This window comes from Sinohyriopsis cumingii, chromosome 5 (assembly GCF_028554795.1).
Source record: "Sinohyriopsis cumingii isolate HCF-2022 chromosome 5, ASM2855479v2, whole genome shotgun sequence".
In the NCBI taxonomy this organism is placed as follows: Eukaryota; Metazoa; Mollusca; class Bivalvia; order Unionida; family Unionidae; genus Sinohyriopsis; species Sinohyriopsis cumingii.
The window spans coordinates 32995041-33067129 of NC_142965.1; the positions used below are offsets into that span (position 1 = coordinate 32995041).

A 72089-nucleotide genomic window follows, 5' to 3' on the forward strand; every position below is an offset into this window, starting at 1 on the left:
GTGATGCCATTGTTATTGTTGATAGCAATACGCCGGTTCCAGCGATAAGAGCGGATGCCGAATACACAATAATGTTAACGATAATACACGTCTGTGACATAATTCTACTTTTACTGTATACTCGTCCACGATTTTTTCAGTTTGGTTTGTTTTGTCACTCACATATTTGATTGTATCTGTAATGTTGAACGTCGATTGGGTAGCTCATTATATTATAAGTAAATTGTAGTCTAGCGACTAATTAAAGACACCAATAGTACAATAAACCTAAATTGTTTCTTCGGGTTCCACAACAAATGTTTGCTTGTCGTTTTGCTCCAACATCACTAACATATATCCAAAGGATCCAGTTAATGGATAACGCCATGAAATTGTGGTAGATATCGTACATGTCATAGTACCAAGTACTGAGAACCTGTATATACCGGATGGATTTATTAAGTGGTGTCCATAATGCTGATCCAAATGCTACTGTATATACTACAATGTCGGTGATCTTTTTGATGTCAGAGAGTTTAATACCAATACATGTTGGCTTTCCAAATAAATCATCAACAATTCCGTTTATTATTTTTGAGAAAATTTATAAAAGATTGTACACGATTATAATATTCAGATCTAAATGTAGTCATTCCATCATTGTCATTAATGAGTTCATCATCGTAATGTTCCTATCAACTACGCATTTCTTCGATGCAGCGTCATCGCTCGATTCTGGTTCTCCAAGACCAGTAATGTTTTCATTAGTCATATTGACAGAATCAGTCATTGTATCACCTGCGGTTAGTAAACAATCATTGATCTCAGTTCTGGTCATGTTGTTGTTGCTGTCTACGTATTTTTTTTTTATACCAAATCATCATGTGACAATAATTGTATTTGTACTCATATTGATATACCATACATAATATCATGGGGGTGCGTGGCCTGGGCCTGACGTCCCGCTTGCCAAAGGAAAGTGAAGCGTCTCTCATAGCCTCTCCTTCCCAGGTGTAGTGATCGCCGCAGGACCACTGTCTCGCTCTGCGGGGCAGGAGGTTACTTGCATATGGCCTCTCCCACACTATTGTGTCCACAGCAGCACCTTCACGCGGTGCGACCTGTTTTTAACAGAGCCTGCTGTGTGGCGCGACCGAGTACCCGGCGGTATAACTGGGTGGGCAGACTGGGTTCATTAGCCTTGGCAGGCAACCAGTCTAAGAGAAGGGAAACTCTGACCCCAAACCCGGGCAGATGAAGCTCGTTAGCCTTGTCAGGCAGTTCATCAAGGAGAAGGAAACTCTGATTCAAAACCAACCAAGTCCCATCCATTGGATTATGGCTCCACTGCCTTGTGGATATCTTCGGGAGAAGGAAAGGCTATGGGAGTAAACCCAGACAGAAAATCAGGAGTGGAGCCCCTAAGGCGGCTGGGGGTCGACTACGACCTCCTTCCGGCAGCTCCTGCATCCAAACTGGTGCCAAATGTCATGCTCAGCATTCCTTTGGACCCCACCAGCAAGGACGAGAGGGGGATCCTGACGTCTGGGCAGCCCAGGATCTCCATACTCCACGCCCAGGCTTGCGCCCTGGAGAGGACACTCCAGTCTCGCTACTGAGTGAGGAAACAACACGGAAGCTGACAGTTTACGGGTTATAAGTCCCACCCGATTGGCGTAGGGAAGGGGCGCCACGGGTCAGCTTTGACGGTGGGAGGATCATCGTGTCCCACTGGCTAACTATCGCCCGCCTCAAGCCGGGCAGCCCGCGGTCAATAAGGTGTTGACCCGCCATCGTCTGCCTGCTCCAGTGGGTGTCTGGAGCTCAGTGTGTTGTTCAGCATGACAAGCAGACGGTAATTCCACACCAGACAAAAGAAACAAGAAACCAATAAAGAAGACTCCAGCTCTTCGATTTGCAAGCTGGAATGTGCGCACCATGTGTACAGGCATCTCCGACGACCTCAGAGAAGTGGACGACACCAGAAAGACGGCCATCATCGATAGAGAACTCACCAGGCTAAATATCAGCATAGCTGCCCTCCAGGAAACCAGGCTCGCCTCTAGTGGCTCCCTCAGAGAGGAAAACTACACCTTCTTCTGGAAGGGTCGAGAACCTGAGGAGCCCCGTCAGCACGGAGTGGGCTTTGCCATCAAAAACAATCTCCTGGCCTCGGTTGAACCTCCAACAGGGGGCACTGAGCGTCTCTTGTCCATCCGCCTCACCACTATTTCAGGTCCTGTCAACATCATCAGTGTCTACGCCCCAACCCTCACGTCATCAGAAGACGTGAAGGATCAGTTCTATGGGCAGCTGGACGAACAGATCAAAGGATGCCCCAAAAATGAACCACTATTCCTCCTCGGCGACTTTAATGCCAGAGTAGGTGCGGACCACGAGTCCTGGCCTACCTGCCTCGGATATCATGGCACTGGAAAGACCAACGAAAACGGCCAGAGACTGCTGGAGCTATGCACCTACCATGGCCTGTGCATCACAAACACCTTCTTCAAGTGTAAGCCACAACACAAAGTGTCATGGAAACACCCCAGATCTCATCACTGGCACCAACTCGACTTGGTCATCACCAGGCGCTCTGCCCTTAACAGCGTCCTCTCCACCAGAACCTACCACAGTGCAGACTGTGACTCCGACCATGCCCTTGTGAGCAGCAGAGTGCGACTACAGCCACACGTGCTACACCGCACAAAACCAAAAGGATATCCTCGCATAAACACTGCACAGATGTCAGTCCCTGCCAAGGTGGAGGAGTATGTGTCTGCCCTGAACAAGGCTCTCCAGGACCTGCCTGAGTACGACGCTACAGCCAAGTGGAACGCCATGAAGGGTGCCATCTACAGTACAGCTATGTCAACGTTTGGCAAGAAGGAACGACCCAGCCAGGACTGGTTCAATGCACACCTATCAAGGATGGAACCACAAATCGAGGAGAAACGAAAAGCCTTCATAGCTTACAAAAAATGCCCTAATGAACGGACGCTTGCTGCTCTCAGAAGTGCCCGAAGTAACACCCAACGCATTGCTAGACAGTGTGCGAATGAGTACTGGCAACAACTGTGTGAAGGGATCCAGCGCAGTGCCGAGTCCGGACACATCCAAGGCATGTACAGTGGCATCAAGAAGGCTCTAGGCCCTACAGTGAAAGGGGTCGCTCCCCTGAAATCCCTGACGGGAGAGATCACAGACCGTGGGCAACAGATGGCCAGATGGGTGGAGCACTACTCAGAACTATACTCCAGAGAAACGTCAGTCACTGATGCAGCCCTCAGCAGCATAAAGAATCTGCCCACCATGGAAGAGCTCGACAAAGTGCCAACCTTAGTGGAGCTCAGCAAAGCAATCGACTGCCTTCCAAACGACAAAGCACCAGGTAGTGACAGCATCCCGCCCGAAGCTATCAAACGTGGAAAACCAGCATTGATTAAACCACTGCACGAGCTACTCTGCCGCTGCTGGGAGGAAGGAGTAGTCCCCCAAGACATGCGTGATGCCACAATTTTGACCCTTTAGAAAAACAAGGGCGACCGCAGTGACTGTAATAATTACAGAGGGATCTCGCTCTTGAGTATTGTTGGTAAAGTGTACGCCCGCATCATACTCAACAGGCTGCAGTTGCTGGCAGACCGTGTGTACCCGGAATCACAGTGCGGCTCCAGAGCAGGCAGGTCGACGACAGACATGATCTTCTCCCTACGACAACTCCAAGAGAAGAGCAGAGAGCAAGGTCAACCACTCTACATGATGTTCATCGACTTCACCAAGGCCTTTGACTTGGTCAGCAGGAAGGGCCTTTTTGAACTTCTGAGTAAGATCGGTTGCCCCCCAAAACTCCTCAGCATGATAATCTCTTTCCATGCAGATATGAAGGGAACAGTCCTGTATGATGGATCATCCTCAACTTCCTTCCCAATTAACAGTGGTGTGAAGCAGGGCTGCGTGCTGGCACCAACACTTTTTGGGATCTTCTTCTCCCTGCTCCTGTCCTACGCCTTCGACACGTCCACGGATGGCATATATCTACACACCAGGTCTGATGGGAGCCTGTTCAACCTGGCACGACTGCGCTCAAAGACCAAAGTGAGAGCTGTGCTCATCAGGGAGATGCTTTTTGCAGATGATGCAGCTCTTGTGGCCCACACCGAGGAAGCCCTCCAGAGACTGGGAGACCGTTTTGCTGTTGCCTGCACGCACTTTGGTCTCACAATCAGCTTGGAAAAAACAAATGTCAGCGTGCAAGATACCACCGTTGCCCCTTCAATCAAAATCAACGGTGTCACCCTGGAAGCAGTCAACAACTTTACCTACCTAGGGTCAACCATCAGCAACACTCTCTCGATTGATATGGAGCTGGACAGAAGGCTTGGAAAGGCAAACACCATCATGGCTCGATTAACAAAGAGGGTTTGGGAAAACAACGCGCTGACAGAGCACACCAAGGTCCGAGTCTACCAGGCCTGCATTCTCAGCACCCTTCTATATGGAAGTGAGACGTGGAGTATCTACATGAGGCAAGAACGCCGGCTCAACTCCTTCCATATACGGTGCCTAAAACGCATCCTGAAAATCAGCTGGCAAGACCGTGTTCCACACAGCGAGATCCTGCAGCGTGCAAGTACCCCCAGCATGTACTCCCTGCTAATTAAACGCCGCCTTCGATGGCTGGGTCACGTCCGACGCATGGAGGATGGAAGGCTGCCAAAGGACATCTTATATGGACAGCTGGCCACTGGCATGAGAAGAGTCGGACGCCCCTCACTCCGTTTCAAAGATGTGTGCAAGAGGGACATGAAGGCATGCAACATTTCACCCGATGGCTGGGAAGAGCTGGCTGAGGACCGAGGCACCTGGAGACTGATGGTAAACAATGGCATATCAGTCGCTGATGCGAGGAGAGGCCAGTTGGCGGCAGAGAAACGTAAGAGAAAGAAGAACGCAACAACAACCACAGTAACGCAGACTTCCCAGTATGTCTGCACCAACTGCAGTAGGGACTGTCACTCACGTATAGGCCTGCACAGCCACAGCAGACGTTGCCAACAGAGACAGACAACACCCCAAGGGCGCTATTCGCATGGTCTTTCGAGACCGAGTCGCCAATGATGATGATGACATAATATCTCCAATTCTTCTGATGCATCCAGTAATCTCTCCCATGAGGGATAAGACTGTTCCTCAGAATTTTTAATTGTACCGTTTTTAGCAAACACCACTAATTTATCTTCGGTCGCATCTGGAACCTGCAGAATAATATATGTCAATGGGATATTGCTTGTCTTCAATTGTCCTTTATCCTGAAAAACGACTTCATTTTGGTCCAAATTTGCGAGACTCAAAAGATTAGCGAGTTCATCCTTGACCTGGTCAAGGCTTGCATATTTAGATAAGTCGCCTTGCTGAGTTTTACTAAGGTGAGAATATCTTCTGTAAATATCTACCATTATACTTAAAGATCTGTTTTAAAACGATGGTGGATGGCTCTATCGTCTACTTGTATACTCGTGTATGACTTTATGAGGTGGTATTCCTGATGATGTTAGGGACCTTGACATAGCGTCGAGTACAGCAATTACTTCACTGCCACATATTGTTGGATCAGTTATTCACTATGTTGGTAATGTTGAAGAGTGTTTTGAAGATGAGTACTTTGCATTCTGCCGACATATTTTAAAAATTCTTTTGGTGGCACGAGTCCATACGTATCAAAATAAACAATTCCACACGGATCAACTGCATATGCAATCCAATGAGTACATTTTCCAGAGCTTTTAACGAGATTAATGATACTGGTTTCCTGGATATTTGGCTGTTTTGGTAATTGATCACGCATAAAAACACCTCTGAAATTTGATGTTTAATTGCTTAGTAGCATTGAGTAAATCAAAATTGGACATAGGAAGGAGACGCCTTGCATCTAACAAAGTGTCCTGGGAAGTCTCAGACCTTTTCCATACCATGAGTAGGGAGTTCCTGGCAGTCTTAGACCCTTTTCTCTTTTTGGGAAGTCTTTGTTCCGTGACCTGTTGTTTTCTTTAGTGTCATCCCAGCAGCAATTCCAACAGCGCCAAGTGCAGCTGCATTTGCAACAGCTGGAGCTGCAGTGGCTATTAACAATGGCACAGCTGCAAGAAGTATACATATATCACCCATTTTAATAGCACCCACAGAAAGATTAGGTTTAATGCTGGTTTTTGATTCTTTGGTTTTACTGAAATGTTTGAGTTGATGTTCTCTCAATGACAATTTATTTGGACCACCAGCAATTTGTTCTTTTTTAGTGATATTTTTATTTCACAGTTCTCTGCTAATTTTTTATTTGCAGCATGATTTATTATTTTACCAACATTTGTAGGCATAACTTTGGTACTGGGTAATTTTACTGCCTGTGCTTTTTGTCGTATATTAATTGTACTAGCCTATCCTTGAATGCTGAGAATGCTTTACTAGCAACATCCCCAACAGCACCAATACTTTTATCACGTATGTCAATAGCTTTCATTGATAATTGTTTTGCAATTGGTATTGCTTTTGGGTCTATCCTTCTAAATAGACCCTGAACAACATCGCAGAGTCCATCTCCGTAGGTAACTTCATATGTTGGTAATCACGAATTTATCACCCTGACCATTACAGGTCCATGTTGAGCATTATGTATGATCATCTTATTTTCTTGTCACTGATCTAACTGCATACCTTCAATCACTGTGGCAATCATCAATGATTTCAGTGATGGGGGACCAATAAACATCAACGTCCATGATACCGCCTGTAAATAATCATTGACAAAAATCAGCTGCTTCATTGAAGATTTCTGGGGAATTATTGCTGGCTCATCTTCACCAATTAAAATTTCTAATCGTTCGACATCGGTAAGGATGTTGCTGGGACATGAGGTAATAAGGCCACTCCCCCTGCTACCTGAAGTAATACCACTTCCAGTGGCGCCATGGGTAAAACTTGTATCCTAACATCCTTCTTCTTCCTCACTTGCTGTTCGCACTGGTTGCTTTGATTGCTGTTTTTGTGATTGTTGTAATACTAGCTGTGGTTGTTGTTGTGGTTGTTTTTGTTGCTGTTGTAACTGTGCAAGATAGTTTTTTTTATTCCATCAGTAAATTCATTATATCTTGGATCATCACTTTGGACCCTATCAATTCTGAAGTGTATATGAAATATCCACGTCTTCACAGCCTACAGAACGATCATGGTACTCGGGTTTCAGAAATTCTTCTTTCTGATAAAAACTGTGCATGGCAAGTGCAGGTAATCTTACCACATCATCTTTTATGAAGGAAATATACTCTTCGTTAAATTTACCATTCAATTCAGTTCTGACTCTTATTTGTTTTGGTTGTGATTCTGGTTCTGGTATACGACCCTTTATATCACCTATTTCAGCATAAGCTTGGTCAATACCCTTAAGTATTTCTTGCATTGGTTGAGCAGCAGTTATTTCACCTGGAAGTTCTCGTAGAATCTTTTTTTTTTTTTTTAGAGTTCTTTCTGCTATTTTACCAGCTGCTTTAGTGGTTTGCTCCAACGTGGGAAAAAGATTTTTGGTAGCCTTTGTAACTCTTTTGGTAGCCTTCATAATAGGTTTAAATAATTGTTCTGCACCTTCTGCAAATTCCACCTGAGACTCCTGACACACTTGTAGTTGTTGCTTGACAGAATCGCAGACTGGAAGATATTTTTTAATTGCCTCTAGTTGTTCTTAAGCTAATTTAGCTGTGTAAGATTCCATAGTTGGTAAAGAATTACACATTATTATTTTATACCATTAAATGATTTAATTATGCCCCACACAGAAACAGCAGCAGGGAGGGTGATGACCAACGATGAGTGTCCGGGTGGGTCAACAAACACGCATACAAATTTGAAAACACAAGCAACAAAGATAAAGTAACAAAATGAGCTAACCCAATTAGAGAAAATCTTGGTCAGTTAGAGGCTTCGGTTTGACATTATTGACCTTGTATTTTCATTTTTTCTTTTACAAAAGTTTTATTTTCAAAACAGACTTGCTCCAAAATTGGTCTGTTCACCCTCCCTGCTGCTAAGCTACATCAGTAACTATAACTATTGAACTGATTGCATAGTAATAAAGTTCTATGCTATACTGAAAAACCATAACTAACTTGTTGCATTGTATTGAAACTCTTGTGCCACATGATAACCATAACTATTAACTGATTGCATAATAATAATGTCCTAGATTACTTTTCTTTATTACTGCCTGTTTGAGTGACTGTTTTTCTTTTTGATATTTTTTACTTGATTTCTTCCGAGTGACCACCACTGGTTTCTTTAATATGATGTGGATATTTTATAATATATACTGAAGGGCCCGGTAAGGATACTGTGCATTTATCTCCCTTGCTGAGCATCCTGAAGCCAACTTTCCTTTAAATTTCACATTTGTAAATCAGCTGTTTTTTTAACTTACAACATGACTACACATTCATTGATCAAATTCTGCTATTCCTACATAAAATTCATAATCTTTCTTGTGTATATTTATTTTTTCATGATTGTGTCATTAAGTTCTGGGTTTTGCCTCTACGCAGGACCCTAACTGACACCCTCTAAGAGATGAAATTCCCCATCCATACATTATTTTACAAATTTGTTGTATTTAAAATACATATATTTACTGAACCAGAATATGATATTTCATAATCAAGTCTCCATATTTGTTATTTCAGGTCATTAATTATGCCTGAAAATGAGAGACGAACCTGTCAACTACTGTATTTCAAATTAATGGGTCAATATCACTGGAGATAAGGAATGAAAGAATTATAGATTTTAGATGACATATAGTACTGGATGTCTGATATGACACACCCCCCCCCAATATAATGGCTCTTTATGAACAGTCAGCTAGAATGAAAAGATTGTTTTACAAAGCATCAAGACGCTAATTTAAACTGAACTATTATCCCTGATTAATGTAAAAGCCAGTGATTCATGGAAATTTTCCAATCCATGTCACCTATCTTATGTGCTTCCATCTTACAATTTCCTTTTTGAATTAATCAGTATGTTTAAACAAGAGTTCATACTTGGTATTATGAACAAAACCAAAGCCTTGAGGCTGTCCCAGTAAACCATACTTGGTACTATAAGCAAAATTACCCTTGGGGCTGTCTCAGTAAACCATACTTGGGGGCACAGGGAAGGAATTTCCAACATGCAGTCACCAAAAGATGCAATTTAGAATTTTTGTATCATTTTCGTATAAACTATTTGAGTTATCATAGTACATTGGGATATATTTTTTAAAATGTTACTACCCTGGGTACTATGCATGTTTAAATGGAATGGTTCTTAAACATAATTATCAATGATTTTATATTAAAATGGAATGGTTCTTAAATATAATTATCAATGATTGTATGTTTAGATGGAACAGTTCTTAAATATAATTATCAGTGATTGCATGTTTAAATGGAATGGTTCTTACATATAATTATCAATAATTGTATGTTTAACTGGAATGGTTCTTACATCTAATTATCAATGATTGTATTAAAATGCAGAGTAAAGCATCTGATCAAACAAGATATTCCATCCCAAAGAGTTCAAAGTTTAAGGTTACAAAATAAAAATATGGAAATAACTTTCAATGCCATTTTTATAAATACAAGCATATCACAAATCAAAAGTTAGTATTTTATTGCAGTTTTAATAACTATCTATCATAATGCCTAGTGAGTTCTGAAGCTCAATACATTTGTACACAACTGTAAATTAAATCATCATAAGTACTTAATAAATGTATACAGATTGAGTTAATTGGAAAATCACCATGAGTAATAACTACATGAATACATGTACACATATCAAGTTAATTAGAAAATCATGCAGAGTAAGAGTAATTAATACATGTATACAGTGGAGGTTAACTGGGGAAAAAAAGAAAAGTATTGCATAGCATTATGCTTTCTTAAATACTTATAAATATGGTGTATAATCACATAATATCAATTGTAAGAATACTGAGATTTTGTTCAAGATAATAATAATAATAAAAACAATATAAATAATCACAATATTAAATATAACAGCAATCAAAAACACTTGATAAATAATAAAATTGAGAACAAACACAGTACATTTCTAATTATAAATGACATAACATTTACATTTCTTCAATCAAGCTTGAGGTATTTCATTCAGACATAAAGAACATACATGTGATTCTACTGGCAGTAGAAAAAAATATTACAAACTTTAATGTCTGTTTACTTTACATCCTGTTTCATAATTAAAATCTACCCTTTTTGAAAATTAAAAATGATGGGGGATAGTGTTTTTATGTGTTATCTACATATTACAGAAACCAGTCAGAGCTAGTCTACTGTGGAATGGAACTGCTGCATCAGTGCAATGATATGTGCTGGGGAATTGAATTAAGAACTGTTACAGGACTACTTATGGGTACACAACAAGCTGAGGTGTTCTAAGCAACGAGGGGATCAAAGGTTGCCCCTGATGACTTGTGAGTCATTGACTAAAAATTGTATGACCTTTGATGGTGATGAGATAAAATGGAGAAAGACAAAGAAAATGATTTTGGCAGAAACATATGCCTAAGTAGATCTATTTTAATTACTGTCTTCTTTACTTGTTATTGTGTTTGTCAAGATGTTTTAAGAGGAATCTTTAATGGCTGATATTACCTTTATTTAGTCAATTCATTTCAAAATGGTGATCTTTATTTAGTCAATTCATTTCAAGATGCTGATATTTATTTGGTCCATTCATTTCAAGATGCACCAGGCAGGAGATATTACAAATTAAAAAAATCTTGGAAATCAGAGTTTAAGTGGGTGCAGATGTGTTGCAAAGGTCGCAAGTTTGCATTGTATTTCTTGCAAAGTAGATTTTAAGACAGCATATGGGTGAAGAAATTATACCACCAGGTACATGCCGACACCACTGCATAGAAAAGATGATTCTTCTGTAACACACAGACACACTGTTTGAAGGCCTTAAATTGTGATGGGATCAAAAGTGGATAAAATGACACTTGCCAGCATATAAAGACAACATGCAATGTCACTTTAGTCCTTGTCCCGACCCCCAACAGGACAGAAAATTATTTAAAATATGTGTAGGAGTGAAAAGCTAAGTGTTATGAATCATTTATCTAATGATCAAAGGGATGATAAAATACAGAATATTCCATACGTATGATCAAACAGTTCAGATTACTTCAATTCCTTGGTATTCCAACATCAATACAGGCAGAAGTGAAATGATCTTCAGACCCCTGAACCAGATCTTTTTGAAATCTTTTAAAATTTCAGTTTATTTTTCAAGTTGAAAACTTGTCATTTTATTATAATATGAAGAGAATCCATATTATGGCAAAAAATGCAGTTCTTTTGTTTTCAATTCCCTTAAAATGCTTAAAATTTATTTAAATAAAAATCATACTGCAGTATGCACAAAATACAGACTTACATTTTGGCTATGCCAACACTGTGCACAGCTCCCATGAACTTGCCATTAAAATCCAGTGTAAGATTGTAGATTGTCAAATACTATCTGTAATGATCCAGCCTTGCATATTTAGCTGTGTTCCACATATAATACCTGCCTCAACATGTGCAAAACTCGGTGCCACTGACTGAAGTGACTGAGGTTAAGCAGGTGCCTACCAAGCACAAATTCACAAGGACATCTAATAATTGTTGAATATAAATACCAAGGTCAGGCCTATTCTGGCAATAGTTCCCACTGTGTTAGCACAATCAAGATCAACAACGTACTTTACCCCAAGCTGCAGAAAAATAACTGCAATGTGACCCAAAACATCAAAATGCTCTGGGTCCATAAATGAAAAGACATGCAGCAGTTTAGTGTAGACCACTTAGACAAGAATGGACACTCAAAAGGGCAATGTAAGGTTGAAATGTTTGGAGAGAAACGGCTAGTGAAGGGGCTGTGCTGCTTTGTCTGTCAGAACAACAGAAGCAGCATGAATGACTGTCAGCACACATGTGAGTGCCAAGTCAGTTGAAAAGACAGGATGAGTCTGAACAACAAACAGCAGGCTTTGACTTCAGGGGGCATAACCTGCAGCTCTTCATTTATAAATACACACTTAGGCCCTTGAGCGCTATGCAAATAATACAGAACAGGGAGGCCAGTCTCAGCAACTGCATGCTCTAGCATGTAGGTCTTTATGGACCACAAAGGGTCAATGGCACCACGTTGCCTGCCTTCCAACATACTGCTGCCCAAAGAAAAACAACATCAAGGCCAATTTAAGTACATGTACATATAGGACTGTACTTTTAAAAAAAAGTATTTTCTTTTGTTAGTGTTGACTTGTGACTAGTAGCAAAACATAACTGACCAAAATTATGTGTGAAACTCTATAACTTTTGCTGATCATCAGAGGATGTGTTACATCGGTATATGCCAGTTCTTACCGATAAAATTAGCCTCTGTACCTGAAAAAGACGAGGCTCGTGGTAATTATGTATTGGCAGACTGCAAAACATGTTTTAAGTCATAAAGTCTCAACATCAAGTTCTGAAAGAAACTGACTTATTCTATTGATATAGTTGCAATCCCATATCCTTCCAAACTTTGATCAGTGATCATCGGCAACAACACAGCACAAGGAGAGTTGGTGTATCACTATGAAGGATTTCAAAACTTTGATATTCGATTTAAAATAAAGCAATACACTATACAAATGAAAGCACTCCTGTCTGTTTCATAGACTGACATTAATCCTAGCAGTCACTTTCTGCTCCATTTAATTTGCTTTGAAGAGTCTGTAAACATGACACAGCAATCAATAAGTTCTTTTTAAAAAAATACTGGATACTACAGATTTTTTATATATCATTGGTGCTTTTATTTACTTTTGTTCAAAACAAATAAATAACCACAAGTTTGTTTGCTGGGGGCCCAGCTTGTTTTTAAAGTTTGCTGGTTTCTATTTATAGATGACTAAGTCATGTGATCTAGCCATGCTGAATTTATTAATTATTGTTATTATGGGGTTTAATGCCATTTTTCAGCACAAGATAGGCTATACACGGTGGCCAGTATAAATGGTGGAGGAAGAAACCAGGAAAACTCTGGAAAGAACCACCGACCCTGCTGAAGTTGAAGGCAATCACTCACACCAAGTCAATAAAACTAAACATTTTATGCGGTGCATGGAAACACTGTTTCCTTTATATGTGAACTCTGAACCAAAGTTATTAACTGTGTATGGATTACACTGGTGACAGACAGTAATGATCCTTCCAGGTTCCAGGTTTTACTTCATTAATCTCTACAGACATCATTGCAAAGAAACATGGGTAATACTTTCAATCTATGTAAATGGAGTGGTATGGGCACATAATGACATCAATAATCCATCTCAAGTGAATGCTATAGAACCAGCAGTGGAGACACCATCTTTGGCTCTTTCACAATTAAATTTGACTAGATAACTCTTACACCTGTGTAGTTCCAACAGAGTTATCTCTCATAAATGCAATGGAGTACCTGATTTTATCCCTGTCAAATTGACAATCTAACATTGTTCTCAATTAAATCTTGTGCTATAATTAGCTCAAAGGCAACAAAAAAAGTCATGGAGGAGCAACCATACATGAATTATTGATGGCACCTGCCAATCCAGAGATGGACAAATGAGTACTGGTGCAGCTTGCATAAAAAGTTCATGTCATTGACAAGGAATACAAACTACTTGTGTGAGATTACCTGTAAAAACTCTGGTTCAGACTGGGGTGTAACAAGGATGTAAAGCAACTGAACATAGAATGCTGGGTCTATCCAGAGTAACCCAAGGTAAACCCGTGGACATCTAGGGTTAATTGTGATTATTACGTTGAAACAACAGCCATAAATGCTTCACAATGGAAGTCTTGGGTGTGACTGCCCTCAGCAATAACCTTTCCTTTTTGGGGTGTGCTTGCCTCACAAAAAGAAAAACAATTATATTAAAAAAACATGCAGTGTCTCATAAGAGGAACTGGCCAGAAAAACAAAAGTCGGTGAACCTGTGAACAGAGGGCATGGTAAATGTGACACCTGGTGAGCATGTTGACAGGCATGGTTAATGTGACACATTGTGAGCATGTTGACAGGCATGGTAAATGTGACACGTGGTGAGCATGTTGACAGGCATGGTAAATGTGACACGTGGTGAGCATGTTGACAGGCATGGTTAATGTGACACCTGGTGAGCATGTTGAAGACCATGCTATTTCCAGTGATATCAAGGTAAACCTCTACTCCTCCAGATCAATTAAACAAGGCTTATAAAGAATTGTAATGTCACTACACCCAACATTCCAAACCCCACAAGTCACATTAAAAGAATTATACTGAGGACATTTTGGAGGTGTGAAATGATGGTAGGATGCTCATAGCTTGGTCGGAATGCCTCCCATCATATCGTCTGTTCACCCACTATATTTCTGATTCAACATTCTGACTCCAAATTAAAAGACCTCTTCCTTACCTTAAGTGTAACCCCTCCTCAAAACTAAAGTTATTATGCCAAAAAATGATCTTCTGTTATCATAGTGACCTTGACCTCCAAATCAATAGTTCTCTCTCAAAATGTAAGCCATCAACAATGTCTGGTGAAGCTAAATGCTGGAGAACTGTAATTTTTGTGTGTAAATCACTTTTCAGTCACAGTAACCTTGATTTTCTCATCCCCAAATAAAATGAATTATGTATTACTTCAAGTGGAAGCCTTCCATAGAGTTTACTCCAAGTTTGTGATGTAGACCTAAAGCTATTGTGCAGATATAACCTTTTCTTTAAGTAAAAAAGACCTTGACCTTTAAATCTTTGATCTCAAAATCATGAGGCTTATTCCTTACCTCAGGTTCACATCATGCACAAAGTTCATTCCACACTTGCCATGTCAAAATGCTATTGTACAGAAGCCACTCTTCATTTCCAGTCACATTAACTATGACCTTTTCACTCCCAAATCAATCGGCTTGTTTTACACCATGTGCAAATACTCCACAAAGTTTGTTAAAGGTAGATTTTGTAAAACTAAAATTATTGTGCAGAAATGAAAAAGGACATAACAAAATGAAGTATATGAAATTTCAGAGGTACAATTATCATAAATTAAGGTTAGAAACTGAAGTGAAGTTCAATAATGGCTTTCTGGTGAAATTACAGCATAATAACATGGTTCCACTTCATCAGTTTAACAATTTCAACTATCCATAAGACAACAAATGTTCCCCTACAAGCTGTAAACACAAGGGCATTTAAAAAAGAAACTGAGGTGATCAGAGCTTTATGTACATTTCATAAATCCTTCCAATATTTTGCATTAAGATTTCAATGCATTTAGGTCTTACTGCACAATGCAAATTATATCTTTTTCTTTACTGGGATACATTTTTTAAACATTTAAATATAAATGCAAGTCCGTTTAAAAATGTTATGGATCAAAAGTGAAGATTAAAGGTTACAGCTCAGATTAATGAGGTCAAGTTTTGAAGAACCAAGTCCATTCTTTAGATGCTGGGGAAGTCCCTGTCCTTTGTTCACAGCTGATGCACCAAGAAGGGCACCAAGAGCCGATCCTCTGTGACAGTTCTCACCTGGAAAAAGAAGGACACATAAAAATGTTCCTACTTAAGGAGACATCAACTGTGCCATGTGATTAATGGGTGTCTATTGACTAAACTGTGTGTAAGATATATATACATATCTTTTACTTTTGGTATCATTTTCGATTGCATATGTGCTATAAATAGGTGTCTACAAATTTCAAAAATATTATCATAGGGCTATATTTCTTTAAATCTTATTATGCCCACCCCCACACCCTGAAATGATCAGTCTCTTGTACTTGTAAAATTGTTCATGACAATGAACATCTTTTGTAGATAGGTTCACAACAATTTCGTAGTTTCTGTAATTATGGTATATAATTCTGGCATACACCTTTGCTCTTGCAACCTCTGACTGTATGTCTTGAGTAAGGGCTTTTGGTCAGCTTCAATTTTCTGAATCCAACAAAAATCTCCATGTATCTCAATCAAAGTTGAAAACAGATACAATGTCAGAAAGGCACTGGTCTTTCCTATATTGATTAGTAAAAATAGTAGCTTCAAGTTTAAAAACTGGCTCATGTGATAGTATCATGGATGTATCACAATTACAGAAAACATTCAATCTCAATATCAATAGAATCAACCAACTCTTTAAACTAAATGGATTAATATAAAAAATATAGTATCTGCAAAACATTATGTGAAAGGCTTTCATACATTGTTAATCTCTTCACTTAGCTTAATTGTTAAACAATAACTTTGGTACTACTCTCGATATTTAACCAGCATGCATTGCCAGGTCAGCAAGACAAATGAGCGCTAATTATGGGCAGGGTGTAGAATATTAATAATGTACCAGTCTCCTTCATGAACTTCAAAATAAAAATGCCCCATTTCATTGGAATGCGTAAGAGTTTCTTTATAGCAAATTAGATAATACTTTTTTATCTTAAGTCCAATGGGCAACTCACTGAGAATACAGTCTGGATTTATAAAGGCTGTGGACACAATTTCTTTTAGCTCTGTATAAGTAATTTGTTATTTCTTAACTTTTCTTTATGCTTTAAATATACAAGTTCAAACTTCAGTGCTGCATCTGTGTGAAATATGTTTTATCTAGAATGACAAACTTCTGGTGCCATATAACTACCAGTGCACAATGCAGAAAAAGGTATTCTGCTCATAGATATTTTGAAATGTTTTCATTTTTCTTCTCTATGTCAAACATCATAAAAAAGCATAGCTTTTAGCCCTAGTTTCAGCTTTTCAAAATGTAAATGTAAATTCTGCATGGTTGACAATCAGCTGACTTTTTCAAATCTAAACACCTGGATAAAATACTGTTTTTCTGCTTGTGCTTTTAGCATAACTCAGAAAGTATTCAATGTATTGTCATGAGAACCGTTTTGACCATTTGCTACTGAAAAAACACATGACTTCACAGAATTAAATTTTTCATCTTGACTACACTGTTTCTGTTATTCATTTAGGTTCTGTTATAATTTAGATGAAAATATTAGTGGTGACTTGTGCTATTAAACTTATTTGATTGGCTTGGGTCTTTTTTTTTTACTAGTGAAGAGACAATTAACAAAGTGACAATGACATTTATCATTATAGCAAGACTAACAATTTACAGTGTAGATGCTGTTCAATGCCTGACATAGAAGTGCAGATGGGATACTCAGACATGGCAGTGTATACAACACTGTGCAATGCTGGTTGAAGTGCAAACACAGGATTCAGGAACAATTATGCCTGATGCTTGTGGCACTCTACTGTCTGTTGCATGACGATTTGCCATCCAGCTTTAGTCTGGTCTGATAAAGGGTTTGAAAATATTAGATTTAACAGTTACAAAGTCAAATGTAAGAGAACAAGTAAGATTTATGTACATAGAAAACAATGAATTTCTTGGACAAGTATTTTGTAATCAGTCATGTGATTCAGTTCATACTTTTCAAATATGTCATCACAAAAGCTGACTAGAATATCAGCACTACGATCAGGGATGAGATAAAAATTATAAAAGGGATGGCACAATCTTCATCCATATGACTATCAGTGACCAAAGTTTCATGTTGTAAAAGTTACAAGTCATTACATATGCATATACATACAAAGTTTATTACTATATCCCCATAATTTTTTGAAAGCACATGGAAAAAATAGTACACATAAAAATCATAGTGATAACCACACATTAATTTTCAATGCAAATGCATAAATATAACATTCTGGCATCTTTTTTTTTGCAGACCAGTTAAGTTGTGCGTGCATCAACAAATTTGCGAAAAGTGCATTTGTGTTTTGTTTCCAGTCAGATGAAAGAACTTGTTTGATATGGCTTATGAATACATGTCAGCCTGATGGCCTTGATGTATCCCTATTCCCTCGGAACAGAAACACATGCAGTTTTGTGTATTTGTTTGATATATTTCACAATGAGATACTGAATGTATCTGTAGGAGAAAATTGATACTACCACAGCAGTGACACCACTTTTATCAATGCAATGGAAGAAAACCCTGCTTGATTAAATATAGCAATAAAATTGCTATGTAGCGGTCCTAACTCTCATCATAAACATTATCATATCTGAACGTGATTGAGAACCCAGGAATAGATCAGCACTGACTGCACATTAAAATTAAGTGACAACCAAAAATTGTGTACAGCATCTGTTACTGAACTAGACTGCAAGCTTTTCAAGCCCACTTAGTTCATGTCTAAATGCAGAAATAAACAAAATAAAGAACCAAACTCATTATAGGTAAACAACACTGCATCATTAAACTCTGACATTTGTTAAAAGGTGTTATATTCTGACATTTGTTGGATATGATCACTCTGTGATGTTTCTACAGATGCATATCCCCACCCTGACAATGTTCTCTGTAACAATCCACCCAAGAAATGTGATAATGCAAATAAAAATCTCTTCAATCTAAAAAAGGTCAATAATTTGATAAAATACAGAATCTGATGCATTATATGTTAAAGTTTAATTGTAAAATGTCACTGTTCTAAAATTATTGTTAAAGTTTGTAACTTCTTTTATCAATGTAGTAATGTAGCCATTAATAAAAATGGCAAAGAATGGGAAAAATCCAAGCAATCTATTTTTGTTTTGACAGAATATCTATATTTTTTGGAGTAGATAGGAAGAAAATATGTTACTTGTAAAGCAGAAGCAATTGTATTGTAACTTACTGCTTCATCACACACACACACACACACACCATATATATCCTATTCATGTCTTCCAGCAATGACTTAATCTATTAAGTTTGGTTAGAGAATATTTTGTGATTGAAATTTTCCAACATTTTACATTTTTATGTCTCTTTGGAACTCTGAAGTTGGAAGCCAAGGACACCTCCCTTAAAGATGGTTACCATGAGGGCATAACACTAAGTGAATGTCAACCATGTGTTTTAATAGCAGATGTGGCAGAGAACAGATGGAGGTTAACACACCATCTTAAAAGCTTTTCTAAAATGTGAGCGGTTAATAATTGATTAACAAGATCTAATTTCACACTCTAATCGATTGATATTATTACAATTTGATATTTTCCAAATGATATAAATATGAAATGATTGCTTCTTAAAAAGAACACATAAGACTCGAAGAACTAATTTTTGTCTTGCCATTGTATTCAGCTTCAAAGAAACCTTAAGGGTTTTGCATGGGCTAAAGGTAGAGAAGGAAAAAGTAAACAACGTACCTCCACAGTTGGCATTAACCAGAACTCCACCTTGAAAGTCATCTGCAAACTCCAAAGCTATAAATAGCATAGAGCTCAGAGCCCCCTCTATATAACATGCAGAACCCAGCATTTCAGTGGCACTCTGGTAGGCCTTAAGTCTTGTTTCCGAGTCCTTGGGATGGCTAAAATATAGATGCAGTAAATGGATTATCAAATAAGAAATAAATGGCTGTCTGCCATGGTCCAACCAAATGAGAAGCATCAAATGGTAAAGGAAGCTGTCTTCCCATGACAGAGTTGTACACTACTCTATTGTGTACCTACTCACAGTGGTATGGTTGGTTTCATATGACTTACATAAATTTAGGAACAAGTTTTCCTATGAAAAAATTATGCACCACACCATTTTGTGCCTACTCAGTGATGTGCTTTGCCTGACTTCCTCATTAGCAGAAAGTGGACAATATGATCTCCATCACTGCTAATGGAGGTAAGGCATTGAACAAATTTAATCACTCGTCTTTTCTTCAAGGATGATGTTACAAACAGAGAAAGGGATTAGATCACAAACAAATATAACTACTTCTTAATATCAAACAGTCATATAGAAAAGGAAACAAGAGTCCCTTAAAGCAACCGTTGCTGTACTGGCCGAACCAAGCTGCAGGAATTCAAGATAACATTTAACATTTCTTTTTTTTAAATTGCTTATGGTTGAAAGCATCTCTGATATTCTTACCTATAAGATTTTCAAATTATCCACTGTTTAAGACATAATGGATGTAAGATTGGCACCATTTTCATTTAATTCAAGATGGAACTGGACATCATTGGAAGACTTTAGTGAAAATACCTCTGTTAATATGACTATCCATTCAAGAAAATTAGTGATAAGATTTTCAATAAGTTCATTGTGGCAGCTATAATTGGAGGTCAGATCAGCACCATTTTTATTCACAAAAAAACTTTATATCAAAATTAGTCTTCTGGAAAAAACACCATATCCTGGAATAAGAATTAACAATAACTCACTAACCCATAATTTGCAATTAGTGATTACTACAACTTAAGCCATCACTAATCCACTGGAGCAATAAAACTTACCACCATTCACAATGATAACAGTTTAGCGATCTTGTGTTGTATGCATCAAATAAGATGTTAGTGGGCATTCCCTTTAAAGGTTAACTGACCTGTTTTCTGTGTCAGTGGAGAAATTTCCAATGTATTGCACTTGATGAGATAATATAAATGATCACAGCGGAAACAGACAGCTGTTAAACCACTCAAGTATATTAGTGCAATTATTTTCACAACAGTCTTTATGCACATGGAACTAGCCTGGTGTACTGCCCACAAGCACTGATTTAATTACTGATGATAAGAAAGTGTGAAGGGTATCTGTCTAGTACTCAATGAATAATCCACATTTATACTGAATACAACTTAATGTGTCAAGTGTTTTATGCCCAATTGACAATTCTTTATCAAAACATCAACTTGTCATGCTCTCACTAAAAGACAGAAGGATGAGTAATTTTGATTTTGTGTATCCATCTGCCATTATGTGTAGGGAGCTTACACTGTGCAATTTCATGCATAATATGTGGAAGTTGTAACCCCATGTTGATATGACTTTCCATTCATGGATAGCAAACTATTTTCAAGCTGGACCTTGGGATGAATGATTGTCAACAGTTGTATAGCATTATAAGGATGTTATTAAGGAGAAGCAATATGGATGGATGGAATGAAAACAGGTCATACCATAAGCTCTGTTGATCTGTGACCAAAAAAATGACTACCATAAAGGTAAGCATACTGCTTAGTGAATTTTTTAAAAAATGCATAGAATGTAATGTCTTGACCTGTTGCAACTACAATGGAAAAACATAAATAAGAAGTACCTTTCAGCTTTCTCTAGTAACTTAAGTATCATTTCCCTCTTCCTTGGCCCACCAAGTTCTGAATGACCTAGAAACTTCAGTACTTCTTGTCTGAGATCATGGCCATTTAACACAGCATGCAAAAGCCTGGCATATAGATCAACAAAAGGGATGAGGGACAGCACAGGATGTGTAAGCTTGATAAACTCAACTGTCTCTTTGGCACATTCAGCTTCATTCTTATGAGCATTTCTTAAAATCCAGGGGATGGCAGACACTAAGGCGCCAATGACAACCAGCTGGGAATCCTGGGTTCCCTTGGATTTTGCTGCATACCTGTAAGAAAAACATTTCAAATGTAGTAAAGAAATTAGGGATATTTTTGAAAACAATAAATACACATCTTCATCATCATCATATCGTTACAAATGAAGTACAGACATTGCAAGGGGCCCCAAGTGGCCGAGTGGTCTATTGCGCTCTCCGTTACAGATCATTGCGGGGCCCCGAGTGGCCGAGTGGTCTAAAGCGCTCTTCGTTACGGATCACTGCCATCTCACCTCTGTCTGCGGCGGTTCGAGTCTAAGATTCAGCCAATGTGGGCATGTGAGAAAGCTTGCCAGTAGCTTCTCGTGGGTCGGTGGTTCTTTCCGGGGTTTTCCGGGTTCTTCCTCCACCATTAATACTGGCCGCCATGTATAGCCCATCGTGCTGAAAAATGGCGTTAAACCCCACAACAACAACAACAACAACAGATCATTGCCATCTCACCTCTGTCTGCATGGGTTCGAGTCTCGGATTCGGCTAATGTGGGTGTGTGAGAAAGCTTGCCAGTAGCTTCTCGTGGGTTGGTGGTTCTATCCGGGTTCTTCCTCCATCATTAATACTGGTCGCCATGTATAGACTATCATGTGCTGAAAAATGGTGTTAAACCCTACAACAACAACAACAACAGATATTGCACTTAACTTTAGTTTACTGGAAGAAAATTATGCCACACTTGACTTTCATCTAGCTTGTATTATGATCAACAATTATGCTTCTAAACATACAATAATTATCAGAGCTCTTTTGATTCAGAATTGGGGATTATATGATCCTGCCCATCTGTGTATGCATTTGTTTATAATGTCATGCAACTCCTCCGATGTGGTTTGATGCTGACATAAAGGTTCTAGAGGTAGTGTGGGGCTGAGAATTCTGATGCAGCCCCTAGGGTAGTGTTGGTCTGCTAGTAGTTTTGTATACATTTGAAATAACTTTAAAATTACATGACCAAGGTATCTGAGAATTGGTCTGTGTGATCAATGACCCAAATCTTGTGTCAAATGTCAGCATCAGAATAAGATGCCAGAGTCATACAGTTATGGCCCCTGGGTTATTGCTTGAAAATCATTTGGATTCCCTCATTATACTTATATATACACTTATGGGGCAAAAAGATGAATTCAGACATTACCTGGGCCATTTTTACCTCCTGAAACTTAGCCCCATGGCTTTAGCCATAGCTTTTGCGATCCCTACCCTAAACACAAATACACACTTACTGGGCATGCAAAGACAAATTTATACATCCAACTGACAATAACCTTGGGGTACATTCATATGCCACAAATAGCTGCCTGTGGGTCATAATTTAGGATCTATTTAAATCTCCACCATATACCTATATAACAAACACTAAAATTAATAAATGATAAGAACTATTCCAGACAAAAGAATAAAATGGTGGTTTTTAGTCAATTATTTGTAAATGTAATGGTTTGCATGAATATATATTAAATCACAATCTTCCATCCTGACCAGTTGAATTAAAATCACGTCTAATGGGGCATTAGAAAATATACCTTGCAAAACCCATGCCTTATATCTGAAACAAATTTAAGATCATATAACAATTTAACTCCCCCAATTCCACTAGGAAACGTGCTTGTTTTCTGCAATATTGTATATAAGTCGATGCCGAGTATAACACAAGGCCAGATCAATAACTCGGCTTCATTTTTTTCACTTCATTCCAAACAGCATGGTAAATTTTATCCTATCTGTAACTCAGCAACATTTCAGGTCAGGATCATTAAATGAAACTAAAAGTACCTAATTTGTTTCACATTAAGTATTTTAAATGTAGTATGTACTTTTAGTGACATATAATGACGCTAATCTGAAAATTTATTGAGTTACAGATAGGACAATTTTTTTGATGCTGTGTGGAATTAAACTATAGCAACTTCTGGTTTCATAAATATTAAAAGTATCACTGTATGCTATTTCAGATTACCATCAATCGGGAAATATCATCATTAACACTAAAATGTTTCTTCAACTAAATTGCTTCTTCCAGTTCTTTTTTGATGAGAGATACAGAGATAGAGACATATGTATTCCATCACATTTTTCTTCTTGCACCTCATGATCAAAATAAAATATTATCGCCAGATCTGAGAGAGAGATAGAGTGAGATTTCAGCACTTAATGTTTTTTCTTTTGTACCTTACTGCCCCTGTTTAGCTGAAGCTTTTGTCAAAGAGAGAAAACATTAATAAATTAAATAGTAAATGTAAACTATGAAAATATATACTAGACTCGTTCAAAGTTTAAATATTCACAATATTTATATCCATATAGACTCCATGTAGGCTAAATCCAAAGAATGACCATTTTACATGCTGTCTAATTTTCAATTTTCTTGGCAAGTACAATGACCTCTCCATTCCAAACAAATAAGAATATTTTTTTTAATTGCATGTACTCTTCCTGTACTTAGAAGGCAATTGTTTTTGATCTTTGTTCATACTTTAAATTGCAGACAGTTCTATCGGCAAGTTCAAAAGATGTCACTGGTTGAGAAATTTACACGAGTAGCCAGCATTTCCTTGCATTACAGGGTACCATATTCATAACACCCTATGAGTAGCCTCATTTCCCTATTGGTAGCCTCACTAATCTGATCTGGTCTGCAGAATCTTGACCTCAAACAGGTGTCAGCTTGGAAAACCTGACTACAGCTGTAGCATATTTAATTAGCATGCAAATACTACTACAAAACCATGTGATTCTTGGACAATGGAAGTGGTAACTAAAACTAAAAGGAACTGCTTACCCTTGGTATTAGTTGATAATGGAAAATGGTACTGCACTTGTACATGAGCAAGATCACAATCAGGTATGTGAAATATACATATTACGATTGTCGAGATATCTCTCTCTCATACTGGGGCATAATTTATATTTGACTGTGAGGTGCAAGAAGCAAAACGAGATGGAATATCTGTCTTTGTCATGGTTATTCATCTCCTAATTTGTCGATTCTAACGCACATATATGCAACCAAATTTAATCAATGACATTACTAGTGCATGCTACTTTAGCGCAATTCATCTAATGTACATTAATTTTCAGTACTGTTGATCATGTAATTGTTTAAAAACATTAATGTGGGGTCCTTTATTTTTTAATACTATATCTCTTCCCAAAAATGAAATGATTTTGAGATATTATTGTTCGTACTTATTTGAAGAAAAAAAATCCATATGAAAAATTGTGACATATGATAAAACAATTTGGATGTCATGATCCATCAATAAGTCGATCTGGAGTATAAGACAAAGCTAAGATATTCTGGTCCAACAGTATTGCCTTATAGGTTGAAAAATATAGTACATGCACAAGGTAAAATAAAAAAACAAACTGCTACTGAGTTGCAAGGTACCATGATATACTTACACACTTCATTCCATTTTAAAATAATACCACATTTAAGGGTACTGTGTTCAGGCTCTAGTTATCAAAAATGAATATGCGGAAAGGTAAATGCAATGTCAAACAAAACAACATATGATACTGTAGGATAAACTATATGATAGCACACTATTCCTTAGGATTCAATGTAACTACATACTGCAGGTTATGACAGCACACAATTACTCAGGCTTATATCTAACTACATAGTAGAAGTCATGGAAGAACATAGTTACTCAAGCCTATACCTACTTATGTAGTTTAAGTCATGAGAGCACAAATTTACTCAGGTCAGTACCTAACTACATACTTAAAAACACTATAGCTTAGTTACTGAGGCTAATATCTAAGTAGTGTAAGTCATGATAGCACACAGTTACTCAGACTTAGTACATACTGTAAGCCATGATAGCACACAGTTACTCAGACTTAGTACATACTGTAAGCCATGAAAGCACACAGTTACTCAGACTTAGTACATACTGTCAGCCATGACAGCACACAGTTACTCAGACTTAGTACATACTGTAAGCCATGATAGCACACAGTTACTCAGACTTAGTACATACTGTAAGCCATGAAAGCACACAGTTACTCAGACTTAGTACATACTGTCAGCCATGACAGCACACAGTTACTCAGACTTAGTACATACTGTAAGCCATGATAGCACACAGTTACTCAGACTTAGTACATACTGTAAGCCATGATAGCACAGTTACTCAGACTTAGTACATACTGTAAGCCATGATAGCACACAGTTACTCAGACATAGTACATACTGTAAGCCATGATAGCACAGTTACTCAGACTTAGTACATACTGTAAGCCATGATAGCACAGTTACTCAGACTTAGTACATACTGTAAGCCATGATAGCACACAGTTACTCAGACTTAGTACACAATGTAAAGCCATGACAGCACACAGTTACTCAGACTTAGTACATACTGTAAGCCATGATAGCACACAGTTACTCAGACTTAGTACACATTGTAAGCCATGACAGCACACAGTTACTCAGACTTAGTACATACTGTAAGCCATGATAGCACACAGTTGCTCAGACTTAGTACATACTGTAAGCCATGATAGCACACAGTTACTCAGACTTAGTACACAATGTAAGCCATGACAGCACACAGTTACTCAGACTTAGTACATACTGTAAGCCATGATAGCACACAGTTACTCAGACTTAGTACATATTGTAAGCCATGACAGCACACAGTTACTCAGACTTAGTACATATTGTAAGCCATGACAGCACACAGTTACTCAGACTTAGTACATACTGTAAGCCATGATAGCACACAGTTGCTCAGACTTAGTACATACTGTAAGCCATGATAGCACACAGTTACTCAGACTTAGTACACAATGTAAGCCATGATAGCACACAGTTACTCAGGCCTATGCCTAATGATACATACTTACTCTGTCCTACAGCTGATGGCATATAGGTACTTGGGCCTATACCTAACTAGATACTGTAAGTCATGATTTAATATGACACAGTGCCTAGCCTAATTTCCTAGGGAGTAGAGAGAGCCCTCAGGGTATGAGCCAGGGGTTCCAGTTTTGATATATGTTGACGCTTGAGTCACTGATCTCTCACAAACAACTTTAACATTTTTGATCATAATGCTTAAATAAACGAGACAGGCAAATCAGGAACTCCTCACTCATACATGTATGAAATTTAGTCCTATAGAAATAGTAGTGTAAATTTTCAGCTGAATACAAGAACTTATACCGAGGATATGTTACTGTCCAAAATGAGAACAAAAAACTTGAACATTGCGCGCAGTACCAAAATATGAGGAGACCTTTGATGAATTTAACATAACTTTAACATTGTTTATAACACTAAAATGGGCTTTCTATTCTAGCAGGTGAGACTGGAAATACAGGCATATTCTTCCTACCCAGTGATTAAAATTCCATCACAAATCCCAGCAGACTTTCGTCTGCTCTAGTTTCAGACTTCTTGCTTTAGCTGTGTAGGAGGGGGTACAAAAATATTACAAAGCACATATGGAATGTATCACAATACCCCTGAATTTTCAAAGAAGCACGCAGTACTGGCTTTGATCGTGAACATAATCATCTTTGACTGTCTCTTTTACTTTCAACTGTAAATTCAAGTAGCTTGTACCTTTTTTCTGCAAACTCCAGTAAATCTTTGGGTGACTTAGGTGGATCAGGAAGTGCTGACCAGTCTTTGAAAAATGATCTGTGGTAGGATTCTGCATATGTATCATTATGGCTTCCTGGAGTCGTCATGAATTTAACGTAGTTTGCCAGTACCTCACCTCTGACCTCTCTGTCTGGCTGATGGCAATTAGGATCACCTGTCTGAATGGTTTTCATTATTTGAAGGGACACAATGGAATTAAGTGTGCTATCCCCTGACTTCATACCTACAATACAGCACATCAACAATAACTAATGAACCATTAAGCTAAATAGATTTAATAATGCTCAACTTGGGAGCATAATAAACAAATTGGAATATACTTTCCAAACTAAAATATCAGTCATAATATTTTTAGTTGGAAATTATATGGAATAGAACTTTATAATGGTTGTCATACACATATCTTCAACCTACCCTGTTTTTCCCACACCCTCAAACAGTGACCTAGCTGTGGGTGGGTAAGGATAGACCCTGGAGTCAATGTCACTTCCATATTTCAATTGGTCTTTTCATGGTCATTAAGTTTATAGGACAGCGAAAGCTGTTGTTACTCACTGCATTGCTTCATTTTCTTCTTGGAATGAGTTATAACTCTCTAACCTGTTAGATTATACTGGTGTCATTATATATAAATCTCTTTCATATAACCATGTATCTGAACATACAAGGTGGCATCATATGGATATTGTCTGTTTGACATTTAGTAACAAGTAGTAATTATGATTAATACATAAGAAATCCAGTTGCCTTGTGATGAGTGTTAAATTCTGTTTGCATAGCTTGTTTTTGTGGACCTTGAGCCCTAACCTTTGACCTTGTTCTTGTCACCAAAAACATTTAACCCTGAATTTATGAGTGTCAACAAAATCTCAAACAAGATATTTCAACCAACCTAAATTCATTAATAAGATTTGGTTAAAAATTCCATCATTTAAAGTAAAGCTGTACTAATGTCACTTTTTGCCGATTATGCCACTACCGCATATAGCCAATTATTAAAATTGTCGATACCGATTATATAGACCGATTATTTCATTATTATTTGTTTTATAACAATGACTGGTTCAGAAACATAAACCTACTAGTGTAATGCAAGCATGCATTTTGCCGTGTAAATTATAACAAGGTTGTTTATGAGCAAGTGTACAAAAAACAAACAGAAACCAGATAAGAAGTACATTGGTATTAATAGAAAACAACGATCACACATACATAAAACTAACACTGATAAAACTTATGCTTTGCCAATTCAATATATAAATGAATGAAAATGTATTAGGCTAGTTTTTTAACTTACGTTCAATGATGTGGTTCGCCATTACTAGATTTCAATAAATGACTAAAAAATGTTAATAACAATAGCCCAATAATAATTAAAATTAATTATACACATGCTTTAAGACTAAAGTTTGACATTACTGTACGCTGGATGCAGCTAATACTGAAAGCCTAGTTGAGGTAGGTTGTATTTAAGCAACAATAACATTTCTCCCTTCTCGCCAGGTAACGATCCACGACGATCCACAAAAATTTGCCCTGCACAACTAAACAGCTGCTTGCTTGGAACGCTTGAAGCTGGTGCAGACAAACAGCATTTAGCTAATTTGGCCAAGTAGGGGAACTGAAACGTATGAGCATTCCACCAGCCGTAAATGTCTTTTTCCCGTGGCAACAGAGGGCAGGCCAGATACAATTCAGCATCATGTCAATGTTGTCATTCACGTGGGTTATTTCGTTGACAGTACGGATAGGTTCAACACAGGCCACATAAAACAAATCACGGAGACAAAACGTTGATGGTCCAGTGTCGTCTGTTTCAGTTTTTTGTGTTTTTGTTGGGGTTCCTCCTGCTTGTCAGCTGACGCAACTATGATGCATTCTGCTCTAAGCCAACTAATAGCTCTTGGATCGTCAAATGCAAATGGCTGCTTCAGGTCCAGCATGGCATCAATAGTCAGAGTACGAGGAGTTGCTGCAGCTGTTGAGTATCCTTTTCTTTTTTATCTGCCAGAAACAGGCCATGTTCGACAATGTGCTTGCAGCGCAAGTGCTGGACAAGATTTGATGTTGTATAGTTTTTAGAATCCTTTCCACCTCTGGAAATGCATGCTTTGCAAAGTGTACAATTTACTTTAGATTCATCGACTGCATTTACTCTGAAGCAATTAAAGACTAAACTTGAGTGTTTCGAGTTCAACATTATGCATAGGCTTGGTGATATATTTAATAGTAGTCAATCGCTAGTCAATATTAATAACCTAATCGATTTAGTGCTCTTGTGTGTTGTGATGTGATTTGGATTTTTAACGTAGCTTTAAAAGAATTTCAGTCATATCGCTACGATGTCTGCAATGTGGCAGTTTATAGTGATGTCTAGCACTGGGGCATCATGCCGCAGACATGTAGCATGATGTCCCACCCAGTCACATTATCCTGACACCAGGTTGACCAGTCCTAACACTAGCCTCTTGATGCTGAGCGCCAAGCAAGGCAGCTGTTAGTACCATTTTTGTAAGTCTTTGGTATGACTTGGCCAGGGATCGAACCCATGACCTCTCGCATCCGAGGCAGACGCTCTAACCACTAGGCCACCAGAGTGGTTTAGCGCTCCTGAAATAATGTTTTAAATCAAGTAAGTTGCTACTAAGTTGTCCACGTGGCTTAATGAATGCACGAACCATGCTGTGAGTTGTGCGCCGAAGCAGCTCAGCAGCTGGGGTAACGTTGCTGGCGCTGGCATGCCAATATCAATGCTGTATAATATTTTTATGTCAGCATTCAGCTGCTTCAGCGTGTGACCGCTATTCGTTGATTAGAAGCATTGTATGACTGGCTAAATAACAGATTAACTATAGTGAGTCATAGTTTCATAGTAGTTGGAAATTTTGCTAGCTATCTAATCTGCCTAGCTATCTGCTAATGTGTACGCTGGAAGTTCAACAGTGACACGAGGCTTCATTGGCTGGCTGGCTGCTGTGATTTTGATGAGTGCATGAATGGTATTGATATTTTGTTGTGTGCAGACAATGAGCGGTAGTTTAGAGCAAGTGTGTTAAAAACTATTTACTTTTAAGAATATGTCTTTCAATTAAACCCAAAATCAAATGTTTATTCCTTAATTTCCACTATTTAATTTTGATTTAAAATTCAAGCCATGTCTAGATGAATACTATGACTAAATTTATATTTTGGAAATTTGTTTACATCGGCACCGATTATTTCTGCCGATACCGACTAAACAGATTGTTCTAATAATTGGCCCGATTATGAGTATGGCCAATTAATCAGTACAGCTTTAATTTAAAGACATTTACAAAAGGGTTGATTTAAATTCTGACAAAAGCCTTCAAAATTACATACTGTTGTATAAACAAAGACTAAATTTTCTGTAAAATCAACTTATCTTCTTGTAGTTCAATAAACCAGTCCCAAAACCTGTAACGATCCACGGGCTCTTATTGTTTCTTAATATATAATAAAAGGGATGACAATTTAACATTTCTCCTGCGTTCTATCACAGGAGTCTGGCATTTTATCAATAAAGTACGGCAAAATCTCTGACAACATGAAATCACCTTATTGGTAATATAAATGAACACAAGGAGTGCAAGCGTGACCACAAACCTCCGCTCGATTTGACTTTTCTCATGCATCTTTTATTGCTTCAGAATCACAAGAAGACTGAAAAACTACACAAATACATTCAAAAGACAGTGACATCCCAGTGCATAACTCTCATACTACCATCGCATCAATCCAATCCGGCAAATTAACCTTTATTTTCACCATTATGGTCACAAACCCTTTCTATTATAATCTACCTGACAGAAGTAGCCCATTAGACCAGTTTCTACCTTGCAGGAAATATGCGTTTGGGTCTAATATTCGTACCAAACACAGCTCAGAATCTGTGTGATCTTTTAATACTAGGGAAATTTAATAATGGGTATCAATATATTAGTTGAACTTGTTCAGAATAATGAATTTACCAGGAAAATGTTATTTACAGTATTATTTTACTATTTTCAAAAGTTGTAAATAAAATGCTCTCACTCTGCACATACATACATACATACATACATACATACATCAGAGGTCTCGCTAGGATTTTAAAACTAGGAGTCCAGGACTCCCATTTTGGTACAAATGGGAGTCCCACCATCAAAAGTTGCAGTCCCTTCTTTCCTACAGAATCAACACAAACGTGAGTGCAAGTTGCAACTATTTTTAGGTGGAGAGGTTTTCGTAATGTAATCACTCACTTTAATATAACTTCATTACAACAGTCCATTGACAGGATTGCAAATTTATGGTTTACTTATTTGTCTACGTCCTTGTAGTAATTTTAGGCTATGGTTAAATAGTATCTGATTTGCTGTTTTTTCCCCCATATTTTAGCAAATACGTGTCAAGTCATAAAACAGCTTAGACCTTAAAGCGCATCTTGCAAATTCCACAACAAAGCATTGTCCATATGTTTCTGACCTACATAATTTGCATTTTAAAGTTAAATCTTTAATAAAATAATATCTTGGCTTTGCATTCAATGATTTGTACATGTTTTCTGAAAATATTTGCCAGATGATTTACGAAAACAGGCAATCTAATAAACTGGTACATCCCAAATTTAGCGAATTCTGCCATTATTTCCTGTTAGGCCTACTGGTCCACTTACAGTTTCAAACTAATTTTATGATGAAATAGTGTACAAGAGGCAGTTAATATATATCCAGATCACTGATTCTAATCTTAAAACACATTTTTGTACGTTTTATCATCAAAGGATATCATGCAGGAAATTGATAGTTGCTACCTTACTCGCAAAAGGGTTAATGGTGAATCAGCTATCAAAACATATCCTTGTGAATGGGCAACAGTTTGTCAGTGTAACTGAAATCAAAACTAGGCCTAGCTACTGATGTCTTAATGAATACATTTCGCTACAACGCTAAAACTAACCGGGCTAAGGCAAGGGGCATTTTTAAAAAAAGTATGGTCAGTCAACATATCTCTTAAATAGCTCTTGTTTGTCCATCAGAGTGATACTTAATTTTCTCAATCTAAGTAAGGACTTACTCCAAACACTAAGCTAGACATCATACACTTTCTTGCACTAAGCTACTGTCCTATCTGAACTATCAATTCTAGCAGCTTTAGCACTCTTCTGAATCTCGTTAAAATCTTCGTAAGTTTGCCGTTTAACCCCAAAATACTTATCCAAATTTACAAATGGCATTTTGTCTAAGTCTCAAAATGTCTTGATTCTGAGGTAACGTGCACTACTTATTCCGATACATTCGGAAATGAACACAATAATGAAAGCTAAAGTTGTTTATTTGATGTACTTTTATAAATGACCGTATGTACAGCCTTTGAACTAGCCGCCCAGCTATTGCATCATGTTCTTTTTGATGTACTCTTATAATGGCAACATGTACGTACATCAAGGGGTCTTTCAGTCACTGAAATCTGTCCTTGTAAATATCAGCACAGCTAATTGATCAACACATTTTCCCACAAAGCAGGTGGCTGAAGCAGGACTGGCAAGTCTTTAAATTTTGCCGCACACCTATTAAATGCGTACGGAGGACTCCCGCCTCAGTGATTTTCTGCGTCCCAGATCAAAAATTGGCATCCAAATATGCGTAATTAAGCGTTTCCGAGATCTCTGATACATACTGCTATGTCGGACAATTCTGCACTTCGGGTAATTCTGTGCAACGATACGTCATTTCTGTAAACATTAGATCACTTGCTATTATGGGTCAAAAATCCATTTTGTATCCAGAAAGAACGATCGTACATTAATTAAGAAAAGTGATATTCATAAAGTGTACAAAAATATCCCAAATTTAGACTCGAAATGCACATAAAAATGTGATTTCTAAATGGCAACGTGAAGACCCACTCCATGACCTTCTTGAACCTGTAACCCAGAAAATTTGATTTACTATGCATCTTTCAGAATCATAAAAATAAATACATTATATAGAAGATGGAAATGTGTACCTTAAAATAAAACTGTATTTTAATCAAGTTATCAATTTTGCAAGAAGTTGTCCCACACGTACAAAATCATCTGCTACCCAACGTGTCTACTTGCATCTAGAACATAAATTCTCAACAAATTCCCCGGCGCATAGTCTGTTTCTAAATTCTGCAGTAATTTTTCCCCATAAGCAAGACGTTGTAAACACATTACATACTATTCATTGTTGTTTCTCTTCCATGTAATAGCTTATTTTTCATAAAATGTTGAACTTGACTAACTTTTTTACAAGATCATTTGAGTTTGCTTAATATCTCTTGGCATTTATTGGCATTTTTACATTGAATTTTGTAAAACTAGCTATAAACCTGACCTAATTACTCGACTGAACTGCTGACAGAAACAGTCCAAAGTAATTCATTTCATTTCTATAGTCCGATGGATAAACATTACATCTTTTCAAAGCTATGCACAGAATAGGCCGACATATCGCAAGTCAGGAAAACAGGGGTGGTGGTATCCCCCATGTCCAAAATTAATATTATTTTAACAGAATATCCGGTGATAACTGTATCTTTTTAAATGGTAAACATTGCTGTATTTCATTTTTGTCAATCGCTCGAATTCGGTATGCATTTTGCTTCAATATTGGAAACGAAAACCTTAGGTGCACAGAAATGCCTGACAGCAGTGTACATACATACATACATGTGTGTATTTGAGGGAGAGAGATAGAGAGAGAGAAAGAGAGAAGGGGGCTAGTTTTGAAGATTGAATATTGTAACCTTCCCGGATCTTTGAAAGAAATTCTTCAGGTATTGGATGAACTATTACAATTTCGGTACAAATCTTTATATCATTGGCATGAGCAAGGTATTAAACAGTGAAACATGTTTCTCTTCTCTCGCCTTCTTCACTGTTGTCGTCATTATTAAGGATGGTAAATCTCCAGTAAACAATATGGTATTCTCAAGTGTTTCTTTTTTCTCATCATAATACTTGATAATTGTATCATTTACTGTCCTTTTTCTTTATCCTTCACCACCACGTTTTTCACCTCATCATCATCAATGGTATACTTATCAGGTAAAGTATCATTCGTACCTCTCTAACGTCAGTATTACCATAAATGCTAAATATAAGTAATTTTTTCATTAGTCATCTGCCTTTGCTCTCTCTCTCATCATCGGTAAATCATACAAGAATCATTTTATTCTCTCTCGCATCATTATTAATTGTAATGTATCATACAGTAAAACCTGTCATGAGCGACCTCTGCTATGAGCGACCACCTGTCATTTCCGACCACAATCGTAATGCACGGATCGATTTTACTATATAAACGCTCTGTTATGAACGACCACCTGCTGAACGCGACCAGCGACCGCGATTTCTTGGCAAAATATGCATTTTGACACTGCTATGAACGACCGCATCGCCAAAAAATCAAAACAGATTGACACCACTGACCTTAACTTAATCCTTTGTAAACACTAGAGCTCGGGATAAATGTAGTATGCAAACAAAGTGCACATTAAATAACACTATAGTTGAACAACCATATATCGGGATAAACACCTCTAACCATCATTTAATCCTTTGTAACAAAGACTGCATAAATAGCAAAGATTGCTCTAATAAAGTATTTAAAAATAATTTGTCTTACCAGTTTTGCGAAATTTACAACTCCAGCGTACTGTGTCATTTGTAAACTGCAGTAAACCAGACTAAAGTACATGTCACTAACCGCCATTGTAGTGCCGAAGTCATGTGAATAGCCAGTAAGAGTAACATCAAAGGGAGTAATGATGGATATACGCAGTCAATTTAGAGGTTTGTATTTTTTCTTTATCTGTATGAAAACTCACAAAACGCCGGTAGTCCTTATGTCCAAGTGAGAAATCGTTTGAAAGGGCTTCAATGTTGGTTTGAGTACGTCGTTTGCTTTCCAGTTAATCCATAATGCCTGGACGGTGAATGAGCTCATTGTCTTTAATACTAGTAAGTGAGAATCATTTCCGGATTTTTTTTAAATTATTTTTTATTTCTTTTGTTAGTGTTTCACCAAGCCACAATCTGTTTACGTGGGTGCAGATGGTCGGAACATTTGTTTATCGAGCTATAACGCTGTTGATTTAAACTTCGTCTCAGAATAAATGTACAGTATTGTTTCCTGACGAGTTAATTATGTCTTTTGGTTTCATTCATTGGTACATAATATATATTTATTCCACAATTCCCCAAAACCTGATCAAAACCGATAGTCTTTATAACGTCAACACTAATAACAACGGCAGAATCTCCGCTGAAAAAAAGAAAAATTTTAACACTGGAAGAAAGGATTAATGTCATTGAAAGAAATGAAAAAGACGAGACCACTCGCAAAATAGCAGTCAGCTTAAGCGTCGGTAAAACGCAAGTTCAAAATGTAATCAAAGACAAGAAGTCCATTAGAAACGAATGGCAGAAAGGTGCACAAGCAAAGAGGAAATATGCCACGGCACGACGGACAGTTTACGGAGATCTGAACGAGCGAGTATGGGAGTGGTTTTGTGTCGCAAGGAGTAAAAACATAACAGTAAGTGGGAAGTTGATTCATGAAAGGGCAATAACTGAGATACATGTTCAGACCAAATAGCTGAGTAAAACATGTCAACAAAGAAGTATAATGGATTTCTTAAAAAAAAAAACAAGTGAATAAGTGTATAAAATAAGATATATACATCATATCTGTTAATTTTTTGTATATATTAATGTGATGTTGAAACATAAATTTTATTCTCGTTTGATAGATGTATATCTTTATTATATAAAGATATTTTGAGAGGAATGCATGCATTATTTAACAAGATTCATGAATAAAGGATATGATACATGTACAGTGAGTATGGGTATTATTTATTTTTCAACAATGCTAACTATTGACCCAGAAAACCAGTCCATTTTCACACACCTCTTATGAGAGACCACCTGTCTTGAGAGACCGCTTTTGGTTGGCAGAAGGGGCGGTCTCTCATAACAGGTTTTACTGTATTATGTATTGATTTTATTCATCTAATTTCTCCCTCTCTCACACACACACATCACCATCAATGGTTAATCAGTGGTATAAAGTACCAGCTTTTCTCCTTTACTAGTGTTTTTTTCCCTCTATCATTATCATCATCATCATAATAAACAGTACATCTCTCATACAAGTATCATATTTTCTTCTTCACTATTATGTTATGAAAAAACATCACTACAAACAACAGATGATCTTACCAGGTGGCAACCTCTAGAGAGTCGAAGAAATTTTTAAATCTACCAGGTGGCAACCTCTAGAGAGTCGAAGAAATTTTTAAATCTACCAGGTGGCAACCTCTAGAGAGTCGAAGAAATTTTTAAATCTACCAGGTCCAGCATTCGTCTTTAATATTTGAAGTGTGATGACATCATCAACCATTATTTCTACGATCTGAACTTTAACTACACATTTCTGTTCTGGAAATTTATATAAAATTATAAAATGATACAATCTGAAATAAAAAGCAAGCTAAACATTTTATCTTGTGAAATTACGTTCTTTGTGATATTCAGCCCATGGTAGAATGGGCTACTTCCATCTGGTGGATTCTAAACAAAGGGTTCGTGACTGTAATGGTGAAAATAAAGGTTAATTTGCTGGATTGGATTCATGCAATGGTCGTCCGAGAGTTACGCATTGGTACGTCACTGCCTTTTGAATGTATATGTGTAGTTATTCAGTCTTCTTGCGATTCTGATGTGATAAAAGATGTGTATTGTATCTCCAGCAACATTATGGGGAATCTTTGTAAATAGATAACTGGATCCAATATGCTCTCAAATAATCATCCAATTTTAATAAGGGACACCTCATACTTTTAACAGAAAACAATGTAAAAATTACAGCCACCCACACAAATGTAATATGCCTTTAAATCTCCTCTTCCTTCACAGTTATTTTTTAAATACCCCTAAGAAGTGAAACCAGCAAAAATTCTTTTCTCTTTTTTCAATTTGGGATGTTGGAAAACAAAATCAATTCATATTCTGACCTAGGAAGTTAACTACATCATACTTATGAATTGGGGGCCCCCAGGGGCCGAGTGGTCTAAAGTGCTCTCCGTTATGGATCACTGCCATCTCAGCTCTGTCTGCATGGGTTCGAGTCTCGGATTCGGCTAATGTGGGCATGTGAGAAAGCTTGCCAGTAGCTTCTCGTGGGTCGGTGGTTCTTTCTGGGGTTTTCCTGGGTTCTTCCTCCACCATTAATACTGGTCGCCATGTATCATGTGCTGAAAATGGCGTTAAACCCTACAACAACAACAACAATTTATGAATAGGAACTAATCACACTGAGAGGTATCCTATTTTGGAGATGAGTTTAAAATCAACCTGAGCCTACCCTGATGATAGTGTGTGGACCTGTCTCCTCTGGTCCAGTACTTTAATTTATCATGTAGAATTACACTCCCAATGACTGGTTTACATTTCTCATGCCATCCACTCCTCCCACTCCCATCTGAAATAATAAAACATACTAAATAAAACTTGACCAATTGTAATGATAAAGCCATCAGTATTCTACACTCCTTAAATTGTGAAATTATAGAAAAGCCAATTGATTCTTAAAGGTATATTATATTGAGTTAATCATCCTGTATTTGAGGACACAAGAACTTTTTTAGTTGTTCCACATATGCATGTTAAGTTTAAGAAAAGCCAATTGATTCTTAAAGGTATATTATTTTGAGTTAATCATCCTGTATTTTAGGACACGAGGACATTTCTAGTTGTTCTACATATGTATGTTAAGTTTACCTTAAATTACATCTGTGCAATCAGTAACACTGATATCTGTGGCAGCAACATCACCAATTCAGTGTTATTATTCTTTTTCTCCAAGTAATTATTGTATATTATTATACATGACAAATATACATGTGTAATTATCATTATACATAATATTGTATATTATTATATATGTAATTATTTTATATAAAATATTGTTGATCCTACTTCTCAACGGATGGTAACTGACAAACATGTAATAGACCATTTTATTTTATGCCTGCCTGAGAATTAGAGTGTTGGAATGAATTACAAAAATATGTTTTCAATGGGCTCAACAGACATCAATCACACTATGTACAAGAAATCTGCGGGACACCTGTCACCTGCTTGATCTAGTGGAAAGTATCACCTGTGGTGCAGGAGTACCAGGTGAAATTCAATTTTTTTTTGTTTTTTATGTTCTTATTTTGCCTGAAAGAGAATTATGTCACTGCTGATATTTTCTTTGCAAATATAAAGAACATATCAAAACACATGGGATACTGCATGAAAACTGCTACTTCATTCTTCTATACACTGCAAGCCAATATGCTTGAGCATAAAATGAGAAAGAAATTCGAGTTCTGAATGATAAGTGGATATATTTCATCTCGTGGGTGAAAAACTCAAGCATTTTCACTTGTGGATTTTCCACCTGATAAAACAGTTTTTGACCCACTCAATGATATGTATCCATTGTTTGCCTGATGTAAGCAAATATGCTAAAAATAACTCAAATAAAATGTGTCATGCCATGTTGTTTGGTGTTTTAAAACAATTAACTGCTTGTAGGTTTAAAATGCCCATCACAGATTCAACAATTAGCTTTTATAGGCTTTTACCCCAAAATCATCATCCATTAGAATTTTCACCTACCAACAGCAGAAAGGGTGAGAATACTGGATGGGTGGTATTTATTTGGAGCTTTGTATCCTGTCAGCCAGCCATCATAGTCATGTTTGATATCATCTGGGTTGTAGTACCAGTGCACAGGCATGGACAGTGCATCAGCAATGACTGCACCCCAGAGTGCTCCCTCCTTGGTTTTCCTTAGTGTCTCAGACATGGCTGAAATTCTGAGATGATGAAAATGAAGTACTTGCATTTGATTTCTTCATAACATTAATATTAAATGTAGACATGAACTTGTCAAGTGTTACCAATATATATAGGATTATGAAACACAGGATTATGAAAGTTGTAGTCCAGGACTGCTTTCTTGGAAAACATTGCAGTCCCAGCATTAAAACTTGCAGTTCTAATAATGATACTTTTTCTCTTGCAACAATTTAGAACACTATATGTGTATTGTTGTGTCACCAATAAGTACAGTTTATCTTCAGATTGCTAATACTCATTTGTGAAATATTTATTATCACAATAAATGAAAAAAAGAAAAAGAAAAGGCAGTTGATAGCCGTGATAATTGTGATTGCCATTCTTTAATTTTGTGTGCATCATATTTAATTGTCCATGCTTTTTTCAATAATGTACAATATAGATCTACGCAGTTTAAATTTTAACTTTAGCTGTAAATTAAACATGAAGATACATATGCTCGTGTACAACTAACTGATGTCTAGATCGTGAATGTAGACAGCATTTCAGACTGCATGGTTAGATTATGCATGACATTTAACCAGTCTGAAATACATTCAAAAGGGCTGGCACCTTCTTGTTGGTAAAGGATATTGGTCACCAAAGAAATGAAGTTTGCATCTCCAAGATATACACATATATAAAAAAAATTTGAATGTAGATAAAAAACCACCTTGAAGCACACCTTTAAGAAAACTGCTTGAATTTTCATGCATAGGACGAAATCAAGAATCTTGTAAAATGTCTTGCACAAATGTACAGATAAAGAATTTACAGTGTTTTTTCTGTGGATTCTTCTTGTTGTGCACTCGATAACCCTTTTGACTGGCTGGAACCTGAGTATTGTTTTGACTGACCAACAACTGATGATAAAAACTGTGATGTATCTGCTACACAGAATCTTCCAATCGCAAAATGGTCTACAAATGGTGTAGCACCTGCACCAGAAAGACTCTTTCCTCTTGGCCAAAATAGCATCAGCTAGAAGAAATGAGAAAGAAACAGATGAATTTGATTCATAATTATTATCCAATAACAGACTGAAAAAAGCTGACCCAAAGAGGTATTTCAATTTTCCATATTTCTGAGTAGACCACTGAACAACAAAAGATCTGCACAGTAATCTGACATCTGAGTCCAAACATTTCAATTAGTGTGAAATGACTACCTACATAAGTCACTAAGAAAACATATTTTCCTGTTGGTTCCCTTTATCATTTACTCAAAGGTAATATGAAACATTTCATGATCAGTATTGAAGTTGCACATAAAATTTATAATTTTCTGGTTGGATTCTCTTACAATTCAAACCTTAATAACTTAAACAAAAGTGAGTGCCAACTTTACATGTTATTTATTTTTAACATCATATAATTTTCTCTATGTTCCTTATCAATTCATTAAAAAAATGAAAATCTTCAAAACAAATTACACAGTGGTTAATTATATAAACAATGATGGGTAGCATGCAAAGATAAATGTGTTATGAGAGAACGATGATCAAAAATTTAGCATCCTATGTTTTGAAGTTTGAAAGTAGCAAATTTATATTATTCATTTGATTTGTGCACTTTTGTAGGTGTTCAATTGTTTTTTTATTATTATAATTTTGTTGAATTTCAAGTGGAATGTTAATTGATATTGATCATATTGTTTATTAAAATGTACTTATAGCAGCTGTAGGTGCAAGTGTAAAAAAATTTATAAACCAAAATTAAGTAACTTTTGTTAAGTAAACGAAAAACTGCTTTATTAAAGATTTAAAGCCAGATAATGCTAATTACTTATGTGTGTGTGTTTGTGTGAGTGTGTGTGTGTGTGTGTGTGAGTTGGATTTTTAACGTAGCTTTAACAATTTTTCAGTCATATTGCTATGATGTCTGCAGTGTGAGTTTATAGTGATGTCTAACACTGGGGCATCATGCCACAGACATTTAGCATGATGTCTTACCCAGTCACATTATCCTGACACCAGGACAACCAGTCCTAACACTAACCTCTTAATGCTGAGCACCAGGCAAAGAAGCTGTTAGTACAATTTTAAATAGTCTTTGGTATGACATGGCTGGGGATCAAACCCACTACCTCCCACATCCGAGGCAGATGCTCTAACCACTAGGCCACTGGAGCAGTGGCTAATTACTTATAATAAATTAAATGCCATTTCAAGTTTATCCTGATGCTCTTTATATTCTAGCTGGAACACTATTTTAACCAGCTAAGAACGTGACATAGTACCACCATGTGATATGATGTCAATGCATCACTCAGTCACAGAATGGCTAGTTGTGGTGTTCCTATAGTTGTTAGTGGAGCAACAAAATTACAGTCCAAGAATGTTGAAAAAAGACGACAAAAAAAAAAACAAACAATTACTTATGTTACTGATTTAACCTGTTTAGTCAACAGCAATGGTCTTCCACAAAGTGTGCAGCATTCCACAAATAACCTGAAACAAAAAACTTAATACTAATATTCATATTTTAACTTCTTAAATGTCACCAAGCGGGGCTCTACATCTCACTACAGTATTTGCACAGAAGCAAACTGTAGAACATGATAGAAAAAGACCCTCCTCCCAACCCCCCAAAACAAACACACACACCCAAATAAAATCCCTCCGCAAACATCACAAAATAAATTATATTTATCCACACTGCCATGAATGATGAATTATTTACTAAGTGGGATAATCTAATAAATATGTCTTCTTATTTCATGTATCAATCCTTACATTTTCCAAGTTGAATTCCAAATTTAACTGAAGCTTTCCAATGCATAATGGAGAACTAACGATATTTCAATATATTTACTGATAACAAAATTGATGAATTAGCTTTTACAGTTTCATGAAACGTTTGCTATAAGACAATGTGCATACCTGCAAATGGGATGTCCTACCCCACGTATCATGATTTACGTAACTGTTTTATGAACAGGTTATATAAACAGCAAGGATTGTGTACATATACCTTCAATCTTGATCACTAAAGCGATTATGATATCACTTATTCTTACGATTCTTGATGACTCTGTACTTTTCAGTATGGTGGCGCTCTAAAGTTTCGTATTTTGCATTAGAATTTTAAAGAAAAATAATTTCACCGGCTTTCCTCACTGGTTACAATGGCTATTTAAAAATAACCTTGTATATTTTAGGTATAATTCAAAGAACTTTTAATTCCCTTTATTTTGGTGTATGATTGATGGGTGTAATATGGGTTATAGAGTATACAGCTTGGCCTTACTCCAGATGTGCATCTTTCGAAAAAGTGCTAGCTCCACTTGGTCATTTTCACTTCCTAAACTTCAGAGGTAAATTGTATAAAAAAAGTGCCGATAACTTTTTTTTTACATTTTATATATTTGGTAATTCATTCATTGCACTTTCAGAAGCTGGTATTGTCTAGTCTGGCAAAATTCATTTTCCCTATTTTAATAGCTACTTTGGATATTGTACTTTAGACTATAGTCTGACTCTATATCCCCGTTTGTTTTTACCCCCTATCGATTTCAAAAACGAAACGTATAGTGTGATAAAAAGTGCACAGAACTAAGTCATTTGAATCATTGATTTATAATTTCTAACCTGACTTTGCTCAGAATGGCATTAATGCTGGCATCCCCTGCCCCATTTCATACTTAACGGACTTTCCATACTAACACGGCGCCATATTGCGTACACTATAGGCTAGTTTATTTCCATCAGACAACATACTGACGTAGTTCATCCTGTTCGGCAAATGCTGAATAATTGCGTAAATTATAACGTTGAGAGTTTGGAATTATATCCCTCTGCATACATGAACCTAGAAATTAAACCGCTTGTTAAATCCACATGAAAAGCGTAGTTATTATTTTCCTTTGCTTGATTCGACACTGTAAATATCGGAAGAAGGGTTATATATGTACATTTGTAATCCTGATATACCCTTTGCTAAAAATGGACTTGTCCATGAACTGGAAATGGATCCGTGCATGTCCGTCTCTTACACTGAAAACTTCCGTTAAGCATGAAACGCGCAAAAGATGAGGTGTTAGGGCCACTCTACTCAGAGTCAGGTTAGAAACTATAAATCAGTGAATGAATTGACTAAGTTCCTTACACTTTTTATCACATTAAAGAATTCCATTATTTAAATCGGTAGTGGGGTACAAACAAACAGGTTTGTATTATCAGACTATAATTCAGACTGATTTTTTAGCACAGGGGAGCAGTCAATTTAGTTAGCAGTGTGCTTAGATCATGTACAATTTCCAAAAGTACAATATCCAAAGAAATATCATCCACATTACATTAATGTAGCATATAGGTATGCCAACATTCTCTCCATTGTGCATGTTTTAGATGCATACAACTTCACCTTACATACGTCACTCTCAAAAGTACATCATAACTGGTGAGCGCCCTCTATGGAGGTATGAGTGTTCAAAGCAGACTGGTTTTACCTCGGTTTAAAATGCAAGAAACAAATCTCAAGTCATTACTGATACAGCACGGATACTTAAGTTCTTTGAACATGTATCGGGAATATTCAGGCATCCTGTCCAAACAAACTTGACAAAATGTTTTCTTGACCCTCTTTCATCCTAATTTTCTATCTTGTTTTAGACTGCCTATCAGGTTTTTATTCTCATTAACAATTAAGTTTAAGGCATGTGAAAGAAGAAATCTGCACCATAAAACTGTGATTTTTTTTATTTACTTTTTCATATTCATTAAGGTACTAATATATAAAGTTAGAAGGTTTTCTTTTCTTAAAAGATACTCATAGAAGAGTGATTTATATGGGGATATGCTATATAGAGTGAATTGGACCACTGCGGAGACCTATGAGAATATAACATTACGGATGTCACTATAACCTCAGATCGGATTTTGACATTACGCTTGGGCCACTATAGATTGTGTGGGAGGTTGGGGGAAATTTAACATTATGTTATGGCCATTATGAGAGTGGGAATAGAGCTTAACATGATATTTTGGTCAGTATGGATTATAATTAGTACTAATATTAGTACCCTTAGTCGTACCTCGTGGACAGGGTACTAACATGAGCATATACGTGTTAATGGATCAAGCCGGGTGTGATTCACACCCAGCGGTCTTTTAGCCTAATAATAACACTTTAAACATATTCCTTGCATATAATCCAATAAATTGAGTAGCCATCTTATTTAATACCGGAAGTATCGAAAATCATTGTAGAAATAGTTGTAAAATCTCGTTTACCTTTTTTAGCCCATATTTTCGTTTGGATCGTCTGCCATATTATTTCAAATAATGATTACTTCCGTTTTCAGCCTCGTTTGTTTATGTGCCATATAAGGACATTGACGCCTTATTTGGAAATGTAAACAAATCGTAGTAAACATTTGGCGCCGTTTGGGTCAGAAATTCTGCGCATTAAAAGTAAATAAGGTTTATCGGCAATTCGAAATTCCACCAAGAAGCTATTATTCGCAATTGATTGATAATAATATAGAGTAGAATATCCAAAATATATTCTGGCAGACCTTACGTAGAAAAGGGGTCACGGCGAGAGTCTCGCGTTATCTGTCATGGCGGACAGTATAAGGTTAGAGTAACCATGCCAATTTATTTTATCGTGTAAGGGCTTAATAAATTCAAAATAAGCCAAACTTCTTTCACAACATAATTATACTTATGTAGTTGATTTCTACACTGTTTGTTTTTCTGACTTTAGTGATGATTTTTTTGCTCCATTACATGACATGGGATCAGTTCGTAGCCTCAACCACAACAAATCAAGTTGAGGCTACGACATCGTAGCTAGGATTATAATGAGACTTAATTGGATGCCAATATGGGCATTTAACATTACGTGCCGGTATGGAGGTTATGGATATTTAGCATGAAGTTTGGGCCACTATAGACTATTATGGGACTTAGTAGTAAGGGAGAAAGGGGATAGTAAAACACTCCATACGAGAAAGCCTTATCGGGTAAAACAAAGCCTTCTACACAAGACAAAATTAACGACAAAAACACAACCGGGGCGCATTGTATTATACTGCGAGGGAAATTAAGTTTTAACGTAACCCAACAGGACATAAGGAAGCCTCCGCGGAGAAGTCTAAGGACTTTCAGGTGATGATTAGTAAAACAGATACCGCGGACAAAATAAGATTTCAATTACAACCAATGATTAGTAAAACATGGGAATCTCCGATTCCTCCGCGGACAAAATAAGATTTCAATTACAATTAATGATTAGTAAAAACACATGCGCGAAGTAACATTCAAAACTTTAGGTTTCCGTGGAATGCGCAGCATGCTCCGAGAAATGCTCTGTGTTTCCAAGACCGCGTCGCTGAAGAAATTCATCAATAGTTGGCGGTGATGTTCGCTGGTAGTATTTTGGCGATCGTTTTTTATAATAAATCATTATTGACCGGTAATCGCGTCCGCCGCATGGCCCACAGAGTTGGTAAGGTCCTCGTACACCCTGCTTGCATACAACGCAGGGACGCGGGCCTGAATTAGGATTTTTTCTAATCGCGAATGCATGAGACGAGCAGTACTCGCCGCGGCATCGTCTGCCACACCGTGAAGTACTTCCTTCAAGTAACCATTTGCAATTGATTTCTTCACGCATTATACTATTATTTGTATTTAATTAAATCAAAATTAAAGTTTATCCTAGAAATGCACAGCATTTCCGATGCAAGGCATTTTCAGAAATGCACAGCATTTCCGGAAACCCAAACATAGTATTCAAACAAAATAAATTAAATTTTTCATTTGAATAAATAGTAGTGTATAATACAAATGGCACGTCGTTTACGCCACATTCAAGTACAGGAATTACTAAGGCGCTATAATGCGCAAACAGGCAACACATTTCGTTATCCTCGATCGAATGCAGATTTGGAAATATTACGCGGACTTGTTGCAGCGGCGAATGGTGTTCCAGCGGCGAATGGTGTTCCAGCGACACCGCAAATACAATCACTAGCAGCACTTGCTCGATCGGTATATGAGGAATCTTCGATTCCCAGGCGATATCATCTTCAGCGAATCAGAACCGCGCTAGGCAATTACGATAACGTGTACGTGTGGGAACCGCGTGGAAGTGTTAGTGGTGCTATGCCAGAACTTCTTAGGATAATTACTAGGGATGTCCCCAGCATGAAATTAATTGTGACCCCGTTAGTAAATTTCACATCTGCGGTAAATCCCGAACACGAAGCCGAGGTTGTGTTACCGCAGCGACCTCGGATTGTACTACCCGGTGATGACATCCTCAGGATTGCATCTGCGATAACAAAAACGTATTTGCATGATGTTGAAGAATACACTGGAGTTGGATCCGGTTGGGTATTTGACAAACTCATCGAGATACGGTTTGATGTATTTCGGTATGATCCACTTCGCGCAGGTGGATTTGTTGAACTACCTGATGCTGTGAAGAAATCTCACTGTTGCGTCAACGTGAAGTCCGACGATGACAAGTGTCTGGTGTGGAGCGTTTTAGCGGCGCTGTTTCCCGTGAAAGATAATCCTTCCCGGGTTGAAAACTATCGCGGACACGAGAATGTCATAAACGTGACCGGGATAACCTTTCCGGTGCGCGTACACGATCTTGAAAAATTTGTAGAAAACAATCGTGAATTACTTCGCGGAGGCATTAACGTATTCGGGCTTGACAACAATAATAAACTATTTCCGAGATGGTTATCAAAAACACCAAACACGCATACGATAAATTTGTTGTGGTATAAGAATCATTTCACGTGGATCAAAAATTTTAATGGACTCGTGCGAAAGCAGTTTACGAAGCACCGCTGCAAGCACTATTTCTGTGTGAAATGTTTCGCTGGATTTCAGTCACCGAAAGATCTGACAAATCATCACCGGTACTGTATGCATACGCAGCGTGCTTGCTATCCGCGGCGTGGAGAAGATATCCTGAAATTTAAGAACACGCGTGCGACACTGTACAATCCGGTTGTGATATGCTATGATTTTGAGGCGATTTTGCGACCGGTTGATAAAACCAGGAATGCGCGTACGAGAACTACTACAACGTTAAACAAGCATATTCCGGTGGCAGCTGCATATAAAATTATCACCGCGGAGAAGTCCAAGGAAATGGGAATCGGAGATTCTGACGCATCAACGAGGTTGTATCGGCGACGATCTGATGCTGATGAGGACCCTGCAGTGTGGTTAATAAGAAATTTACTATCAGATGCTGATCGGATACTTAAAGGAAAACCACCAGCGGAATTAACACGGGAACAGTTTGTGGAATTTTCAATAGCGACACACTGTCACGTTTGCAAACAGGAATTCAAAATCGAACATGAAGTCCCCGGAAGTCCGGGGACTCAACGCGTGGTTGAGAAGTATGTTCCGTCGCACTGCAACATCACTGGAGTTTACCGAGGCGCAGCACACCAAGAATGTGCTCGTGAATACCAGCAGAAGACAATACCGGTATTCGCACATAATTTTCGAGGATATGATAGTCATTTTATCATCAGCGCGCTAGCTGATCCTGGAATTCAAAAACTGATCCGTGGTAGCGTCGACGGGATACCCACAAATTCTGAAAAATTTCTATCATTGACAATCAACCGGGTGAAATTTCTTGATAGTATGCAATTCATGGCAGCGTCGCTGGAACAACTCGCGAAGAATTGTACGAGATTTCCCGCGCTGGATGCATACCTTAAAAATAAATCGCCGATGATGCGTCGCAAGGCGGTATTTCCATACGAGTATATCACAGATTATTCTCGCCTTGAGGAACCAACGCTGCCCGGTCATGATAAATTTTATTCCGAACTTGCTGGCGAAAATGTGAGCGTCGACGACTACAATCGCGCATGTAAAACCTTCGCGGATCTCGGTTGTGCAACCATCGGTGATTACCTCGAGGAATATCTTCGCGTGGATGTGCTTTTGTTGTGTGATATCATCGAAGAATTTCGCAAATCGTCGATGGCAGCATACGGACTTGATCCGTGCTGGTACGTTTCATCGCCGGGACTCGCGTGGGATGCGATGCTGAAAATGACAAAAATCGAATTATCATTAATAACTGACCCGGATAAATACTTATTTATCGAAAATGGAATTCGCGGTGGAATCTCTGTGATCACCAAGAAAAAGGCAACCGCGAATAATAAATACTTGGAGGATTTCCGCGAGGATGATCCTGTCTCGTTTCTCGTGTATTTGGATGCGAATAACCTGTACGGGTGGGCGATGTCTGAGCCGATGCCGTACGAGATCGGTTTATGGTACACTCAGGAGCAATTCCTGGGCGCCACACAAAACTGTACTCGAGATTTATCAAATTCGGATTTCTCATTCTTTGTCGAAGTCGACGTTGAATACCCGGCGGCGTTGCATGACTCGCATAATGATTATCCGTTTCTCGCGACGAGGATGTCCGTGGACGATACTTTCTTGTCACCGAAGCAACTTAGTATTCGAGGGCCTGCTGCCGGGCCCGCACATGAAAAACTAGTACCGAATTTGTTACCGAAACGCGGATATATTTGCCATTATCGTGCACTTCACCAGGCGGTCGCGGCTGGGCTAATTGTGACACGGGTGCATCGCGCGCTGAAATTCAAACAATCCCGGTGGCTTGCAGAATATATTAAGTATAACACGGACATGCGAGCGCGGGCCATAAATGATTTCCAGAAGGATTTTTACAAGCTCATGAATAATGCAGTATTTGGTAAGACTATGGAAAATGTCAGAAATCGCTGCAACATTGAACTCGTTAACGGTAATACGAAACGATTCTCAAAACTGATTTCCTCAAATGATTTCGCGGGTAGAGTTACCATTAAGGATAATCTCGTCTTCGTGAAGAAACTTAAAACTGAAATTGTTTTGTCGAAGCCGATCTACATCGGTGCATCCGTGCTTGATGTTTCAAAGACACTTATGTATGATTTTCACTACAGATTTGTCAAAAAAGAGTACCCGAATGCGGAATTGTGTTTCTCAGACACTGATTCGCTGTTGTATCATATTCCCGGCCGTGACTGCGGTGATGATCTTTATGCGAGTTTATATGCGCACCGGGAACTGTTTGATCTGTCAGATGTACCCGGGCAGTTCAACGATAACACAAACAAGAAAGTGATTGGAAAATTCAAAGATGAGACCTGCTTTGTTCCGGTGCGAGAATTTATCGGACTTCGACCAAAAATGTACTCGGTGCTCGTTCAGGATCGAAAAAAGAATATGATTAAATCCAAAGGTGTGAAAAAGGCTGTCGTGAAGACGTTCACGCATGATTTGTATGATGCAGTGCACGGTGGTGTAATAACCGATCACGCCGCGGAAATGACGATGATCCGATCTCGATTACACACAGTGACAACTGATCGAATTACCAAATCGGGATTATGCAATTACGATGACAAAAGGTATTGTGATGATAACGTCCACACATATGCGATTGGTCACTGTCGAACTTTGCCCGTGAAAAACGCAGAGCATTCCTAAAAACCTTAAAGGGTTTCCAAGGGTAATTTTAGTAAGAAATTTCATCGGGAATCATATGTGGAATCCCGTCAAGAAATCATTGTAGTAATTATTACCACGCGTGGAAACTAGTTTCCCATGTTTGTAGGTGCCGTGCAGGATCAAATATTATTTTTACTGGTGTTATTTCTCATCACCGTTACTGCACCGCAGATTGTTCAGAATTCCCATCACCGTTACCTACTATGATTATTATCGCGAATGCCGCCGCGAACAGCTCTACAGTGTCACAAAATTATTCTGTAACATAATAATGACCGGAATAATGTCATAAAATCGCGTTGAGAAATTATCCGAGCGCGATCTGGTAACGGTGCTGCAATTACTGTTCACGCACAGGACTGTATTTAACAAAATAACATCTGGGATTATTTTTACCGGTGCTATTTTTTATCAGCGTTACCGGGAACAATTCTGGCTATTTTTCGCTGTTATAATTACCCGTACAATAACTATTTCAGAGATTCACGTGTGAGTGTTTTCCAGAGAACCCTTTAGGTTTTCAGAGGAATTTCCGATTTTCGAATGCTGCGCGTTTACAAAATTCCCGATCAAGTTTACCAGAAATTATTTTATTAATCATTATCAGGTATTTTTTTTCGCTGTAATTTTTTTGATCGGAATCTTTGATTCACATTTTATAGTTATGCCAAATCGAGCACGATATTTATCACCGGGTGATGTTGCAAATATAGTTCAGTCGCGCGGAAAAGAACCACCGAAAGAAACTGCAGCTCGTCACCAAATTGGGTTGTCGCGACTGTATAAAATTTGGACTGATGCGTCAGGGGACAAACGATTCCCGAGCGGTCTCGCAGGCACAGCTGCAGGTCATAATCTCACCGCGCAAATGACAGTGATACAGACTGAAATTGACATCGCACGAGAAAAGTATAACCGACAACGTGAATTATTAAAGAAGTACAACGAGGATATCAAACGGGGAAATGAAAGAATCGCGCTGCAACAAAAACAAGTTGCTGTGGCTACTGCGACGATGATGAAACTCACCGCGAAGGAAAAAGAAATAACAGAATTCCTCGCAACGTGGCAAAAAAAAGAAGCCGCGTACAAATCCGCGTATGATGCGATAAAAATCAACGAGGAAAAAATAAAGCAGCAGGAAGCTACAATGACGCGGTTACAAGCCGAGATCGAGAAAAATAAAAACGCAATTGAGGAACTCAATCAGCAACGAGATTCCATTACGGCAACATTGGATGCAGCATACCTCGGCGATGAAACCGATAAGCAACTCGAAGCCGCATACAAGAACTTATCCGCGTGGGAATCGAAGATCCCCCGGGCGTCGATAAGAAGTCCAAATGACTTCCAGAGAAGTCCAAATGACTTCCTGGGCGGTGGAAGTGGCGCGTTAGCACCGCCGAGAATTGACCCAGATGTGTTTGATACCAGTCTTAGTGATTTATCGCGGGATCAACACTATAACAGTTATGACAGTGATGACTAAAAAAATCATGAAAATGTTTCTGGTGATGTTTACATGAAAAGTCCTTAGAAATCGGAGATTTCCAGGGACTTCCGAAAATGTTTCTGGTGATGTTTACATGAAAAGTCCTTAGAAATCGGAGATTTCCAGGGACTTCCGAAAATGTTTTACATTTCTTGGGAAAAACCCATAGTTTCATAAAGTGGCGAAAGTGGTAGTGATAATATTTTATTATATAATAATTCTGCCACTTTCGCCATAAACCGAAACTGAAACTGAAAGTCTTTAGACGCGGAAATGCAATGCATTTCTGGCGCGACGGCAAAGCCATTCACGGAAGTCTTGGACTTCTCACGCTCGGAATTGCAAAGCATTTCTCAATCGAAGATTCCCCTGGCGGCGATGTTAACATCGCCCATGCAAATCATTGTCGCCGCGGTCCCTCAGATTTATATACCCGTAGCAGAGTCTTTATCGTAGTATTTATTAATCCGCCGCGAAACGTCGCAATCACGTTGTAATCATCACGCATTTCTGGCGCGACGGCAAAGCCATTCACGCGCTCATCGAAACCTTCAACCGGGTAAGGATCGTACGAGTCCGTGTCGAGGTTATATACCACAATAAATCCAGGACCTAATATTGTTTGTAATTCTCGTAGTGTTTCTACAATCGGGGATTCCTGCACGGGATGCGGTTTTCGCTGTGACATTATAACGAATACTAATAACAAATTGCTGCGACTGTGAAAATTTATTATATAATCACTGAAATGCACAGCATTTCCGGCACGGGCCCGCGGATGAAACAGTTTCGGAAATGGGAATCGAAGATTCCTCTGAAATGGGAATCGAAGATTCCTCTGAAATGGGAATCGAAGATTCTCTGCTAAGCATTTCTGAAATCTTCGATTTTTACTGTGGTAAAATTATATAATATTATAGTCGCTACCACTTGCCACACTTGCAACTCTGGGAAAAACCCAAAGTTTCACAAAGTGGCGAAAGTGGTAGTGATAAAATTTATATATATAAAAATAATAATTCTGCCACTTTCGCCACTTTGTGAAACTCTGGGAAAAACCCAAATTAGTTTCGATGAGAAATCGCAGAGCGTTTCCAACGCGGGAGAAGTCCAAGGACTTCCTGAAAATCTTCGATGAGCGCGAGAAGTCCAAGACTTCCGTGAATGGCTTTGCCGTCGCGCCAGAAATGCTTCGCCGCTGATGAGGAAAGTGTCAGAATTAAAATTTATATATGTAAAAATATAATCACTGACAGTTTCCTCACGGAAGTCTTGGACTTCTCAGGCCAAATAATATATAATACCTTTCAGTTTCGGTTTATGTTGGAAGTGTCAGAATTATTATAATAAAATATTATCACTGACACTTCCAACACTTGCAACTCTGGGTTTTTCCCATGGTTTCGGTTTATGGCGAAAGTGGTAGTGATAAAATTTATATATATAAAAATAATAATACTACCACTTTCGCCACTTGCAACTCTGGGTTTTTCCCAATAAAAGTCTAAAGACTTTTGGTTTCGGTGAGAAATGCAAGGCATTTCCGGTGTGGCATCTGTCAGTGATAAATTTTATTATAATAATACTGACACTTGCCACACTCGTTCAGGCCAAATAATATTTTGGAAATGCAAAGCATTTCTCATCTGCGGGAGAAGTCCCTTGGACTTTCAAGGGATTCTTTGATTGTATCTTCGAGTTTCGGTGAGAAATGCAAAGCATTTCCTGAGAAATGCAAAGCATTTCCTGAGAATCAAAGATTCTTGTGGCAAGTGGTAGTGATTAAATTTTATTATATAAAAATAATAATTCTGCCACTTGCCACAATCATTCAGGCCAAATAATATTTTGGAAATGCAAAGCATTTCTCATCTGAGAATCTTTGATTCTTAGTTTTTATTTTTGGAAATGCAAAGCATTTCTCATCTGAAACTCTTTGAGAATCTTTGATTCTTAGTTTTTATTTTTGTCATCTCGGAAATTGTTATTGTAAAATGTGAAACATTTTCGGTTTGTGGCGAAACTGTCAGTAATAAAATTTATTATATTATTTTATTATCACTGACACTTTCGCCACCTTTTTGTCTTATTTTGTTAATCTGAGCCTAGCGATGCTAGCATCGCCAGAAACGCTCTGCAATTCTGGCGCGACGGCAAAGCCATTCACGGAAGTCTTGGACTTCACGCGCTCATCGAAGATTCCCATGGAATCATCCCTGAAGGTTCAGAATGATAAAATAATAACGAGTGGGGGAACTGTCAGAATTATTTTATTATCACTGACACTTGCCCGGCAAATGAAACTTAGAAATAATATTTTCTTTTTTTGTATATCACTCACAGGAATCAGAAATTCCTACAACGAGTAAAACCAACCATTAATCTTCCACGTTAAGAATTTTAATAATTTTTCATGATCGGGAATCTTCGATTGAGAATTGCTTTGCAATTCCGAGCGCGTTAACGCGCCAGGGGAATCTTCGATGGCAGTTTCCTCTGTGATAATAATATCATCACCGGCTGGTCCTGATTCGATTCTGTTTATGCGGAGCCACTCTTGATCATCAACAAAGTCAGATCTGGGCCAACGCGGATACAACAAAACATAATTGTCTCGGCGGGAATGATTTTTATCTCGTGATTGTAACGCACTGCCAAATTCCTTATATATCACTTTGATTTTCTCGATAATATCTTTGATGGTCAATCTGCCTCGGCGTGCTCGTGTCTGTGGAAATATCTCAGTAAAATGATTCAGAAATATCTCATATCGTTCAAGCAGTGAGGGATTCGACAACATCGCAGTTATATTCGAGTGTAATTGTTGTCGTGATACTACCACGGGATCCTGATCGAGTCGCGCGGGAACAATATCAGGTAATTCCAGCATCGTCAACACATCCCGGACAATTTCCAACTGCGACCGCGGACTAATCTTATCGGACCTGAATTGTTGTTGTGATACAGCAGTACCATTATTGAGTTTGTCCACGGCCGCATTAAAATATCTCTGCAACCGCGGAGTATTTTTCATGATATTCTCAATTTCATCAGCGGGACATTTACTAATATCTGCCTGATAAAAGTTATTTAGGTATTTTAATTTTTTCACATACGGTTCCGCATAATCATCTTCGTGGTCGTAACTGTAATACTTCTTAATTTTCTCATCAGCGCGTAATTGTACACCTGCTTGGATGATTCTTTCACCGACTGTGCTAAGCAGAAATTCATCCCTGAAACTATCGTCAGCGATACTATCGTCAGCGAAACTATCGTCAGCGATACTATCGTCAGGAATCTTCGGAAACGCCAGCGTTTCTGAAAATGCTTCTTTGTCAATCGAAGATTGTTTCACCGATAATTTTTTGTCAATCAAAGATTGTTCCGTGACCTTTATTTTTTTTGTTTCTGATTTTCTTGTGCCAACCACAACTCGTATTCGTCAGGCAGTTCCCAGTCGACGATAAATCCAGACTCGCGCATAAGTGCAACTAATCGCGGTGTGAAGTAACATCGGGAATTATTCTCGTCGATGACATTACTGATAAACGCGAATCCGAATCCGGTCCCGAGATCATTAAAGTTTGGTGCGCGGAATTTCAATTCAGTCTCGGAGCAGGATCTTTCACGAGCAAGAACTGCTTCGGAGATATCCTCGCGAGTCAACGGTAATGATATCTTTGGCGCGGCAACAAACGAGTAATGAATTTCAGTAACACATCTGAATCTGTGCAACGCCTGCTTGGTCGCTTCGACGGATCCGAGTTCGATACTGAAACAGAACAATTTTGTAAATCTCGAATCGGGAATAGAAACTCCTGCTTCGATTGTGTGATTGTAAATAACTACATCAACATCTGTGAATGCGGTCGTGGTATTCGCGAAATCATTCTGCTTCGTAGTCCTGTCAGTATCCGCGTGATAATATTTAACGCGACAATAACCGTTACAAGTCCGTGTCTGCATCAGCGTTTTCGCCAGTTCTTCGACAGAATACTGTCCACGCCGTTTGTTATGGGTGAATACAACTGCGCGTTGTCCAGACTTGACCGCGGTAATTAGTTTATCAAGATTCCCCTGATGAGATTTCTCAACGTGAAATTTCTTATCATGGTCAATTTTGTAATCGTTGATAATAAATTTTATCTCGGGGCGATATCGCCGAAACAACGCGACATCATCGTCGTTCGCGAGAGCATCAAGAACAATAACGCGTTTCGCCGCAGAAATCAACCCGATAAATTTCTCCCAAATGGCTTTGCGGTTACACGAATTCATCACCTGTCGTTGAATACCGCGCGACTCATCGACGATAACCACATCAGGAACCCCGGTAACTCTTATCACAGATTCAATCTGCGTGATAATTCTTCGCGGGGGCGCGGCCGGGTCAAATTTTATTTCCCCGAGAATATCTCGATAACATTCCAGACCGTAATCGGATTTCGTTTTATCCGTGAATGTTTTCCGATAAGACAAGCATAACACTGACTGGTCTTCTCGGATACTCTTCCAGGCCGCGATTGATTTACCAGCACCGCAAGGAGAACCGTCTATGTAGTCCTCGTCGGGAATTATTCGACAACCGGAACCATTTTCATGTAAAGGACGCTCACTGTAAATATCATCGGGAGTTTTTGTCGGAAATTCACCTGGATAATCACTTCGACGATAGTTATATCCGTGCAAGTATTTCTGATACCGCTTTCGTAAGATTTCTTCTTTGTTCTCATTTTCTTTGTTAGCATCGCTGAAAATGCTCTGGGGTTCTGCGGGAATCTTCAATGAGAAATCGGAGATTTCCTCTGGGAATGCGCAGCATTCGGGTGGAAACGCAAAGCGTTTCTCAATCAAAGATGAGAAATCGCAGATTTCCTCGCGCGGTATTACAATCTTTTTTCCACGAGTCCTGAAACAACCGACGACGTAATTGTCGCTGTGCTTGACCACATAAGCATCAATACATTTGTCTGTGATATTCCCGTAAACGTCAATGCCGTGTCGCCGATCACAAATACTACAATAACTGCCAGGTTTCCTCGAATACGCGGTCATGCTACCGGATCCATTACTGATCCCCGTGAAACAATTCTTGGTGTTGCTGAGTAACATCGAAATCTTCTCAAAATCTTCCTTGGAAATATCATCAGCGGTGTTTACACCACCGGGAATGCAGTCATGCTCCGAGATATCATTTTGGTCTTGCAAAATAACCTCAGACTGAATTTCCACGGGACAACTCAGCGTGTCATTAGTGTTTATACGAGGATGTATTAGTTTCTTACAAACGCTTCGAGGCTTCCACGACTTAGTCCCGACGACCTTTATGCTGTGCAGTCCTGCGATGACGTCGACGTTCCAATCAGGATTATCCTTGTTGGCCTTGTTAATCAGCTTCACATGATCGTCAAAACTAACTGGTTTTGATTTCAGTGTGATATGATACCCGTTCTTGGTCTCAAAGACAAGCAAATCTTCGAGTTGATCCACAAACTCAAGGAAATAATCCAGTAGATCATCCACGGTCGGCACTTTCGAGTCAATATCAATTGTTGGATATCTCAGTCGCGCACGCGGTATTATCTCATTAACCAGTGTTTGTCCTGAAAACTGTCCCAAATCCGGATTCACCAAGTATACATAAAATAATACTCCACGCTGTATGATAACACCGCGTTGTAATCTCTGCATATTTGTTAGTAATTCTATCGCGATTTTCTTCCTGCGCACCGTTAACGCGATATCGGAAATCGAGTAATACCATTTTACATCATTGTAGTCACTGATTTGACGCATTTCATTATTGTAAATCACAGCCGGGTAAAATTCCTCAGTATTTTCCTTATCCGATTCGATTTCAGACATAATATACAATTAATACCTAATCTAATTGAAAATATACTTTACATATAATGCCTTATTGGAAACTTGCTACAAACAAATGTCAGTGGTTATTGCTCGGAAAACCTACTAGATGCGGAAAGAACTCTGTTGGCGTATTCTGCGGTTATCACACCTGGGTTTCAAAAACTTCATCATCACCGGGTCCGCAACCTTGTATTCGCTGCGGAATAGGTGTTCGCGGCAAGCTACCGATTTGTGTCCGATGCGGTGGCCATCAATACCGTTCTCACTGTGAGTATTTTACGAAAACCAATCGTGTTCCGCTTACCCTCGAAGAATTCCTGAAAACGCTTTGCGTTTCTCCGGCGATGCAAGCATCGGTGGCGATGCAAGCATCGGTGGCGATGCAAGATTGTTAACGCGCCAGTCCAAGATTAATAAATATTTTAATTTGAACTAATACTTAAGTATTATAATGCATGAAATTAACGAGCATGATCCTGAATCTGCCACGGCAGCATATTTCCGCAGATATCCCCAACTTGGTAGTAAAACCAGACTAATAGTCTTTCAAACCCGCGATGATATTGCTCGCGAACGCATCAAACGCCGTTGTATTCTTCGTTCACTCTCGCGCGGGCATCCAGTAGCTATCGTCGACAATAAAAAAAATGATACCCTGAAATCTTTGATTGTTCCGGAATCCAAAGCATTCTTATCAAAGATGTCGAGTGAAACACGCCCCATCTGTACATGCTCGTTCAAAGATTTGGACATCTAAGATTTTCATCCGAGATTAATAAACATTTTAATTTGAAATAATACTTAAGTATTATGTCACTTATCAACAAGAATATTGCTAATGATCTTAAAAAAGCGTACCAACAACGATTTCCCCAGATCAGTTTTAAAAGTAATAACGCAGGTCTTCGTACTCGTATTAATGGTCATATCGTTACAGTACTCGTAAACGAATCCCGAAACGATCTCGCTCGTGACCGCATACGCGCCCGTTATCACAAGTATAAACTCAATCCTGATAAAAAAAAAATAATTATTAAATAATTCTTTGGAAACGCTTTGCGTTTCTTCGGCGTGAAAAGTCCCTTGGACTTCCGTTAACGCGCTCATCGGAGATTTCTAAAAGTACAAGATTGATTTAAAATAGTCATTCTTAAGTCTCTCCGCGGTCTCATCAGAAACTTCTTGTAAGTCTTCATCGAAAATTTTCGAGCCTACCATCAGAATCGAAGATTCTTCATCTGAATTTATTTCCATTTCTGGAAACGCTAGCGTTGGGAATGAAACCCTGGATAAAGTCGTGTCTGCAGCATCATCGCGTATTAACTGATACTGTTTTGTTAGTGTGTATCCGAGTTTGGTTAATTTTTTTCGCGCGGATTTCGGCAAATTATCATAAACGTACTTGAACAGATTAGGCTCATCAATCCAAGGTCCTATTTTTTCTGTGTCATAAATGACCCAAATTGTTCCGTCACGCGCCTTGATAAAGTTACTTCCGTGTTTGGCCGCAGTTAACGCTGTTGTTGTTTTTTCTAATGCCCGCGCGGCTATCGCCCGTGACCAACAATCAAGTATCCCAAGATTTGACAAACAGAAGCATGCTGTCCTAATCCCAGTATGATATTGTGAGTTACCGTACTCCGGAACAGTATCAAACTTACCCTGCTTGAACTCACGCCTGAATGTATCTGATGACATCAACAATCCGATGCATTTAAGCATTATATTTAGTAATAATTTACTAATCATTAATTGTAATTGAAATCTTATTTTGTCCGCGTAGGAATCTGCGATTCCCGAATCTTCGATTCCCGGGTATCTGTTTTACTAATCATTAATTGTAATTGAAATCTTATTTTGTCCGCGGAGGAATCGGAGATTCCCATGTTTTACTAATCATTGGTTGTAATTGAAATCTTATTTTGTCCGCGGTATCTGTTTTACTAATCATCACCTGAAAGTCCTTAGACTTCTCCGCGGAGGCTTCCTTATGTCCTGTTGGGTTACGTTAAAACTTAATTTCCCTCGCAGTATAATACAATGCGCCCCGGTTGTGTTTTTGTCGTTAATTTTGTCTTGTGTAGAAGGCTTTGTTTTACCCGATAAGGCTTTCTCGTATGGAGTGTTTTACTATCCCCTTTCTCCCTTACTACTGACTTAAAGACAACGGATGCCGCTAAGGGCATTGAACATTGCCTGCCTGTATGGAGATTATGGGTGTTAGTAGTGAATGGGGTCACCCTAGCGACAATGGGAATTAGCATTACAGACCCCCCCCCCCCCCGGTCACTCTAGCGACAATGGAAATTTAACATGGGGAAAAATCGTGGGTCACTCTAGCGACAAGGGAAATTAACATGGGAATAAATCGTGGGTCTGTCTAGCGACAAGGGAAATTAACATGGGGAAAATTGTTGGGTCACTCTAGCGACAAGGGGAATTTAACATGGAACTATAGTGTAGGTCTGTCTAGCGACAAGGGAAATTAACATGACGAATAGAGTTTGGGTCTGTCTAGGGACAAGGGGAATTGAACATGGGATTTTTTTTTTTTAAAAAATAAAAAATAAAAAAATAAAAAAAGGGTAGGCAATCGAAAGTCATTCTCTTTTCGAGAAATGTGGGTGGCCCTGAAAAGGGCCTTTGGGTTTCTTCTGCTTCTAATTTCTTCTTTTTCTCCACCAACTTCTTATTTTCTCTCCTACACTCTTTCTCTTCTTTTCTTCCTTTTTTTCTCTTCTTTCTTCTTCTCCTCCTCTTCTTTCTTCCTCTTCTCATTTTCTTCTTCTTTTTCAATTTTTTTCATTCCATGCTCTTATCTTTATCCTTTCCTCTTCATCCTCCTTCTCCTCCTTTATTTCATTCATCACACCACTTATCATGTCCTTTACTTTTCTTAAGTTATTAATCTCCATCTTTACTCGATGGGGACTATAAGAATAGTGGTCTTCATTTAGTCTCACTAGCATTTGTTCCATCATGCCCAAATTGTCCAGGACGTCTTGTAATGTTTGCATTTTATCGAGGTGGTTTGAAGCCATCTTCTCTGTAGAATGGTTTCAACGACGAATACTGTGGGTTCTTATACGAAAAGCGCGGACGTGATGGAAAACATCCCCCCAAGACATAAAATTGATCTTACCTAGATCATGACCAAACAACGCGCGGACATGAAGGAAAACATCCCCCTACTTTCTCATTTCATATAATAAAACCCGAACTATACTCTTCACATACGCTAAGAAACAATAAACAAACCCATAATCTACTATTCACACTAACTTACGTGAGCAGTTACAAACACAAACACACAATCACATACACTCACACTATGAAAAAAAAGAGTCAGTGTTTATATTCACACTACTCTACCTACACACATTGGCAAATTGATGGTTATTTCTTTTCTAGAGTATGGGGTAGCCCTGAAAAGGGCTGTTTTTTTTTTAACTTCATGGACACCTGGTTAATGATGGCACCTTCCATACACATCTTGTTCTCCAGTTGCTTTTTACTTTTTTGGGGGAGAGAGCAGAGGCGGGATAAATAGCTTCAGAATCCCAATTTTCTGTCTCTGGGATTCTGAAATTTCTTCTCTCCTTTTCCTCCTCTTCTTTGTTTCTTCTCTCCTCTTCTTCTTCTTTGTATCTTCTTTCCGCCTCTTCTTTGTATCTTCTCTCCTCCTCTTCTTTGTTTCTTCTCTCCTTCTCCTCTCTCATCCTTCCCTCTTCCACAATGGCTTCCGCGGCCAGTTCGTTCAACAGGCGCCTGGCATATTCCAGATGCACATGAAGTTCCAACAGTTTCGCTAGTCTGGTGTTCATTCTGGTGTTGATCAATCAAGTTTCAAGTGATCGAACGGACAAAAGAGGCAGGTTGGTTGAAACTTGGATAGCAGAATCCAACCTGACCATACTAAACAACGGTACCAGAACTCGATTAAACCCCGAAAATGGTACCCTCACCGCCATCGATCTAACCATATGCTCCACATCAATAGCACAGGTGGCGGAATGGAGAGTGGATCAAACTGACACCATAGGCAGTGACCACTTCCCATTGATAACCACCCTGCAAATGACTACTCAGTTCAACTCACAACAAACACAACCCAAGTGGAAATACGAAAAAGCAGATTGGAAAATGTATAAAACCTTACTCAGCACAATAGACCACAAGGATATAGAAAATGATAATTTAAACACATACTATGATAACCTGATTAATACTATCAATCTAGCTGCAACATCTAGCATACCTAAAACAAATGGCCGCCCCAACAAACAACCAGTCCCGTGGCGGAGCGAACTATGCCAACAAACACATAAAGATAAGAAAAAAGCACTCAATAAATTTAGACGCACAGGAAACTCACTGGATTTCACCACTTACAAAAACAAAGAACAGGAACTCAAAAAAATCATTAAACAAGCCAAAGAAACTACTTGGCAAAAATACTGCAAAAGTATAAATATCAAAACCAGTACCAAACAAGTCTGGGACAAAATTAGAGCCATTAGAGGAAAAACATATAATAGCACACCAAAATTACCAGGGGCAATTACAAACAAAGATAAGGCTGAAACACTAGCTAAGCACTTTGCAAAAATGAGCAGTAATAAAAACCACACCAACTCATTTCAACAACATAGAAACAAGGTAGAAAGAACCCATAGTAAACTATTTACTGACCTTGGCAATAAAAATTCCTACTTAAACAAAGATATTACAACTGCTGAGTGGGATAAGGTACTAAGCACCAAAAAAGAAACTTCCCCTGGAGAGGATAAAATAGGATGTATCATGTATAAAAATATTCCAATTAACATCAAAAAATCAATAATTAATTTCTTAAACAAAATCTGGAAAACAGGAATACTACCTGATAAATGGAAAACTGCTATAGTTATTCCTATACTGAAACAAAATAAGGACCCCCACCACGTCAGCTCAATCAGACCTATCTCATTAACAAACAATATATGCAAGATCATGGAAACAATAATAACTAATCGCCTAAAATGCCACCTAGAGCAAAATAATTTAATATCCGAAAACCAATGCGGATTTAGAAATAAAAGATCCACTACGGATCAACTCATAAGACTGGAAACAGCGATCAAATTAGCCTTCAACTCAAAAAGGAAAGCAGATAGGAATCTAATAGCGGTATTCTTAGACTTAGAAAAAGCATTTGACCTAGTATGGACCAAAGGCTTACTAGCCAAATTAAATCACTATGGAATTACTGGTCAAATGTTCAATTTCATCGAAAACTTTTTAACAGACCGCAAAATAATAACTAGAGTTGGAGACACACACTCTGAAATACACCCCCTTGAAAATGGAACTCCACAAGGCAGTGTACTCAGTCCCACTCTTTTCAACTTAATGATCAACGACCTAGATAAAAATCTGGCAACCACACAAACTGAAATTTCGCAATTCGCGGACGACAGCGGAATATGGAAAGCTGGCAACCCCAGCAGTCAAAAAACCATACAAACTATACAAGATAGTCTAAATAACATAGGAAAATGGGCTGACAAATGGGGGTTCAAACTGTCACAGGATAAAACAGAAGTCATAATATTTTCACCCACACGTAAACTAAATAAACCACAACCGACTTTTACAATAGACAATCAAGTAATTAAATATGTTAAATTTAAGAAGTTCCTGGGTATGTACTTCGACGAACACCTAAATTGGGGAAAACACATACAGGAAGTAGTACAAAGATGCGATAAGGACATCAATCTAATAAGAAGCCTTAAAGGATCGAACTGGGGATCCAATCAGGAAACACTGTTAGCAATATATCGGGCACTAATAAGATCCAAACTTGATTATGGGTGCCAAGTTTACAACCTAGCACCAGCAAAACAACTAAAAAAATTAGAGCAAGTACAACGAAAAGCCCTAATTACAATAACTGGAGCATTACCATCAACTTCACCAGCAGAACTCCAAGTACTAACAGGTGAGCTACCGCTCCATCTCAGAAGACAGGAATTAATACTGAAATATGCAGCCCGATTACGAACACAATCAAACACTCACCCCACCTTATTAGCAATAGAGAAATGCAACATCTCCTTTAGTAACACCCAAAAGCACCACGTACCAACAGGAAAAATAGTGCACAAATTAGCAAAACTACTTCCCATAGACATAAACCAAAAAGAAAAATACAATAACTTCGACCCTGAACCTTGGTATAACGAAGATCCAAACATCAATACCTCTATCACCAAACATGGTAATAAATTAAATCAAGAACTGCAGCTGCACACTATAACATCAGAAATTTTAGCAACTAAATATGCAAACCATCTACAAATATACACAGATGGTTCAAAAACCACTAAACCCGCAAAAACAGCAGCTGCATACGTAATCCCCAAACTTAAAATACAAGTTGGTCACCGACTATCGGACCACTGTTCAATCTACACAGCAGAATTCTGGGCAATACTACAAGCACTAGAATGGGTGGAGAAAAACAACCCACCCCAAACAGTAATAATAAGCGACTCGCTAAGCGTCCTTACAACCATTCTAAATAACAGCACCAACAGCAGAGAAAATTTCCTAAATAAAACCAATTTGATACTAAAGAAACTAAAAAGCAATAAACAACAAGTAGAATTCCTATGGGTCCCATCCCACATAAACATACTAGGAAACAATCTAGCAGATGACTTAGCTAAACTAAAACTAAGCGAGCTAAACCAAGTACCACTGGCTTACAGTGTTAGTGAAATCTACAGCCTAATCACAGTCATGATAAATCAGAAATGGCAGGAATATTGGGACAATAGCAAGACAGGCAAAAAACTACATACCACACTCAAAGAAACCACTAGAAATAGGAAACCGCCTTTACTTAAAGGGAAAGATCAAAAAGTAATAAATAGAATTTATACAGGAAAAACCAAGTTGGCCAACAGCTACGGAAAACACATAGGACCAAAACCTCACAACCCAAATTGTTACTACTGTCGGGAGCCTGAAGACCTGCACCATATCTTTAACATATGTTACAAATTACGGAAAGAAAGGGAAATTTTCAAAACGGAACAGAATAAAATAGGATCGACGAGTACATATCCAGAATTCCTCAATAGCACAAACCCCAACTTAAACACCACATACAACAATATCATTACTTTCCTTAAAAAAACTGGAATTTATACAAAAATTAAATTCAAAAAAACAAAAACAAAAAAAAAAAAACAGCCCCAGGGCTACCCCATACTCTAGAAAAGAAATAACAATCGATTTGCCAATGTGTGTAGGTAGAGTAGTGAGAATATAAACACTAACTCTTTTTTATAGTGTGAGTGTATGTGTTCGTGTATAAGATTGTGTGTTTGTAAGTGCTCACGTAAGTTGGTATGGATAGTAGATTAAGATCATGTCTTTTTTTCTTGTGTTTGAGGTGTGGGGGAGAGTAGATTTGGGGTTTGATTGCTTTGCTTTGCGTATGTGGATAGTATATTGAAGTGATTAATGAAATTTTTTTTTTAGAATAGGAATGGGTAGTATAAAAAAGTGAGTGAGTGTTTCTTTTAGGTCCGCGCGTTGTGTTGGTCATGGTCATTGCACAATCCCCGGAAAAAAAACATATAGCCATGATAATAAGAAACCCACCGAAAATAGGGCCCAACTCATGTAACAAAGGAAAAACTACACCCAAAATGGGGCCCATGGTAACGATAACTCCACCCATTCATATCAGTAACAACAAACCGAAATATCATAACAGTCAGACCCCTGGACCATCAAAACCCTTAACTGAAGAACAATTACTCAGCAGCCGAAACAAAACACAAGCTAACCCAACCACTAAATCAAAACCTAACAGTCAGACCCCTGGACCATCAAAACCCTTAACTGAAGAACAATTACTCAGCAGCCGAAACAAAACACAAGCTAACCCAACCACTAAATCAAAACCTAACGTGTGGGATGGCAAGGGTAAAGGGAAGGGACCCATGTTTACCAAGAACAAACCTGCCCCCCAAAATAATTCAAACTCACACCCCCACAAAGAACCAAAGAAACAGGCCAAATTTTCATACCACCCCATAGAACACACACTTTATATCAGTAGCAACTCCAATAAACTGATAAACTTAACTGTTAACAGTCTCACACAGGCCCTCCTTAGGGTTCATCAAGGACAATTCAAAATATTTAGGCCAAACACAAGATACATAATAGTACACTGCAGCACTCGCAGTCAAATGGCCAAATTCCTAGAAATTGAAATTATTAACAACATTAGGGTTAACGTCGAAAGACACAAACAAATAGGGACAAAGAACATAATAACCAAAACACACAATAGCAACCAGACCCTCATGGCAATAAACAATAACACACGAACAAATGACTTAGCCACATACTCCCGCACGAACACCCCCACATTTAAAGCAGTTCTAAAACTCACAGGACAAAATAAAGGGATAAACAATGAAACCCTCACTGCCAAACTCAAAGACAGTGGTACCCCCATAAATAGGGCGTATAAACTCAAAAATCATTTAGGACAGGAAACCAATACAGCGATACTAGAATCAAATTCTCCACTCTCAACCATGATAAGACTAGATGACTCTGGGGCACGCCAACGCCTTGAGACATACATAAACAAACCCAGGTTCTGCAGCAACTGCCAACACTGGGGACATTTCTCTAACAGATGTAGATATACCCAACTATGCTACAAATGTGGGGGAAACCACAAAGATGTATGTTGTAGAACCACACCCAAATGTACCAACTGCAGGGGCCCGCACCTACCTAAATCCCACGAATGCCCCAACACTATCAAGGAATATCAAACCATAGATATCATGAACAACAAGCAAATCCCGTATCATGCGGCGAAAAAACTAACCCCCAGTAATAAAAATTACCACATCATGACCCCAAACAAACCAGCAACTGAAGCAACCACAGCCCAAACACCCAACCTACCAAGGTCAAACAAGGTCAAACAAGATCAAACAAGATTAAATAAACAAGATACATTCTTAATCAAATCCCACAAAGACTCACAACTCCACCCCGAAGAATCAGATAACACTAACACCAAAAACAAATCACTGTCAAACCCGACAATAGAAAAGTTACTCACAGAGATCAAAGCCGAACTTATCAACAACCACCACTACATCGTGGATAAAATAACACAGATAATAAGCATAATAAGCAAAATCGAATCAAATTTGAAGTTAACATAATAACCCTCAACACAAAAGAATCAATAAATGACCACCCCAATAATGGATTATACAACAAACCGGAACATTATAATATGGCAATGGAATGCTAGAGGCTTAATAAGTAATATCAGTGAACTCAAAGCCAAATTACAAAGCTTAGAACACAAACCAGATATTATATGCATTCAAGAAACAAAAATAACAAGTAGAACCAAACAAATACCCAAACTCCCAGGATATGCCCCAGGTCACTTCAAAAATCGAACCACGGGACAAGGAGGTGGGGGTTTAGCCATCTATATAGCAGATAACATCCCGAATGTAACAACAATAACCATAACACCAACCCCAGGTAGCAACGAAGCATTCGAAATTCAGTCCCTCATAATTCATACAGGCAAGGGTCAAATACAAATATTCAATATTTATGACCCAGGGGGAACATCAGGCACAGCTAACTTAATTACTTACAAACAAATAAATGATCACAAACGAGTAAATCAGATCGTCATCTGTGGAGATTTCAATGCCCATAACGAGCTATGGGGGGGCGGTGTGACGGACAAAAGAGGCAAATTGATTGAAGAATGGACCGCAGAATCTAACTTAGCCATTTTAAATGACGGTACAAAAACACGCCTTAACCCAGAAAACGGTCTCATGTCCGCCATCGACCTCACCATTTGCTCGCCATCAATAACCCAGGTGGCGGACTGGAGAGTGGATCAAACTGATCCCTTGGGCAGTGATCACTTTCCAGTAATAGTCACCCTGCAGATGACGGTCCAATACAACTCGCTAAAAAGAACCCCTAGATGGATATATTCAAAAGCAGATTGGACCTCATTTAATGAAACACTAAGCAAAATAGACACCAAAAACATAGAAAATGATAATATTAATAAATATTACGAAGACCTGATTGATACCATACTAAAGGCAGCCACCACTAACATACCCAAAACCAGTGGTAACCCACATAAACAAGGAGTCCCATGGTGGAATGATGAATGCAAACAAGCCATCACTGATAAGAAAAAAGCCCTCAATAAATTCAAACGCACTAAAAACTCTATTGATTTCACTATATATAAACAAAAGGAGAAAAACCTTAAAAACATAATTAAACAGGCAAAGGAATCAACTTGGCATAATTACTGCACGAATATCAATATCACAACTAGTACCAAACAAGTCTGGGATAAGATTAGATCAATTAGAGGAAAGACAACTAACACCACTCCAAAAATAGCTGGAGCCATTACTAATAAAGAAAAGGCTGACCGACTAGCTCAGCATTTCTCAGATATGAGTAGCAACACCAACCACACCCCAGCATTTCAATTACATAGGGACAAAGTAGAAAGAACCCATAGTAATCTCTTTAAAGACCTCGGTCCCAAAGTCTCGAACCTAAATAAAGACATTACAACTTACGAATGGGACCTAGCATTGAAAACCAAAAACGAAACTAGCCCAGGGGAAGATCAAATAGGATACACAATATACAAAAATATCCCAAATAACATTAAACAAACAATTATTAAATTACTAAACCAAATATGGACCTCAGGCAAACTACCCGATAAATGGAAACACGCAATAGTAATTCCAATACCCAAGCAAGGAAAAGACCCTAACGATATTAGCTCCTACAGACCCATTTCCCTAACAAACAACATTTGTAAGATCATGGAAACCATAGTCACCAACCGACTCAAACACCACCTAGAGAGCAATAATTTAATCTCCGATAATCAATGCGGATTTAGAAACAAAAGATCCACCACGGATCAACTAATACGATTAGAAACCGCAATTAAATTGGCGTTCAACTCCAAACGCAAAGCTGATAGGAATTTAATTGCAGTATTTATTGACCTCGAAAAGGCATTCGACCTTGTATGGACCAAAGGCTTATTAGCCAAACTCAACCACTACGCCATCACAGGTCGAATGTTTAAATTCATTGAAAACTTCCTCGCTGACCGTAAAATATCAACCAGAGTCGGCGACACCTACTCTGAACCACACACACTTGAAAACGGTACACCACAAGGGAGCGTACTCAGCCCAACCCTTTTCAACATCATGATTAATGACTTGGACACCAACTTAACATCAAAACTAATTGAACTCTCACAATTTGCTGATGATAGTGGATTATGGAGAGCAGGAAACCCTTCCAACCACAAAGTAATCAGCGATATTCAAACAAGTTTAAACAAAATAGGGAAATGGGCTGATAAATGGGGTTTCAAAATATCCCATGAAAAAACCATAGCAGTATTATTCACCACCAAACGTAAATTACAAAATCAGTTTCCCAAACTCACCATCCAAAATCAAGAAATTAAATTCGTAAATGTAGCACGATTTTTAGGAATGCATTATGACTCCAAGCTAAACTGGGGACACCACATAAACGAACTAGTCAAAAGGTGTAATAAAGACCTTAACCTCCTTACAACCCTTAAAGGAACCACCTGGGGATCCAATCAAGAAACCTTACTAGCTTTATATAAATCGTTAATTAGATCTAAACTAGATTACGGATGCCAAATTTACAACTCGGCACCGCAAAATAACCTCAAAAAACTAGATAGCATACAAAGAAAGGCCCTAATTATTTGCACTGGAGCACTACCATCCACATCACTAGTGGAACTTCAAATCTTAACTGGAGAACTGCCGCTCCACCTTAGAAGACAAGAACTCACCCTCAGATATGCAGCCAGGCTAACAACACACCCCGACACACACCCCACCCGGCTAGCTATAAATAAATGCAACATACCTTTTAGAACTAAATTATCACAAAACATACCAGCAGGGAAATTAGTCCATCAATTAGTTGAACAACTTCCTATAGACAAACTCCAAGCAGAAATTGCAAATCACTATGACAAAGAACCATGGATAAATATCAACCCCACAGTTAACACCCTCATTACGAAATATGGCAATAAAAACGAACAGGAACTCAAACTAAACACAATCTGTACAGAAGAAATCAACTCAAAATATTGCAACTACATTAAGATTTACACTGATGGATCAAAAATTACAGAACCACCCAGAACAGCAGCAGCTTACGTAATCCCCGAACTTAACATTAAAGTAGGAAGAAGACTACCTAACCTCTGCTCTATATATACAGCTGAATTCTGGGCCATACTTGAAGCACTCAAATGGATCAAAGAGAACAAAATACCCCAAGCGGTAATAATAAGTGACTCGCTAAGCGTCATAAACTCAATACTTAATAACAACACCAAATCAAGAGAAAACTATCTTAGGCAAACCAATTTATTGTTAAAAATACTGAACAATAATAACTTACAAGTAGAATTTATGTGGATACCATCCCATATTAACATACCAGGTAACGATATGGCAGATATAACAGCTAAACAAAAACTAAACGAAACCACTCACATCAACCTAGATTATAGCATATGCGAACTCAATAGCATATCTAAAACCCTCATTGATAATAAATGGCAGGAATTATGGAATACAAGCACTCAAGGCAGGAAACTAAAAACCATCATTAAAGAAGTATGTAGAAATAGGAAACCACCCAAAACAAAAGGCAGTGAACAAAAATTCATAAATAGAATACTCACGGGCAAAACCAAGCTGGCTAACAGCTTCGGACAGTACATAGGACCACAACCACATAACCCTAACTGCTACCACTGCAGGGTCCCAGAAGACATAGAGCATATTTTTAACAACTGCCATACACTTGAAAAAGAAAGGGCCAAGTTTAAAGTTAAACAGCATAAAATTGGATCCCCTACAACATACCCAGAATTCTTGATGAACACAAACCCCAATATTAATCTAACATTCAAAAATATCATAAGTTTTATACACGAATCCAATCTACTCAAAAAAATCTAAGAAAGTAAATCACAGACCAGTTAAAAATATAACAAATCACTGTTTGGGAATTATGACGGCCGGCTCGGTCTCGTGGGTTCACAGACTGACACAGCCGTTCATAGCCCGAATAATAAAAACCAGTTAAGGACGAATATTACAAAATCACTGTTTGGGAATTATGACGGCCTGCTAGGTCTCGTAGGTTCACAAACTGACACAGCCGTTCATACCCCGAATAATAAAAACCAATTAAGGCCACAAAAAATTAAAATAGGAAAATAGGAATTAATTAAAACAGGACTCCATAATAACATACAAACAACCATAAAAACAAGTTTTCATTCCAAACCAATAAGATAGGGAATCAAAATAAATAAGGAATTGATGAAAAAAAAAAAAAAAAAAAAAAAAAAATACTCCTAACCGTCTCCTTGTCTCTTAAACAACATCTGGCTGAACTTTTAAATCAAGCTTCCACAGCTATTTCTACTAACATACTCAGCCAAATCCAGGCAATGTTGGCAGACGACACTGAAGAATTTGAAACTTCCACGCTGGCAGCGGCCCTGGAAGTATCATCATCCAGCGGCGATGAAGCTGATGAACCTGCACCACCTAAACAGAGTGGAAAAAAGGAAGGCTCTGTCTACCGGAATATCGGACTGGGAAAGGCAATTGATGATATCAAAAAAGCGGGCCACTTCGTCAATGCCACAAGACCGGGTGTCCTAATGTGACCTCATCGCTGCCGACCAATCGTGGCGGGAGTCACATACTGCTTGGTTTGACACCTGGGGCATTTCAATCCAACTAAGAAACACGAGTGTGTGGTGTGACTATTCCCACTCATGTCTATTAGCCTTTCAGTCAGGTTGTTAAGGACTAGTTAGTCCTACACCTGAGTGGCTAAATTAAAAAGTACTCTTTGAGTACATAAAAGCCTGGGGGATGAGGCTCCTTTTCCTTCCCCCATGAGTAATTAAAAATCACGCAGTGCGTGAATAAAAAAGTGGTACATGTTCAAAAGAACGAAAACCACTATAATCCAACTAACTAACTAACTAATCAATTTTATGTTTTTAGGGGGATGTTTTCCTTCACGTCCGCGCTTTCATTATAAATTGAAACGCGGTCGGCAGTCTAGCTATATAGTGAAAGCGCGGACGTGAAGGAAAACATCCCCCTAAAAACTATAAAAAAGAGTTAGTGTTTATATTCACACTACTCTACCTACACACATTGGCAAATCGATTGTTATTTCTTTTCTAGAGTATGGGGTAGCCCTGAAAAGGGCTGTTTTTTTTGGTTTTTTTGTTTGCTATGGCAATCTTTTAGTTTCTAAGAATGCGACGTCCTTTGAGGATAGACTTTCTGACGATAGGTCTGCTTCTTCGGAAAGAGAAGAAAAACTCTTTGGTGTCGATACGACAATCGACAAAGCCTCTGTCAGGTTCAGGTTCCTGCTGCTGCTGCTGCTGCTGCTGCTGTTGTTGTTGTTGCTGTTGCTGCTGTGTCTGAAGTCTGTACTTCTCTGTCCATTCTTCTTTCTCCCTGTTCACTTCTTCTCTGAAGAGCTCTTCTATCAGGTCTTCAGTGACTTTTAACATTCTCACATTCTCTATCTATTCTGGCTTCGGTATCAGATTGTGTCTGACCCTATGCAAATTCACGTAGGCTTCGTTTAGCTTAGCAAGTTTGGAGCACATCTTCGTAGGAGAGTGAGTCGACAATGGATGGTTAGACTGGAAACTTCCCCGGTTCTTAAAGTCAAAGCGAGGACGTGAAGGAAAACATCCCTCTACGGTTTTCGAGCCGGAACGTTCAATGAGTGACATGAGAGGGAAAGTAAGAAGTCAAAGAGTATGAATCAACATTCTTATAGCCAAACAAACGACAAAGGCATTTTTTTTCAAAACACAACATTTTTTATTCAAAAATCACTTAACACTAACCAACAACTCTAACATTTTTTTTAACAATAATCCAACATTATAACATCAAACATTTTTTCAAATCACAAACATTTTTTTCAAATCACAAATA

General features: G+C 38.3%; 1 protein-coding gene across 1 annotated transcript; it reads right to left on the reverse strand.

Annotated features, from left to right (window-relative positions):
* Positions 1 to 9660: 9660 nt before the first annotated feature.
* LOC149798902 (uncharacterized) lies at positions 9661 to 42020 on the reverse strand. Its single transcript, XM_089957819.1, has 9 exons — positions 41916 to 42020; positions 41429 to 41483; positions 39810 to 40015; positions 38813 to 39012; positions 37509 to 37625; positions 27070 to 27334; positions 21192 to 21506; positions 19303 to 19466; positions 9661 to 15617 (listed from the first exon to the last, which is right to left on the reverse strand). The coding sequence occupies exons 1-9, from the start codon at positions 41945 to 41947 to the stop codon at positions 15475 to 15477; spliced, it is 1497 nt and encodes a 498-aa protein (XP_089813945.1). The 5' UTR covers positions 41948 to 42020; the 3' UTR covers positions 9661 to 15474.
* Positions 42021 to 72089: the final 30069 nt, after the last annotated feature.

What these genes read in the sequence shown, in the direction of transcription:
- LOC149798902 (XM_089957819.1), bottom strand. Translation starts at nt 41,947, where the DNA reads ATGATACGTGGGGTAGGACATCCCATTTGCAG. An exon ending in CATTGCTGTTGACTAAACAG is followed by an intron (nt 40,016 to 41,428) that starts GTTAAATCAGTA and finishes CATTTCTTCTAG; the next exon opens with CTGATGCTATTTTGGCCAAG. An exon ending in GTCCACACACTATCATCAGG is followed by an intron (nt 27,335 to 37,508) that starts GTAGGCTCAGGT and finishes GCTGTATTGTAG; the next exon opens with GTATGAAGTCAGGGGATAGC.